Raw genomic sequence first — 68,889 nt, forward strand, 5'->3', positions numbered from 1 at the left:
AACATTGATGCAACAGCAGTCGCTGATGGTTGAACAGCTGTTGATGTCAGTACTGATGTTGATTTAATGTTTACGCTACTCTGTGTTCATGCAGTGTTGATTTAATGTTGAAAGCATATCAAACTCAGTTCAGTGTTTACAAAAATATAACAGACTTTACTGACATTTTTATCCATTTAGTAGACACAAACAGCAACTCACAGTTTGGGCATAGCATTAAACAAGTTTAAAGGGCCAATATAATGGGAAAAAATTAGTTTTCTTTACTTGCTGAAATAAAATATTTTCATGTAATCATCGTTAATGTTACCAAAAAAACATACACAGTTCATGCAATACATATAAACAGACTGCATTTACGAATTAACTTCTAAGGAACCCATTTTTAGGCTCAATCCCAATTTTCATATTTTTACCCCTACCACTTGTTTTCGAGTGTCTCTTCGCCCCTACAGGGTAATCGTTGAAATTTCCCTCACAAAATGTGATCCTCAGATAAAAAAGAGCATCACTTCATTAACAGCTACTGGCGCTGCTCTGTAGGCGACCCTGCCAGTCTGCAGTGACAGCAGAGGAGGGTAAAGTTCAGCTCCTCACTGCTGGGCTTTAGTTACATTTAGGGCTCATATGTCTTCAAAGTGGGGGGGCAATTATTTATTATCACCCACCCCTAATTCTTCAGTGATATGAAGCTGAAGTCAGATATTCACCAGCTTCTTGTTCGAATTTTCCCATTCCACCTTAAATGGTGCAACAGTTGAGGCACCAGAATGTAACTGCTGCTCCATTTAAGGTGGAACGAGAAATTTAGCTACTGAGACATCAGCACTACTAGAGATTTTTCATGCTTGTTATGAAGAAAAGGACCATAATACATTAAAACGATATTAAACTAAGACAAAACAGTGGTTATCGTAATTTTTTAACAAAGAAAATATTTACATTTGTGGGTTTTCTTTGGTCTCTTTTTTCTCTGTTAGGAGTCTCTGAAAAACCTCCATTTGGAGGGTCAAGTAGCCTTAACACTTCGCCCCACCCCTCTATATTCAACAAAAATCGGGACCTCCTATCCCTAGACGTGAACGTGCAAAACAGAGAGGTAGGGCTAAGTGGTAGGGGCGAGGCGTGAAATGGGATTGGGCCTTGGAGTGTATGTGGAGATTCTTTAAACTAGCCCATATTCCACATTTTTCATACATTTTATTGTTTGCCCAGGTTCACTTATGATGTTTGTGTGCCTTTTATGTACCAAAAGCAGTCATAATTAAATTTTTTTCAAGACCATTTTCCATCCCTTAGTGATAAACAGGTTGTTTTTGTTTTGCGCCTTTATGAGTGGTAAACAAGCTCTGTTCTGATTGGCTGTGCCTCAAAAAGCAGTCTAAAAGGGCTGAAACACTTCTTATAACTTCAGCAACAAATGGGTGGAGCTAAACTGCTGCAGGCTAAATAGGACTTATGGGATATATATATATAATAATAAGTGTGACATCACAAAACAGGGATTTCAAAACCTAAAGAGTGAAGAGTGAGTAGGATATTATGAAACTTTATTAATGCCTAATAATAACTACAACAAACACTTTTAATGCAAATAAAGCAGGGAAATGCGTTTTCCATGATACAGGCTCTTTAAAAAGGTTATTCAGAAGCTTCACCTGCACAGTGGCTCACCTGATGACTCTCCAAACTCATGAAAGTTTTTGATAATCAGTTGATGATCTGGATCAGATTCGCTGAGGCAGTGATCAGTTTAAAATAAGCTCTAATTTAAGACCCTGTTCTATGGTATTGCTCCAGAGAACGCAATTTAGTTCTTAAATTTATTAGAGATCCGATCCTATATCGGTATCAGGTCCGATATTGACGTAATTCGCTTATTGGACATCGGACGGACAGGGCCGATCCACTTAACAATCCGTAACGATCCACTTAACGACCTGGCGTGACATAATATAATGTAACATGAAATGTCACTGATCCAGATTCCATTCCACATCTTACCATGAACCTGCGGCAACCTCAGTCTGTAACTGAGTGAGCAAATAACATTAGCTGTTGGTTTGACTAAAATGTTGTTTGTTTGGAGACGCCTTAAACACGACCTTAAACACAACACCAACAATAATAATGATAATATTGAAGTAAAAAGAGCTCTTGTTTCGGAATCTGTATCGGTATCGGCAGTTGTGTATCGGGATCGGATCGGAGCTGAAAAAATGTGGATCGGCTCATCGCTAAAATTTATAAGAGCACACCTGCAAATTTCAGCACTGGGTGTACAAGCTCGGAGCTCCAGCACCGACAACGAGAATTCGTGAGGATTACACACAGAAGTCAAACTGTAGGTGAACTCACGAGGCAAAACAGCTGTACGTCCCTCCTCTGAGGTGAGGGCTTTAAACCAGGGATCTTATTTTAGGTATTTTTAAGCTCTTTTGTGGCTCGATATCTCCAGATGCTCTGGAGGCACAGATTAAAGCGTAATCTGATTCTATCCGTAATTATCAAGCGGCTCAAGGCTCTACAGGTATTAAAGGATCCTGTAAGGCGTCTGTCTGCTGTTTTAATACGTTTCTCCTCTATTTCTGGAGATAAACATGCAGCATTTCTCCAAAAACATCGCCGTCTCTGATGTGACAGGCTGTCAGTGTGGATAGGAAAGAATGCAATATTTGAGCGGAGAGCAGAATTAAAGTGACAATCTGGTGAAAATGTTTCACAAATAACCTCAAATAACCCTTAAAAAAAGGCTTCTTTTAAAAGCAAAGGTTACATATAAACCTCTTCCTCACATTAACTGAGATCCTCCTCGTCTCCTCTTCTGTCTTCAGTTTGAGAAACGAGGAACAGTCACTCTTCACTCCAAACTCTTGCGAAATTTGACGAGTTTTCAGATTTTCAGATATGCTGTGTCATATTGTAAAGTTTTTTCAGAGGTATCGGTCTTAGTTGCAGTTGCTAGGCTATGAAGGACCAACTGGGTGAGCTGGTTTGCTATAGCACCACCCTGAGGCAGAGCAGTGCTGCAGCTGCAGCTGAATCAATTTAAGCATCTATTTCTCCCTAACAGACAACATAACGTCTTAACTTTCAAGGACCCCCCAAAATTTTGATTTTGAGACATTCAGGGGGTTCAAGAGGTTAATTAGGGGGTCCCAGATCCCCCAGGACCCCCTGTATTTCATACCTTGGGACCACAGCTTGAACTAATTTGGCTGAATGGTCTGTATATAGCATAGCTGCAGTGTTGGACCTGCTGAGTTTGACTTGTGGTCGTTCTCTGCTCAGCCTGGAGACGAACTCAAAGCATTACAGCACAGCAGATGGTTAAAAGACAAACTGTGGCACAGCTGAGCACAGAAAACCATGTGGAGAGCCATAAATGCTAATAGCTTGTGCTATTATGTTATTCTGCTGTGTAATTTTCAGTGCTGAAACGCTGAAGGCCGCTTAAAACACACTCGCGGACCCCCTTCTCAGTCTGCTCCCCTGGGCCTTGTGCTCGGGGCCGGCGCTGGAGGAAAATGGCTTGTTAAAAGTAATAATTCATCCATACATTATTCATACGGCCGTCCCCGGGGTCACAATGCGCACCTCACACATACTGTTCACTATCCTCATTACAGAGACCATCTGCAGCCTCACAGCGCCAGCGAGCTGCGAGAGGGGGCTTCCCCTAATCTCGGCCATGCAGAGAGTACATTCCATCGCCTTCTGTGTGAGAGGCATTCCACGAGATCAGCACCAAATGGACATGCTGTTTTTTTTTGTTTGTTTTTTCCATTGAGGTTCACACTGTAAACAAATATATTTTCACTCTGAAAATACTGTAATATTTAATAGTCAGTACCTGTTTTTTAAGGTTAAATGCATGTAAATAGACCATACATATACTGTATTACCATACATATATATATATATATATATATATATATATATATAAGCTTCACCCCTGAGGGCTTTTTGCTTTTTTAACTTTTGTCCATATATATATTTGTGAGGTCAGACACTGATGTTGGACGAGAGGGTCTGGCTCACAATCTCCATTCTAGTTCATTCCAAAGGTGTTGGATGGGGTTGAGGTCAGGGCTCTTGAGGGCCAGTCGAGTTCATCCACACCAAACTCACCCAGTCAGGCCTTTATGGAGCTGCTTTGTGCACTGGGGCTCAGTCATGCTGGAACTGAAAAGGTTCTTCCCCAAACTGTTCCCACAAAGTTGGAAGTGTACAACTGTCCAAAATGTCTTGGTGCTGAGGCATTAAGATTTCCCTTCACTGGAACTAAGGGTTCTAGACCAACCCCTGAAAAACAGCCCCATATTATCATCCCTCCTCTACCAAACTTTACAGCTGGCACAGTGCAGTCAGGCAGGTAACGTTCTCCTGGCATTCGCCAAACCCAGACTCGTCCATCAGACTGACAGGTAGAGAACTGTGATTGGTCACTCCACAGAATATGTTTCCACTGCTCCAGAGTCCAGTGGCGGCGCTTTACAGAACTCCATCTGACGCTTGGCATTGTGCATTTTGATCTTAGACTTGTGTGTAGCTAAACTGTTTATATATCACTTTAAAGTCCTTTATTTAAAGAAAAGCCTGCAGAAAATTCAGTTTTCCCTGATATGAGAAATTATTTAAATATTACTCTTGACAAAAACAACATATTATGATGCCAAACACTGAGATATCCAACCCTTATACTGAAGTTGCGACCGGGAGGAATATTTTTATGCACAACCAACTTCTAAGACTGAACTTCGGAGGTGTGGCTGCAGATTTCTATGCAAATGTAGGGAATGGACATCATTCAGCACTTAATACATGTACCAGTTTATGTCCAGTTGGACTAGCTTGTCATTAAGCTACAGCCTGAAAATGTCAATTTTGAGCCTCACCCACACTTTACAGTTTCCAAACCGTTCACTTTCCAGTCCACATCCAAATATGGAAACCAAGCTACTTAAAATGGCCTGTTTTCAATTCAGTATGGTTGTGATGTGACTGTCAGCCAATCAGAGCACATATATATGTCTCAAAGAGCCATGGAAAAACAATTTGCCTCACTTTTTTAAATAAAAAAAAAACGAAGCTTCAAAAACAGCCTTTTGAATTCACTGTTTTTTGTGATGTCACAAAAAGCCAACACATTTGCATATATCAGCATATTTGGCCAACAGTAGTTTAGCCCATTCATGCTGAAGTTATAAGGAGTGTTTCAGCTTGGATTGCTGTTTGGATGAGCAATTAGCACAGGGCTCGTTTATATATATCTTACATATACATGTATTCATTTACATATAGCTCACATATGTCTTAAAGGCACAGTAGCACAAAAAGCCTGTTTAATTTGCAGGGATAAAGAGAGGTCATGTAGAAGTGAATTATGGGACAGAAATCCACACAGATGTTATAAGTGGTCCTCAGGGGAACAAAATAAATAAATAAATAAATAAAAATAAAAGGAAAATGTAGGCTGGGGACATTTAAAGGGACAGCATGTTTAATTGTAAGGGATAAAAAGAGGTTAGAAAATGAGAAAGTGTATAACATCATAATGTTATGTAATAAAGCAAAATGATTATTTTAAATGCTGAAAGCTACATAAACATTATGAGTGGTCTTTAGGGGGAAAAATGATAAAACAAGATAAAATAAAACAAAAACTGCAGAACATGGCTATTTAGGTGTAATGCAGACTAATCAGGACTGTCTTCCACTGCCCTCTAGTGGGTACATGAGGCGGTGCGGTGCTAATGAAGACAGATGTGTCAGGCGTGAGAGGAGGTCACAGAACATCTCAATGTGAAAGCAGTCGCAAATATACCAACACAGGCAGAACTAAAGGGTAACAGAGTCGGTGTCAAACAACACAGGGATACGTTTACACACAACGCTCTGCAGCAGTTCTGCCCTTAGTCCGGCCGGTCAGTTCTCAAGGACAAATCAATGTTGGACAAAGAGTCATTCCTCAAACTGTAGGTTTATTTGTCAAGCAAGAAGTCCACACACACTGCTCACCATCAGAAAACAACATTTATCCATTATGAGTGCTTTAATTGGCGTATGATTCATTCAGCCTAATGAGAAACTGTAGACCAGACTCAGTTTATATCACAATACCTACATTTAGAGTCGGTTATTCATTCAACCTTATGAGAAACTGTAGAACAGACTCAGTTTATATCACAATACCTACATTTAGAGTCGGTTGTTCATTCAGCCTAATGAGAAACTGTAGAACAGACTCAGTTTATATCACAATACCTACATTTAGAGTCGGTTATTCATTCAGCCTAATGAGAAACTGTAGAACAGACTCAGTTTATATCACAATACCTACATTTAGAGTCAGTTATTCATTCAGCCTAATGAGAAACTGTAGAACAGACTCAGTTTATATCACAATACCTACATTTAGTGTCGGTTATTCATTCAACCTAATGAGAAACCAGCATTGTTAGCTTGGTGGCTAATTTGCTGTCATTTATAACCTGCGTAGATTCAGTAAGCTACAACAGACAGTCTCGCTCAGTAGTGTAGCATTTTGCTAGCTTTCTATAAAGCCTCTCCAACCTTACAGTAGTAGCTATGAAAGAAGTCATTTGTGGGCGGAGCCTGGATGGGTCCATTGTACATCATTAGATAGCAAAAATAGAAAAAATATAACAATCAGTGGCTTAATTACAGTAGATGAGGTTTCAGGAACACTAGGAGCCTATTAATTAGTTAACGAGCTGAGTCAGGCGCACTTGACCAGGAAAAACACAAACGTGTGCAGAGTGTGGGGTCAGCAGGGGCGAGAAAGGAGCACCAGGTTTACTGTACTGCACTGATCATGGCTTATTTTAAGAAGGAGGGAGAGAGGGAGAGAGAGAGAGAGAGAGAGAGAGAGCAGATAGTACTGCATAGAAAGAAGGAGAAGGGAGGAAGATGGGAGAAAGACAGAAGAAAGAACGAGATGAGAAGGAGACAGCAAGAGAGAAAATAGAGAAAAAAGAAAGACGAGAGCGACAGAGAGAAGAAAGAGGACAAAGTAAGACAGATAGTAAAGAGAGAGAAAAGAGAGAGAGACGTAAGAGAACATAAGAGAAGAGAAAGAGAGAGAAAAGGAAAAAGAAGAGAAAGAGAAGAGAGAGAAGTAAAGAGAAAACGAAGAGTAATAGACAGAACAAGAGAGACAGAAGAAAGGAAGAGATGAGAAAGAGCTAGAGAGAGAGATAGAGAAGGGAGAGAACAGAAAGAAGACACAAAAGAGACAAAGAGAGAGAAAAAGGAAAAAGAGAAGAGAAAGAAGAGAGTAGAAGACAAAAAGAAGAGACAAGGGAGGAGAAAAAGGAAAAAGAGGAGTCACATTCCTGTAGCGCTAACAGAAATGTCCACTAGGGGTCAGTAATAGGTTGTTGGTTGTTAGTTTGGCAGTTGGAATGTTTTTAATTGTTACATTTATCTTGTTTGTACATGTTCAGTTTTTACTGCACCTTTCACATCAAAATGATTCTCACAGTACACACACACACACACACACACACACACACACACACACACACACACAGCAACATGGCAGTCATGGCCAAAAAAATATTTAGTAGCATTTATTTACACCGGTCAGGCATAACATTATGACCACCTCCTTGTTTCTACGCTCATTGTCCATTTTATCAGCTCCACTTACTCTATAGGTCCACTTTGTAGTTCTACAGTTACAGACTGTAGTCCATCTGTTTCTCTGCATACTTTGTTAGCCCCCTTTTACCCTGTTCTTCAGTGGTCAGGACCCCCATGGACCCTCACAGAGCAGGTACTATTTGTGTGGTGGATCATTCTCAGCAGTGCAGTAACACTGACGTGGAGGTGTGTTAGTGTGTGTTGTGCTGGTCTGAGTGGATCAGACACAGCAGTGCTGCTGGAGTTTTTAAACACCTCAGTGTCACTGCTGGACTGAGAATAGTCCACCAACCAAAAACATCCAGCCAACAGCGTCCTGTGCGCAGCGTCCTGTGACCACTGATGAAGGACTAGAGGATGACCACCACAAACTGTGCAGCAGCAGATGAGCTATCGTCTCTGACTTTACATCTACAAGGTGGATTGACAAGGTAGGAGTGTCTAATAGAGTGGACAGTGAGTGGACACAGTGTTTAAAAACTCCAGCAGCACTGCTGTGTCTGATCCACTCGGACCAGCGCAACACACACTAACGCACCTACATTTAGAGTCGGTTATTCATTCAGCCTAATGTGAAACTGTAGAACAGACCCAGTTTATATCACAATACCTACATTTAGAGTCGGTTATTCATTTAACTTAATGAGAAACTGTAGAACAGACTCAGTTTATATCACAATACCTACATTTAGAGTCGGTTATTCATTCAGCCTAATGAGAAACTGTAGAACATACTCAGTTTATATCACAATACCTACATTTAGAGTCAGTTATTCATTCAGCCTAATTAGAAACTGTAGAACAGCCTCAGTTTATATCACAATACCTACATTTAGAGTCAGCTATTCATTCAGCCTAATTAGAAACTGTAGAACAGCCTCAGTTTATATCACAATACCTACATTTAGAGTCGGTTATTCATTCAGCCTAATGAGAAACTGTAGAACAGACTCAGTTTATATCACAATACCTACATTTAGAGTCAGTTATTCATTCAGTCTAATGAGAAACTGTAGAACAGACTCAGTTTATATCACAATACCTACATTTAGAGTCAGTTATTCATTCAGCCTAATGAGAAACCAGCATTATTAGCTTGGTGGCTAATTTGCTGTCATTTTTAACCTGCGTAGATTCAGTAAGCTACAACAGACAGTCTCGCTCAGTAGTGTAGCATTTTGCTAGCTTTCTATAAAGCCTCTCCAATCTTACAGTAGTAGCTATGAAAGAAGTCATTTGTGGGCGGAGCCTGGATGGGTCCATTGTACATCATTAGATAGCAAAAATAGAAAAAATATAACAATCAGTGGCTTAATTACAGTAGATGAGGTTTCAGGAACACTAGGAGCCTATTAATTAGTTAACGAGCTGAGTCAGGCGCACTTGACCAGGAAAAACACAAACGTGTGCAGAGTGTGGGGTCAGCAGGGGCGAGAAAGGAGCACCAGGTTTACTGTACTGCACTGATCATGGCTTATTTTAAGAAGGAGGGAGAGAGGGAGAGAGAGAGAGAGAGAGATAGAGAGAGAGCAGATAGTACTGCATAGAAAGAAGGAGAAGGGAGGAAGATGGGAGAAAGACAGAAGAAAGAACGAGATGAGAAGGAGACAGCAAGAGAGAAAATATAGAACAAAGAAAGACGAGAGCGACAGAGAGAAGAAAGAGGACAAAGTAAGACAGATAGTAAAGAGAGAGAAAAGAGAGAGAGACGTAAGAGAACATAAGAGAAGAGAAAGAGAGAGAAAAGGAAAAAGAAGAGAAAGAGAAGAGAGAGAAGTAAAGAGAAAACGAAGAGTAATAGACAGAACAAGAGAGACAGAAGAAAGGAAGAGATGAGAAAGAGCTAGAGAGAGAGAGAGAGAAGGGAGAGAACAGAAAGAAGACACAAAAGAGACAAAGAGAGAGAAAAAGGAAAAAGAGAAGAGAAAGAAGAGAGTAGAAGACAAAAAGAAGAGACAAGGGAGGAGAAAAAGGAAAAAGAGGAGTCACATTCCTGTAGCGCTAACAGAAATGTCCACTAGGGGTCAGTAATAGGTTGTTGGTTGTTAGTTTGGCAGTTGGAATGTTTTTAATTGTTACATTTATCTTGTTTGTACATGTTCAGTTTTTACTGCACCTTTCACATCAAAATGATTCTCACAGTACACACACACATACACACACACACACACACACACACACACACACACAGCAACATGGCAGTCATGGCCAAAAAAATATTTAGTAGCATTTATTTACACCGGTCAGGCATAACGTTATGACCACCTCCTTGTTTCTACGCTCATTGTCCATTTTATCAGCTCCACTTACTGTATAGGTCCACTTTGTAGTTCTACAGTTACAGACTGTAGTCCATCTGTTTCTCTGATACTTTGTTAGCCCCCTTTTACCCTGTTCTTCAGTGGTCAGGACCCCCATGGACCCTCACAGAGCAGGTACTATTTGGGTGGCAGTTGGAAAAACATTCCAACTGCCAAACTAGGTAGGAGTGTCTAATAGAGTGGACAGTGAGTGGACACAGTGTTTAAAAACTCCAGCAGCGCTGCTGTGTCTGATCCACTCGGACCAGCGCAACACACACTAACGCACCACCACCACGTCAGTGTTACTGCAGTGCTGAGAATGATCCACCACACAAATAGTACCTGCTCTGTGAGGGTCCATGGGGGTCCTGACCACTGAAGAACAGGGTAAAAGGGGGCTAACAAAGTATCAGAGAAACAGATGGACTACAGTCTGTAACTGTAGAACTACAAAGTGCACCTATATAGTAAGTGGAGCTGATAAAATGGACAATGAGAGTAGAAACAAGGAGGTGGTCATAAAGTTACGCCTGATCGGTGTTTATTAAATATGTTACATTCTTGGTATGAATTTTTTTCTATCCACAGACTGCTACTGGGCCGACCTGCAGGATGTTCTCCGCCACTGTAAGCCATCATGCAGTGACAGTTTAAATTACTTTACTAGGAACTCTAAACAATTATATAAGCGTGTCTAATAAAGTCTGGGCGGCTCAGGCAGGGAGGTGTTACTGCGCTCAGAGCCAGCAGAGCAGCGAGGCTGAAAAAAAGATGATTCTTGTACTTCCATGAGGAAGATATTTATAGGAAGTGTGTGTTTGTGCTGAGCAACTGGAATAAACTTCCGATCAGAGTGTGTACGAGTGTGTGGTGCGGAGTGTGAAATGCCTCACCGCTGCATTACTGAGCAGGCAGGAGGTGTGATAGAGATACGGCTGTATATCTGATCTACACCTACATTTTCAGGACAATAATGTTCTGACTGGAAACAAGTTCAACCTACAGAAGCAACAAATACTCCTTACTTTGTAAAGTACTTCGTACAAAAGGCTCTCTAATCCTGAGATTAAGATTAGGGCTCATCTTAGAAAATTACAGTTACGTACACCAATCAGCCAGAACTACACTCATTGTCCATCTTATCAGCTCCACTGACCATATAGTTTCACTCTGTAGTTCTACAATTACAGACTATAGTCCATCTGTTTCTCTGCATACTTGTTATCCTGTTCTTCAGTGGTCAGGACCCCCACAGGACCCCCATGGACCCTCACAGAGCAGGTATTATTTGGGTGGTGGATCATTCTCAGCACTGACGTGGTGGTGGTGGTGTGTTAGTGTGTGTTGTGCTGGTCTGAGTGGATCAGACACAGCAGTGCTGCTGGAGTTTTTAAACACCTCAGTGTCGCTGCTGGACTGAGAACCAAAAATATCCAGCCAACAGCGTCCTGTGGGCAGCATCCTGTGACCACTGATGAAGGACTAGAGGATGACCAACACAAACTGTGCAGCAGCAGATGAGCTATCGTCTCTGACTTTACATCTACAAGGTGGACTGACAAGGTAGGAGTGTCTAATAGAGTGGACAGTGAGTGGACACAGTGTTTAAAAACTCCTGTGTCTGATCCACTCATACCAGCGCAACACACACCAACACGCCACCACATCAGTGTCACAATAATTCAGTAGAACTTGTATGCAAAGGTTTGGGCACCCCTGGTCAAAGGACAAGTTCTGCTGATTTTCTAAATGAAAATAAGTGAGCAATGTTATGGCACATTTTATGTTTTATCGATTTTTTTCAATATGTTAAACTCAGCAAATGAACATAAATTCACATTAATATTTGCAGACAAACAGCATATTTAAGTGTGTGGATGATGTGTCACTTAATCTGACCAGGGTTTGTTCTAATGATTCACATACAACTATACATATCCAAAATAGGAACTTTACAGAACAAAGGATATTCATTTCTGAATGGACGTCAATGTAGCAAAGTTAATTTGAAGCATTTCTATCGTCATTGTGAATTTCTATCCGTCATTTTTCAACTTCTGTAAAAAAAAAAGACAACAAAATAAAATAAAGACACAATTTTTAACAAACATCCCACGTGGAATGTACGTATAACCCCATGTCTGTATGAGTGTGTGTGTGAGAGAGAGAGACAGACCTGTTTGACCGGACTAAGAGTGTATGATATTTTCCAAGAAGTGCAGGTAGAGGATAAAATGTTTGTACACTAAACCACACACACACAGACACATAATGAGAGCAGTATGGAAATCAGATGAGACCTTACACTCTCCCTGTAACTGAAACCAGTGACGTCAGATTTTCAGCGGCCACTCCCAGACAGAGAGAGAGAGAGACAGAAACAGAGAGAGAGAGAGAGGAAGAAGAGAGACAGAGAGTATCTGTGTCTGCGTGATGTGTAATTTACTGAGTATCACTCTTTTACTGCTGAAACTAAAACAGCATCTAGTTCAATTAAATTTGTGCATCATTTCCACATTACTAACCTGTATAATACTATAAATATATATATATATATGTACTTATTTAATTTAACTTAATATAAAGGTACTATTAATACTTAATAGTAATATAAATTAATACGGTTTTGCTCCGACAGCAGCGATCTTTTTCTGTCTCTATATATATGTACATATATATATGGAGAGAGATAGAGACAGAGAGAGAGAGAGAGAGAGAGAGAGAGAGAAACCTTGTATCTCCAAAATGGTAACTTTACAGGAGAAGGAAAAAAACTACTTCACTTTTAATGTAAGTCAATGGAACCAGACTTTTTTCAGAGTAATTTTGGGTCATTTCTTTTGGTCCATTTATCATGAAATTTACACACATATGTCAAAAACTGAAAAACAACAAATTATATATGAGGGTTCTGACAACAGTGATGTGTACATACATATATATATATATATATATATATATATATATATATATATATATATATATATATATATATATACTTTTTTTGGAGATACTTGTTTTTCTTTGGATGGCGACCATACGCACACACACACACACACAAACACACACACACACATATATATATGTATATAAATACATATATATGTGTGTGTGTGTGTGTGTGTGTGTGTGTATGGTCGCCATCCAAAGAAAATCAAGTATCTCCAAAAAAAGTAACTTTACAGGAGAAGGCAAAAACCCTCTTACCTTTTAATGTAAGTTAATGGAACCAGATGTTTTTCCAATAATTTTGGGCTGTTTCTTTTGGTCCATTCATCATGAAATGTTCAAACAATGTAAAAGACAGCTCATGTGTTAAAATGATGTACAACACAGCACTGCTGTGTCTACTGTGTCTGATCCACTCAGACCAGCACAGCACACACTAACACACCACCACCACATCATTGTTACTGCAGTGCTGAGAATGATCCACCACCCAAATAGAACCTGCTCTGTGAGGGTCCATGGGGGTCCTGACCAGTCTGTAAGTGTAGAACTACAAAGTGCACCTATATAGTAAGTGGAGCTGATAAAATGGACAACGAGCGTAGAAACAAGGAGGTGGTCATAATGTTATGCCTGATTGGTGTATATATATATATATATATATATATATATATATGTACATACATATGTATATATGGGTAGGTAGATTAATAGGTGCAATCCCTACAAAAAAGAATACTTCACTAGTCTCAAAGAAAATTGTGTCAGCACATAAGCATACAAGGCACAGCAAAAAAAAATTATAATAATAAAAAAATAATAAATCTAATAATATAAGTAGAGTATAGGTCTTAATGTGTAGAGTATAGGTAGAGTATAGGTCTAAATGTGTAGAGTATAGGTAAGGTACAGGTCTAAACCTGTATAAAGTAAGTTCAGTAGGCAGCTCCGGAAGATCCAGACGCAGGTGAGAAGGGGTTTCTGAAGCAGTAGACGCACACGAAGCTGATAGGAATCATGAAAACATGGTTTCCGGTGTTATCACACATACCAATTCCTAAACTCTGTACTCACTTCTCACACTGACACACTCCCAGTCCAGCCCACTCATCACACACTCCGCTCAGATCTGTCTGTGCTCACATGACTGAACCTGTGTTGATGATGATGACTCCTCAGTTTTATATATATATATATATATATATATATATATATATATATATATATATATATATATATATATAATGTTATAATATATAACATTTGAACACTGATGTATATATGCAGAATGAAATACTGTAAGATTGACACCAGACAATATTTCAAGATACTTGATTCAATATTTTAAGTTTAAAAAACATCAAAAAGTTATTAATTAATAAATAATATAGTGTGACTAGAATAGTGTATTTCCTGAAGAAAATGCAGCTTAAGTGACTTAAGAATGGTTATTATGGTGTTGCCAGGTGGTTGCGATGGTATTTGATAGGTTGCTAGAGTGTTGATAGGTTGTTGCTGTCGAATTCTAGGTGGTTGCTGAGGTGTTGCTAGGTGGTTGCTATAATATCCCAGGTGGTTGCTAGGGTGTTGCTATGAGGTTGCTATGGTATCCAAGGTGGTTGCTAAGGTGTTGGTAGGTGGTTGCTATGGTATCCCAGGTGGTTGCTAGGAGGTTGCTAGGTGGTTTCTGTGGAGTCCCCGGTGGTTGCTAGGGTGTTGCTAGGAGGTTGCTATGGTATCCAAGGTGGTTGCTAAGGTGGTTGCTATGGCATCACAGGTGGTTGCTAAGGTGGTTGCTAGTCGGTTGCTATGGTATTAGGACTTTGCTGGGGACAAAAATCGATGGGAGGAACGAGGGATTGAAAAAAACACACATAGAGGAGTGCGGGTCAGTGTGGCTGTGGGTAACAGCTTGGGGATCTGCTCTGAGTCAGTTCTAGATTAAACAAAATAAAACAAAATATTTGGAGTTTGTAAGAGACATTAACACATATATCTGAGCTTGTGTGTATCAGTTTTACAGAGACTCTTTCAGTAAAGAGTTCTGGCATAGAGCTGCTGCCACTGTTAAACATTCCTAACAACTAACCCAAACCTGCTTAGACTACAACTCGTATTCACACTCAGTGGTGTATCTAGAACATCTACAAGAACTAGAGTGATGTTTTTTCCACAATATTAGTCCCATTGTGATTATAGTAAATATGGATGAGCAAAAATGGAGACACAACATTTTGTTTCAACAGTGACCATCACTGATACATGAGTGATGTATGTATGACTCTGAGTTCCAAAGTCTCTTCTAGTGAAGAGCTGATGGAGCTTTACAAGACATTAAAGGGGAATTCCACCGATTTTCAAAATTTACTGCATAGTTCAGTTCGTGAGATGTACACAGAGTGGGAAATGGTTCAGGTTTCTTTACAGTTGTGGTGATAGGAACCAGGGGTCGCCATGACTACAACACAAATATAGACATTTTATTTACTATCCAGAACCACCAGTGAACCTACACGAGTCTTCTGAGTTTATATGGAATGTTGATGGAAAATAGTGGAAAATCTGAAATAATAAGGTTTTTTTGGGGACTATTTTGCCTCACAACACCCTGCATGTATCCCTCCACCATCAGTGGATTAAAAAAGGATGTTGTATTCTTTTACAAAACAATGCACAAACACAAAACAATGTCTCAGTCATCAGACACTGTATTCATAACCATATCATGTAGTAACTTTCTGTGAGGGAGCTTTTAGAGGTGGACGTCTGGTTCCTATCACCACCACTGTGAACAGTTCTGACTCGGTAAGTTTCTCTACAACAGAGCGTTTCACACCAAACCACTTCTTGAAAGTTTAACTAGGCAGAAATGTTGAAAAAAGGATGGAATCCCTTATTAAATAATAGACAAGTTGGTTTTTGGCCGTTGGTGAACCTGACATACTGTCTTCCTGTGAAATTTCAGTCTCGTTTGTCTGGGAGTGTCCAGCGTTCACTGGAACTTCAGCGTAGCTGAGCTCTGAGAATTAAAAAAACGAAACAGGAAGTGGATCTACTGCACATTTCACAGGAGCTTTGAGTGACACTAAATACCTGAAGGCATCTCACGCTCCGCTGAACTACAGGAGCTGAAATGTTTGTCTGGTCAACGAGTCAAAGACACAAAGGGGGCTTTGTGTCCTGTGAGAGGGGGTCTCAGGCGGAGGAGGACCCTCAAAACTGATGGACAGATAAAGAAAGAAGAGAATGAGTCACTTCTGAGCACACGACATAAACAACAGTGTTAATCACCCTAAATATGTGTCTCGTGTGGTGAGAAGCAGTTTAACTGGTTTATTCAGGTCACATAAAATCATTATTATTCATCAGCCTAAATTAGAGAGACTTCAAATCAAACTCTGACAAAAAAATATGCCTAAATTGTTGATCTTACACTTAATTTTGTTTCATTTAGCTGATCTAACATACATTATCTTAAGTTTGATGACGTCTGTAAACTTCATAACGTAATGTCCACTCCCTAAGCTGCAAAAAACAGACCTTTTGTATTCATTGTTTTTGTGATGTCACAAATTACAGGACATTTACACATTTTCACTTGTTCAATCTACAGCAGCTTAGCTCCGCCCATTGGGGCTTGAAGTTATAAGGAGTGTTTCAGCCCAGACTGCTTTTTAAATGAGGCGCAATGCAGGACAGCCAATCAGAACAGAGCTCGTTAACATATATTAGTCTTAAAGGCACAGTAACTAAAATTGCCTATTTAACTGAAAGTTAAAAATGAATAAACAGTGTTTTGGTGCACTGTAGAATATCTATCTTTATGGGTTGCTCCACTGCATAATTTAAACTGAATTTTTAATTGAAATGGAATATTTTAGAAATGGAAAATGACAAAAATGGTCATAGAAAGTTTTGTTCCCACAGCAAATATATATATCACTGCCAGATATACTGTATTATTGTCTTATTTTTATTAATATTCTGGATACAAATAAAGAAAGAAAGTTTGCTCCAACAGGACCGATATATATCTCGCTGTTGTCGGAACAAAACCTTGTATCTCCATTTTTGGCATTTTTTAGTTTTTTGACATAATTTGAAAGTACCTGTTGCTCTTTACATTTGTGTAAATTTCATGATGAATGGACCAAAAAAAAATGACCAAATTTTACTAGGAGAAAACGTCTGGTTCCATTGACTTACACTAGACGTACAGTATTTTTTTTCCTTCTCCTGTAAAGTAACACATATATATATATATATATATATATACATACATACTGCCAAATTCTATTGTATTGCCTTATAGTCTTATTTGTATTAATAAGGCAATAAAACCATAGGATATATATTGTATTATGTTTTTCTTAGTGTATTTATGTATTTATCTTGATTATTGATTGTGTATTGTTTTATATTGTGACACTGTGAAAAATGTCTCATCAGTTCAACCTGAAAAAATTACTTCATTTGGTAACAAGTAAATGAACTACTTTTATTCAAAGGAAATACTTTGAATGAACGATTCTTTCAATCAAAGTCATTTTTTAATTGAATAAAACTAGTTCAATTGCTTGTTACCACAGTAAGTCATTTTTTAGGTGAAACTGACGAGCCACTTTTCACAGTGTATGTTTGCTGTTGTTTCATTCTGATTTCCCAAAAGGCCGTAATAAAGTATCATTATTCAAAAAGTCAGTCTGGGCTGAAACACTCCTTATAACTTCAGTGCGATTGGGTGATGCTTAACTGCCATGGGCTGAATGGGTGGATATAAGCAAATGTGTTTTTGTGACATCTGAAAAACAATGAATTCAAAATGGGTTTGTATTGCAGTTTGTTTGCATGTATGGACTGTGTGGATTGGGGAGTGAGTGGTATGTTTTTCAAAGGGTGAAATTAGATTTTTCTTGATATTTTAAATGTAGTGTATCCTAAAAATTTTGCTCTTGATGCCTAAAATGTATCATTCATTTTATCATACAGTAACAATAATGCATAATGCATTACCGTGAATGTAATGTATCATGCGGTAATGTGAAACATTACACTGTCTGGAGACGTGATGTTTGTTTCAGCTCATCTTGTCAAAGATTAAATGGTAAATGGTCATTTTGAAGAGTTAAATCTGTTTGTTCTGTATCATCAGTTCTTCTCAAAGACACTCACAGAAACATGACTTATGAGGGCTGTTGGCTCTTGTGTTTACAGTGAAAGCAGAAACAAAGGGAACCGAGGAACCAGCGTCTTCAGGTTACTGACCTGCAGCTCTGTGATCTTCAGGATTCCTTCAGAATTCACTGACCTGCTCTGATGATCTGCACTTCTGGTTCTTTGAAGAATCTCACAAAAGATGGGTCTTTAAAAACTAAACTGTGTGGTATTTTAAGGGGATCCAAAGGGGGTTCTTTGGTGGTATCACTCCAAAGAACATCTTCATGTTTAAGAGGTGAAGCGGACCTCCTGCAGCAGATTAAAGTGGGGAAAAGGCATCATTCCTCTTTAAATCTGTCAGTTGTTGCTGTTTGTTTTGAAAATATAAATTAAAACGATTAAAAAGGTGTCGCTGGTTGATACGGTCGTATATAAAGATGAAGAAATTACACCATTATCGTTTATATATACAAATTACATCACAGGTCATATGAACAGGTGATACAGTCATTTTCAAATCACATATGAAGATGATACATAACAAAGCAATGAGTCACTAGTTGATACAGTCATATATAAACCACATATAGGAGAAAACAATCCTATTTATAGTCTAAAAAACAAACAAACAAACGAAAAAATGCTCCATAGTGTGATCTGTTGCTCACCTGAGGTACAGGTGAGTCGAAACATGACTCACTCTTCGAAACGGTGACGTCACGACCTCCCCTCCCCCAGGTTTCCGGAGCAACAGTCGAAACTGGACCTGTGAGTCCGCCCACAAACACCGTTAAGTCAAACGCCTTATTTTCTTTCCTTTTCCCACCCGTATTCAGGCTCGTGCGCTACACTCTAAAAAACGGTTCTTCGAGGGTTCTTTAGTAATGAGAATGGTTTTATTTAGAACCATAAGTTATGTATAGAGACATTTACATGCTTAAATGGTTCTCTGCATGGTGAAATGGTTCTTCAGATTGGTGGAGAATGTGTTGTGTACGGTTCTATACAGCACCACAAAGGGTTCTTCTACTGTTACGATGTCAACCTTACAGCAGAACCCTTTTTGGTGCTATGCAGAACCTTCTGATTCAATCTGAAGAACCATCTCACCAAGCAAAGAACTATTTACGCATGCAAATGGTTCTATCTAAACAAAATAGAACCATTTCTTTGACTGAAGAACCCCTGGAGAACCATCTTTGGTAGGAATGTATGTTTGGTGGCCCAAGCCAATGAAACAATAAACGCACGGAATATCAGAAAATGCACCCAATCTAGCCAATCAGAGCGCGGATGGGAGTGTCTTGCCGGAAAACAGGTGTGAAAAAAATAAACGCCCCTTTTTAAACGCTCGTCTCCAAACAGCCAACCAAGTCCCTCCATATTTAAGTGGCAGCTCGGAGCAACAGGTGCTTCCCTCACCTCGTCGACACCTGCACAAAGGAATTATCCGCTTTTCTCCCGGTTTTTTGAAGACCACTTCGGCTGGACGTTAGCTGGGTGACCTTATTTTGAACATAGCTGTGAAAACGTGGACTAATTTGAAGTTTTTTTAAAAACTTTTTAAGCTTTTCTGAGATTCATCAGCCAAAGCTCTTCAAGCTCAGAAGGTTCTGCTGGTTCTTTTTGAACATCTCCAGCTTGTAAGAAGAATTTTAGAAGAACAGGACTTTCCAGGTGTAAAATGGCTAATAAAGGGCTGCAGCTTTTGGGCTACGTCCTCGCCCTGGTGGGTCTGATTGGGCTCCTGGCCGGCACAATCATGCCCCAGTGGAAGATGTCCGCCTACGTGGGGGACAACATCATCACGGCCGTGGCGATATACCAGGGGCTATGGATGTCCTGCGCCTTCCAGAGTACGGGCCAGATGCAGTGCAAGATCTACGACTCCATGCTGCAGCTGGACAGTGAGTAACATGACCTACTACACTGGAAAAACGAATTTTCCATTCCACCTTAAACGGTGCAGCAGTGACATTCTGGCGCCATTTAAGGTGGAACGGGGAATTAGAAAGAGAAGCCAACTTTAAGTGTACACTGCTTGCTTTGGAATATCATATATTACATCAACAGAGTTATTGGCAAATTATATAAACTTCAAGACCATAATTATGTTGATTTAATATATTGTATATATTGGTTCTTTGAATGTATTTGACTCAGAGGTCCCACATGTAGGAAATATCATCATTTTCTTTAATTTGGGACTAGTTATGTTGACGTATTGTTGTTTATTAGTGCAGTCAATAAGTATAAATAAGGACAAATGCAGACATTAAAGACTACAGACAATAAATAAAAGCAAAACAGATATTAATCCAAGATAAAGTGACTGTAATGTGGAATAACTGTATGAACTGTAGGCCTGTAAGCTTTCCCAATATTTCCATTATCATTGTGCTCTTAACGTTCAGCACATTCAGGTGTGCTTGAGCTGGTCGAACCGGTTGGTTGTTTGGAGATGGACCAGGAAACGAGCGCGCGCTCCTGCTCTGTGGTTTTGCATGGGCAGTCAAATCGCCTCTTCACACGGCAGTGATAATGACGGGCCATTTTGGTGCCCAATGCTGGGCCAAGCCAAGGACGCAACTCATTTCTAGTGCAGAATACACCGTGAAGCTTTTCTCAGAGGAGTTTCAGAAGGTGTTGGCCCAGGCGGCCTAGAAGAATCACCTGATTTTGGTGTTTTACACCTCCAGATGTTGTGGGAGTATCATGTACCACAAAGAAAGCAAGCTGCTAATGTGGGAGAACGAAAAAGACTAGCATCGCTCATTTTAGAGGAATGCCTTACATTCAGGTAGCTAAAAGAGGGAGCAAGAACCCGTTAGACTGAGTTTTATCATCAGCATTTTGAATGTGTAACATGAGCCGTTCCATATAAGGCAGCGGCTTTAGGGTGTGGCGCTCAGGGTGCACCTGTATCCAGCCTTGGAGCTGAAACTGGCATGTTTTGAATGCTGGTTCATAGTTTAAGGTTTTATTTCTATATATTATCACTGTCCAAAGAAAAACAAGTATCTCCAAATTTTCACCCAATGTAAAGGGCAGCTGGGTGTTGAAATGATACAGAAAACTAAAAAAAAACAGAAGTAGTTTTCTTTGGACAGCAGCGATATTTTAAGTAAAGCCACCTCCAAATACCTTTTGTTTGTCTGTTTGTTGACCCAAACAAGTGATTGGTGTTTCTTTCTTTTCTTCTGAGCTGCTCTGAAAGGGCGTGGTGACATTCTAACCGCACTTCTGCCTCGGGGCTCAAACGGGACATTTACTCAAAGAAGTGGAGCGAATGGGCCATTAAGCCTATTATAGTCCTAGAGGTGGTCTAAATAAATAATGGTGGTCTAAATAACCAACTAATGGTCAATACCACCTTTTATTAAGTAAATAAATAAAAAGGTGTATCTCATTATATGTTAGAAAAGGGTGCCATAACTTTTGCACAGGCCACATCTTTTATATTTTTCCCCTCCAGCGTGTTAAATATGGCACAGTGATTGTGTGTTAAAGTGTGTTCACTGTAGAGGGTGTTTTAACTTATTGTCGCCTAGAAAATCAACCAAAACATGTTGTTGTCCACTTTTTCCTGGTTAGCTTAGATTCCTCAGTGTTCATATCCATCACAATCTGGGTTTTTGTTTGTGAAACTCTTAAAAAATAAAGGTTCTTTGGCTTAGATAGATGGTTCTAGGAAAACTTTAATTGGTAAACAAATTTTATTTAAACTTTTTAAAAAGTTTTATCCCAATCTTTTTTACATATACGGTCCATTTAAAGAGCCATTCATTGAAAGTTTCATTTAAAGAACCACAAATGGTTCTTCAGTGGCACTGCTCCAAAATCCTTTTTGAATCCTGTTTATTTTTAAGAATAAAAATACTTAAAACACTGAAAAACTGTGTATAAAGCATGTAGAATCAAATAATCCTAATAATTCCTGGCTTGGATGTGCATTTATAGAAGAAAAGATTTAATTGGTTAAGAACATTCTTCACAATTTCACTAGCAGAAACAGAAATGGTTCTTCTATTGCTTTGCTCTATGAAATAAAGGCTCCTAAATGGTTCTTAGCTTGGGTATATGGTTCTAGAATAAGCTTTAATTGGTTAAGAAAGTTCTTGAAACTTTAACAGTGTTCTTCACAATCTCAGAAATCTTGCAGAAATCAAATGGCTTTGCTCTAAAGAACCCTTTCTGGCACCTTTTCTATTTAAGCGTATACTAACAAAGGGTATAGAGGGAATAAAATATAGACTCATAAATGTTTCTTAGGTTTTTAAAAAACGTTTTTTTCACAGTCTTATCTACAGAAATGGTTCTTTACCCGTGGGCTAAAAGATTCTTTAAGGAACAAAAAGTAGTTTTTCTGTAGCTTTGCTCTAAAGAACTCTTTCTGGCACTTTTTATTATTAAGCATATAATTAAAAATTGTATATAGACACTATAAAATAAAGGCTTCCAAATGGTTCTTTGCTCAGATGTACAATTTTACAAAAAAACTTTAACAGGTAAAGAAAGAGCCCTTTATTTTTAAGTGTCTGTTACTGGAGTTTCAGTGGATTTCAGTTATTTATTTATATAATTATGTTTATATAAATCTTTCATTTTTTGACGTCATTTGAGAAAATCAGCTGCCCTTTACGTTGTGTGAATATTTCATGATGGCTGGACCAACAGAAATGCTCCAAAACTGCGTAAAGTAAAATCTCTTTACATTAACTTACTTTAAAAGTTACGAACGTTTTGCGTTCTCCTGTAAAGTTGCCATTTTGGAGATGCTTGTTGTTCTTTAGACAGTAATGATATGTTAAAATACAAATATTTCACTGAATACTTTAATAATAGGGAGTGACTGTTTCTATTCCAGTACTAATTAAAGAGTTTATTTAGTTTAATTGAGCTCAGATAATAAAATCTGAGCACCGCTCAGCAACACTTCTGTGTAAAGCTGTAGGAAAGTGTGCTGAAAGAGTGGAACCTTTACGGCTGGGTTATTCATTGTTGCAGTAATGATTACACAGCCACGCCGGTTCAGCTCCGGCCTCCTCCTCCTGCTCTGCTGGTGGAAAGTCCTCAGCGTCCCGGTTTCAGGGTGGGGGAGGGGGAGGGGCGAACACATCACATTTGCTTGTTTGTTCCAAAGCTAACCTATGCAAATGTAAACCAGCGTCCACATAATGGTGAGCTTCTCAAACAGGCAAGAACACGGAACCGCAGGAGCGATTATTTATCACCTTCACATCGACAGAACACAGCAGCTTTTAAAATAGAAACTAATAACACTCCAGTCATAATTAACTACTGATTTCTCAACCTACACGCCTATAAATAAAGGGTAATAAGTGGCTCTTGGCTTTGATATACAGTTCTGTAGTCCTAAAGTGAGTAATGCCATGGAAGAACCTAAAGAGCCTTGTTTGAAAAGGGACATGTGAGGGTGAAGAACCTTTTAAGAATACAGTAAACCTTCACACAGTGTTCTTAAAGTATAAAGTAATGGTTCTTTCTAGAACTGTTACTTTATGTAAAGGTTCCTTTACACTTTTAAAAAGGTCACCTGTCTAATTTATAAAAAAATGTGTTATCACTGTGTTATCACTACAAAGAACAACAGGTGCCACAAAAGGCTCTTTTAGCAATGCCACAGAAGAACCATTTTGGTTCCCTAAAGAACCAAAGAAGAACCTTTTTAAAGGTTTAAGAACCTTCACAAAATCTAAAATGACTCTGCAATTTTAGGGGTTCTTCCTAGAAGCTTTAGTTGTGGAGGTCCTTTAAACCTAAAACGTTCTTGACACTCACATATCCTAATCACAAAGATGGTTCCATCGATTGAAAGGAACTAAATATGGTTCTTCGCTCCTTTTCAGACACATTTTTAAGGGGGTCGTCCTCACTGTCCCACAGATCCAGTGTAAGCCCTTCGTTAAGTGACCACGCGCCTCTGTGTAAACTTAACTGTTTATGGCTGCCAGCTCGGTGGCTTTAATGGGATTTATTTGTTTTGCTTGGCTATCAGAGCCTTTGATAAGGTCTTATCTTCTGTACACCACTTTATGACGACTACAAACAAGAATACAAGCCAATTTCGATAAACTGTCATTACGCCAGTGTTGTGAATGAGAACTAGCTTTGTGAATGATCCCTCAGCGCAACTGCTGCAGCTACAATTCAGTGGTTTGGTGTGAATTGGTTCAGATGTTTTTACAGTGGTGGTGATAGGAACCAGGGGTCGCCATGACTACAACACAAATATAGACATTTTATTTACTATCCAAAACCACCAGTGAACCTACACGAGTCTTCTGAGTTTATATGGAATGTTGATGATGGAAAATAGTGGAAAATCTGGAATAATAAGTTTTCTTTGGGGACTATTTTGCCTCACAGCACCCTGCATATTATGTATCCCTCCACCATGAATGGAGTTTAAGGCCAAAATCTTCTCAAAACTATCATAAAACGGTGTCTCAGTCATCAGGCAGTGAATTCATAACCATTTCCTGTAATAACTTCCTGTGAGGGAGCTTTTAGAGGTGGACGTCTGGTTCCTGTCACCACCACTGTGAACAGTTCTGACTGTAAGCTTGTCTAGAACAGAGCGTTTCACACCAAACCACTCTGAATGACTCTGTTTACATCTTAATTCTTAAACAAAAATTGGCTAGTAGGGTTCTTTGGAGTGATCCCATAGAGGAACCACCTTTCAGCGGAGGAGTCTTAAAAGAACCATTTCTGTAAATGAGATGGTTGAGTGTGAAGAAAATGTGGAAAAACATTATCACAAAACATTATCCACATAAAGGTCTTTTCCTACAACCATAGAATTGAACCTAAATTTTTAAGGGTGTTCCTGACGTCTATAGCATAAAAGTCCTTCAACTTTCCTTTCAAATCAAAAGTCGTTTTTTCTCTTTTCATCCATATATACACAGATGGCTTTTCTATGGTATGTTTTGATGGTAAGAGACAATCAAAACATACGATTGTCTGGTTCCTTGTTTGCCGGCCTGGTTGGAATGGCTTCAATACTGAAACTATCCAGTCAGATTGCTGAGAAAAGGCCGAGCCCCTAGACATCTAAACAGAGAGAGAGAGAGAGAGAAAGGGAGGGGGGGGGTGGTTCTGTATAATGAAACCTGACTCTCTCTTCCTCTCTCTCCCCCATGACTGGTTAGACCTGTTCTCTGCTAACACGCACACACGCAAAGACAAAACAGTGACACACACATACACACTCTCGCGCGCATACACTCTCAAAGGAGTTTCCAGCTAGAACCAGTTTGTGTCGCACCTGTGCAGGAGAAAGGGGGGGAGGGGCATTTTGCACCAAAGTGGGCAAGAAAACGGAGTTAGACTTAAAACAGACGAGATGTTAGAGAATTTACATTTATAATTACAGCATTTGGCTGACGTTCTCATTCATAGTGACTTATAGGTGATTGTTAGGAGTCTTGCCCAAGGACTCTCACTGGTAGAGTTGCCACCTCAGCCCTGTAAATTCTGTGGGCGTATAGCTATGAGTCAAAGGTAGATATACTCTCAGAAAAGAGGTACTAAACTGTCAGTGGGGCAGTTCCCCTCTTGTCACTGGGGTGGTTCCTCAAGGCTCCATCTCAGTACCTTTAGTCAGGGAACATAACTGAACCATAATCCACTGAAATGATATGTTCTAAGCTGTACTGACTCCACACACCCCGTCTCGTCTCCAGGCTTTTATTTTACTGTTCTGTTTTACAACATTCGGTTATGAAAAGGTACAAATACGAACTTTTCACCTGGAAAAACTTATTTAAGGTTCACAATCAGACCTTAAAACCACTGTTGGACCTTTGAGGGAACATTTACACTGTTTGTACCTTGATGAACAAAAAATGTACCTGCACAGAACCTTTTTTTCGAACAGTGTAGATGTTATATAGAACATAACCATCTCCGTTATCGTGTTGAATTGCTGCCTAGTGACTAGATGCGTCACCAGCAGTGCATCTTTCCCATTGGAAGTAAAGTGGTTCCTCTACGGCAAACAAACAGGAATCCATACAATGGCAGCTTAACCAAGTCTGAATTTAGTCAGACCAGTTATATAGTAAACTGGGGCTTTCCAGACCTTCTCCTTTTCCAGTACTTCTCTCATTTCAGTCCCACAAACTGTTACTGAAGTGATTGTTTTTCATCAAACTAACAAAAGTACCTCACATAGCCAAAAATAGTGGCAGCAGCCACCTTGAAACCTGAATTTTGCCCATAATTTAGTCCATTTTTATAGATAATAGTGTGACATACAGTGTCAGAAACCATATAATCAAGTCTGGGATTACTGAACAGCTCCAGTATGGAGTATGGGATGATCTGGTGGGGAATTAGCTCCCTTTGTTAGCCACATTAGCACACCAAACCAACTTCACTAAGCTAAGTGTGTTTATTTAATATTTTGCCAAACTATTACTTTATGGACTGAAACGCAGCTATGCTTGTTCTGTAAACTACACTGGAAGGACATTCACTGGCTTCTATGGTTTTGCATGTAATGTGAAAGAGCAGCTAAACTGACTTCATTTACATTATCATAAATGCACATTTAGTCCTTTTAGATGCAGTTCAGAACAAGTTTCGTCCCCCACCTTGAGTCAATATGAAAGGATTACTGATTGTAAATACTAATAGCACAGAGATCCATCAGAGTCAGTGCTGTAGGCTAATGTGAAGTACTGAGTTTACTGTGACTAGCTGTTAGCCAGACTAGCCTTACAAGGACATGGCAGTTAAAATGCTTAGCTAGCTACATAAATACCACCCACTAATGTTACATACATGGTGTAATTTCATTTTAAACATAGTCCTGAATGTTTATTTAGATTTTTCCTTTTTCTCTACTGAACTTTGATTGGCAGGTAGAAATCATGTTTCTAAATGGGTTTTTTTTGCCTCAAGCAACTAGCTTAGCAAGTTATCATGTTTGTGAAACATCTCAAACCAGAATTCCTCTGGTTTCTTTTCCAAATTGTCTGCGTAATTAAATGATTAAGATGTAAACATGAAATGGTTATGAATTCACTGCCTGATATCTGAGACACTGTTTTATGACCATGTTTTTGGCCTCAAATGTACTCTTTAAAGTACATTCATGGTGAAGAGGTATATGGGTGTTGTGAGGCAAAACAGTCCCCAAAGAAAATGTACTTTTTTAGTATTACCACTATCAACATTACATATAAAACCCCAGACAAGTGGTTTTGAAGAGTAAATAATATCGCTAGATAAGTTTTGGTTATGTGCCTCTTTATTAAAGTGCATAATTTGACATTAAATCGCTTTAAATGACTTTGTTTACATGCCTACAACTAAATTACGCAGTTATAAAGTTAACCAGTCAAATTTTATAGGAGCGGTTTGATAAGAAGAGAGGAAGAGTTTTATTTCCAGGGCTGTTCAGGATGTTAATACGATGCCTTTCTTACTCAGTATTTCACAATAGTAGTATCAATGAAATACTTCAATCTCTTCCATATGGTTAATTGGGTATGTGCAAATCCTAGTAGTTTCCAAGTGGATACCTGGAATTATTTGAGCAGAGTTGCATCTCTGATCAGAGCTGCTTCTTTCATTTAGAGTTGCATATGAATGCAAAGAAAGATTTAACACCTGTCCCATCACTTCGTCCAGCTTTTAAAGTGATGGTCACCACCTCACTGGTCTGAAATCAGAGATCATAACATTAACGTACTTCTTCTTTCTCCGTCTCTGTGCAGGTGCTCTCCAGGCCACACGGGCGCTGATGGTTGTGTCCATCATCCTGACCGTGATGGGACTGGGCGTGGCCTCCATGGGAATGAAGTGCACAAACTGCGGAGGTGATGATAAAGTGAAAAGGTCCCGCATCGCCATGACTGGAGGAATCATTCTCCTTGTTGGAGGCAAGTTTCCTTCAATGCTCTCTGCTACAGTTCTAATTTAGTTAGGATATATATAACAGTGGTCCACTAATTACAGTAATTAGTACATTGTGGTATATATTAGTGTACTGACCAGGCTTTTTGTTTGTCTTCCGTAGCTCTCTGTGCCATGGTCGCCTGCGGATGGTTCTCCTCCCAGATCATTCAGGACTTCTACAACCCCTTCACTCCTGTGAATACAAAGTATGTGCGACTGCCAGAACTACAGTTCACAGCACAATCACTTGGCGATAAGCAGTTATTTGAAATTCAATTACAGATTCAGACTGAGGTGTTTATATGCTCACTATTCAACAACCTGATGAAAATCTCCATTTACATGCTCACTACAAGTAATCCACACGTGTGTAGAGAACCGCTTAGCGTAGACGTTACCATAACAACCAGCACCACGTGAGTCCAGTCAGAGTGAGATGAGCAGCAGTGAGCAGCGCTTGTGTTTTTAATTGCTTTAAAATGATGTCAGACTCAGGAAAACTTCCTTCACATGTCCTTATTAAAGAAGGATTACCCACCTCGATCAGTCGGATAGAAGCTGTATTCCAAATGCCCTCAATCAGACTAGACTATTCCGATTGAGGTGTTTACATGGACGTATTCTATTATGATTGAGCTATTAGTCGGATTATTAACGGATTAGGCTACATGTAAAAGTGGCTAGTGTTAGCATAACCATTTCCAAATCTCTGCACATGGAAGTGTAGTTTTTAGTTACCATCCAGTACCTGATTTATCTAATCAATCTTTCATTTAATTATGTATGTGTTTATTGCTGTACAGTGCTGTATAGAAATCAGACCACCCTTAATTCATTTAATTTCCTGTCAAAACGGCCATTAAGTACAAGTTATTCGTTAGTCAGCCTTATTAAAATACAAAAGCAGAAAACAGAAAATTACACAAACTTCTCAGTGTTCAGTGAGTCACCCTTTCCCTTTATTCCAACTTGCATTCTTTTCAGGAGACTCACTTTCAGTTTCTCCAAGAAATCTGTAGACACACCTCCAAAGTTCAGTCATAGAAGTTAGAGGTTTTCTGTAGAAGTTAGGTTGTTGTTGTTGTTGTTGTTGTTGTCGACAGACCCACAAAAACAGACCTAAATCTCTTGAACTGAAAATGTAAAACATCTTGTTAGGTCAGTATATCACTGCTGTCGGAAGAAAACCTTGTATCTCCATTTTTGACATTTTTCAGTTTTTGAGAGTTTCAAAATACCTCGGAAAAAATTCTGGTTCCATTGACTTACGTTAAAAGTAAAGTAGGTTTTTTCATTCTCCTGTAAAGTTACCATTTTGGAGATATGAGGTTTTGATCCAACAGCAGCGATATATGACAGTTAAGATGGATTTTCTAATTTCTTTTGTAAAAACTCCATTTCAGAGATAAAAAGGTTTGGTCTCACTTTATTTGGATAGTCCACTTTAATACCCTATAGATTACCTACAGATGTTCAAATTGTTAACAAACTATCTGTTGAAACTGATTCTAAACAGTGGTGGGGTTAGAGTTAGGATTTGGACCAGGGTGAGGGTTGGGTTTAGTTTTTGGGTTGAGGTTAAGGTTAGGGTTAGGATTAGAGCCAGGAATATTGAATCTACAAAGCATCTTTAGTGGACTATACAAATAAAGTGTTACCAATGGTTTTGTTATGAGCACCACAGTCTGTTCCTCACTGTATAAAATACTTGCATGATTGATGTTTATTTGTCCTGAAAGTGGCGTCAGTATGAAGTATTTCCCCCATTTGTAAGATTAACTGTTTGACCTGCTGAAAAAGCTCCACCTCTTTAATCTTCATCTACATTCCTGATTTGGTCAGCCTGGATGTTTTGAATGGTTTGGATGGTTGACCTTCCCTAAGCTGCAGCTGGGCGAGTGCCAAGGCCTCACTCTTTCCTCCCGTTCCTCTTTCTCTGCAGGTACGAGTTCGGATCGGCCATTTTCATCGCCTGGGCCGGCACCTTCCTGGTGGTAATGGGCGGAGCCATGCTGGCAGCGTCCTGCTCGAAGAGCCAATCCAGCTCCAAATACCCCGCGACCAAGTCCCGGCCGCCCAGCAGCTCCAGGGAGTACGTGTGAACGCCACCTGCTGGCCAGCTTTAAGGAGATCACGAACTGCAGGGTGGTGATGGTGGAACGTTTTTTCTGTACTGCTGATCTGAGACTAGATTTATATATGGTTTTTACACTGACTGTGGTCTCAGATCAGCGGTCGGGGTCAACGTCTACCAAGAAATTGAGCCATGTCCCTGAGTTTTTTTTTAAACTATAATCATTACTTCCATTTTTAAGGTGCCTTTTACCCTATTTTTTTAGTTTTCATTTACCAAAAGCCCTTCATAACTAACATAGCAGGAGAGGCCAAAGTAAGAGCCTCATGGTTTGACACTGATTGACCATTTTCTCTCTGAAGTGTAGTAGAACAGAAGAGCCTGTGACACTCAGGGAAAACCGTTTGTGTGTTCTAGCTCATTTCGTCATAGTTAAAGCCAGAGTAAAGTCTCTCCTTCCCTGCATTTCCCCTCTGAATACCTTGAGAGGCCAAACGCTAAGACTGAAAGCAAAAGAGGGCAACTAAAAATATACTGCAGCTTATAAAAAGATCAAAAATGACATTGTGACAAGTGTAAACATCTAACGTGTCTGCAATATATCTAATATCAGGTATAAGGACACCAATATAAGACTCTTATCATAATTATAACCAATTTCTAGACATTTTATTTATCACACTCGTAGATACCTTGGCCAACTTTTTAGGATTATTGTGCCTGATTTGATGTAAAATAAGTAAAAACATCCAGAAATTGGTTATAATTTCTTATAATAGTCTTATAATAGTCTTGTAAACAGAAATTTAGCTATATTGCCTTCATTCAAGATGCAAAGACCTCATTTTTTGCTGAGTTTTTGAAGCCTGCTGTGCGAGAAGCAGCTCACAGCTTTCAGCTTTTCCTTCTTATAAATGATGAAGTTTGTGAAGTTTGTAGTTTCCCCACCTTCTAGAACAAAGACCTGCTTATTTGCCGTCTAAGGCCGTGCCCTCCTGGGCCTGCTTTAGCCTCTGAATAGTGACTCATCTTTTTTGTAAACTGTGCCCTTTTCTTTACCTGTTCTGCTGTGCAAACCTGGCGGACGACTTTTTTTTTTTTTATGTATTTTTGAACTCTGATAGCGCTTCATCATCGAGCTGTTATAAAACCTCTTCTGTTTCCTTTCTTCACGACAAATATTTGTAGATATTTCTCACAGTTTGTCATTCTATCCCTGCCATGTCTTACACAAAGCCTCTTTTTAAATATGTTACGCAAATTAATTTTATGTAAATAAACATGAAAATGAATGAGTTGTTGAGTCTTTTTTCTTTTACCCCATTCAGTAGGATGCGGACGGTCCAGTATCAGGGAAAACCACATTTTCCTCACTTCTTTTAAAGGCACAGTATCAAAAACAGCTTATAATTATAAGGGATAAAGGCAGGCTGGAAAACGGAAAGCTCCTTGAAGTCTACTGACCTGCAGAGGTTTCACGAGGCTGGGGTTGGCTTGTAGTTCTAATTTTCTGTTCCACCTTAAAGCCACCTTAAGACGCCATCTAAAGCACTTAATTTGGCTTCTTAATCTTATTTTCCATTCCACCATAAGTAGTGCAGTAGCCACATTCTGGCACCTTAAAGTCAACAGAAAGTAACTGCTTTTCATTCCACCTTAAATAGTGTAGTTTTCACATTCTGGCGCCTCTAAGGCACTGATTTTTGGCTTCTTGTCCGAATGTTCTGTTCCACCTTAAATAGTACAAGAGTGACTTTTTGGCATCTTGAAGGCACTGAAGTTGGCTTCTTATTCAAATATTTCAGTTCCACCTTAAATAGTGCACCAGCCACATTCTGGCACCTTGAAGGCACTGAAGTTGGCTTCTTATTCAAATTTTTCAGTTCCACCTTAAATAGTGCACCAGCCACATTCTGGCACCTAAAAGTCAACAGAATGTAACTACTTTTCATTCCACCTTAAATAGTGCAGTAGCCACTTTTTTGGCGCCTTTGAGGCACTGAAGTCAGCATTTTATTCAAATGTTCTGTTCCACCTTAAGTAGAGCACCAGTTACATTCTGGTGCCTCCAAGTCACCAGAATATGACTACTTTTCCATTCCACCCTAAATAGTACAGTAGCCACGTATCGGTGCATTAGAGGCACCGGAGTGCAACTGGTTAAGTTTAAGGTGGAACTGGATTTTCCTCACTTTTTTAAAGACACAACATTATAAAACAGACTATAATTATAAAAATAAAGGCAGGTTGGAAAATGATTGTGTAAAAATGAATTAAAACTAAAACAACCACACAAACATGACATGTGGAGAGCTGGGAATAACAAAATACAAGAGAAAATGTAGGATATCAGCTGTTTAATACGTTGAAGATGGAAAAAGAGCAAATGAAGAGTTCAACAAGTTATTAACACGTAATCAGCAGCACTGCAAGCTGTAAATTAGGACTAAAACAGCAGCACATGCAGCAACAGCCACACATGGCTTCATTTCTTTGGATTTGTCGCCACCGTGTGGTCAATGCGAGTAATAGCACTCAGTCTATTCACTAAAACTGAATGGAGCGTAGGAAAAAAAATCACAAGTAAAGTCAGCTCGTGTGCTTTTGACCTATTTAACCTCGTTTCACTTTTCCTATTTGACATAACGAAGCAGCTTAGTGGTCCATATGCCTGCAAATATCACTGGTTTAAGCTGAAAATGTATTTTTTTCCAAAGTTTAGGTCACATGTTTAGTCAGAAAATTCAAGAAAGCAAACATAAAGCGTCACAGACAAAAACACAGACATGCAAAAGCTTTTACAGTGGCATCAATGGTCTCTTTCACTCATACAAGGGAATAATAATAAGGCATAAAATCTGAATAATGCAAACTTCTGGTGAAAAGTGCAATCGGTCAACGTTTTCTTTTCTGAAAGACAAAATAATAACAATCTGTATAATAATATTCTATATTGTATACATGTAGGAGGACATAATAATAATATAAACAAACAAAACGTACCAATAAGTTCAGTTTTTACCTAAAAACGTAGCTTATGCTTGAAGCCCCATTCATGTCATTCGCTGAGCTCTTACTTTGGTCAGTTGTTATTTTTTTTCGTACATATGTGCGCAAAAAAAAACATCACGCCTTTTGTTTCAAACCAGCTCCTTCCTTATCAAGCCCCACCTGAGCTCACCTCCACCACAGCAGCGCGGGAAACTGCCACTAAACTACAGGTGAGACGCATGCGCATGGAGTGACGCACTACAGGTGATTACGCATGCGCAGAGAGGGGAAATTGGATGCAGGTAGTGTCGCTCCTCAGGCTGGACCGTGGCTCAGGGGGACCGGCAGCTCTCCGTTGTTGTTCAGCACGTCGTCCAGGTCCTCGTCCTCTATCACGACTAGAAGAACAAGAGGAAGCAGAAAGGCTGAAAGTAAACTGTGGTCATCAGTCCTGCTCCTGGACATCTACTGACCTGCAGAGGTTTCACGAGGCTGAGGTTGGCATATTCTAATTTTCCGTTCCACCTTAAGAAGCCAACTTCAGCAGCTTTAAAGCGCTAAAATTGGCTTCTTGTTCGAGTTTTTCGTTCCACCTTAAATAGTGCAGTAGCCACATTCTGGCGCCTTTAAGGCACTGATGTTGGCTTCTTTTTCAAACGTTGCGATCCACCTTAAATAATGCACTCTGCACGTTCTGGCATCTTAAAGCCACCAGAATGCTACTGCATTCCGTTCCACCTTAAACAGTGCAATAGTCACTTTCTGGCGCCTTTTTTCGATCCAAGTTGGCATCTTGTTCGAATTTTCCGCTCCACCTTAAATACTACAGTAGCCACATTCTGGCACCTTAAAATCACGAGTATGTAACTACTGTTCCTTCCACCTTAAGTAGTGCAGTAGTCATGTCCTGGCGCCTCTAAGGCACTGAAATTGGTATATTTTTCGAATTTTCCGTTCCACCTTAAATCGTGCACCAGTTGTATTCTGGCGCCTCCAAGTCACCAGAATGTGACTGCTGTTCGTTCCACCTTAAATAGTACAGTAGTCATATTCTGGCGCTTTTACGGCACAGAACTTCTTATTCGAAGATCCGTTCCACCTTAAATGATGCACTAGCCTTATTCTGGCATCTTAAAGGCACCAGTATGCAACTACTTTTCGTTCTACCTTAAATAGTGTAGTTTTCACATTCTGGCGCTGAAAGGCGCTGGAGTTGGCTTCTTATGCCAATTTTCCGTTCCACCTTAAATAATGTACCAGTTACGTTCTGGCGATTCCAAGTCACCAGGATGTAACTACTTTTCCGTTCCACCTTAAATAGTGTCATTGTCACTTTTTGGTGCTTTTAAGGCACTGAAGTTGGCCTCTGATTCGAATATTCCATTCCACCTTAAATGTCGGCAGTAGCCACATTCCGGTGCATTAAAAGCGCTGGAGTGTAACTCGTGCACTCTTAAGGTGGAACGGAAAATTCAAATAAGAAGCCAACTTCAGCCTCATGAAACACGAAGCTCTGGCTGTTTCAGCTCCAACTCCGATCCACCACACCGATCCGGACGGAGCTGAAATGGACCTTAATGAGTTCTGGGTTGGAGGCAGAACCTGCAGGAACGTCAGTAGATCTCCAGACTGGATCACTGCTTAATGGGAATCTGATGACTTTTTTAAACAGTGTGTGGCTGTGATTGCTCTATCGCTTGTTTGTCGCCCCCTGCTGTTTGCCTTCAGCGTAGGTTAAAGGGAAATTCCGCCCAACTTTTAAAATTTCCTCCTGCTTAAATCATTAAAGGTCCTGTATTCTACATTTTTCGTGTATTTTATTTCATAACGTTTGCATGGCTTTATGTACCAAAAGCACTTGCAATTCCTGTTTTTATGACCATTTTCCAGTCTCTCTTTATCCCTTAGAATTAGACAGGCTATTTTTGTATTCTGTACCTTTTAAGACTGATATGTAAATGAACTCTTCTCTGATTGGATACCCTGTGTTGCGCCTTATTTAACAAAAAATATAGAGAGAAACTGGGCTAAAACACCGTTTATAACTTGCTTGAGTGAACGGGATTAAGTTACTGTAGGCTAAATAGGTGGATGTATGTAAATGAGTTCTTCTGACATCACAAAGGGTGAATTCAAAACGGGCTTTGCAGCTTAGTTTTCGTATACAGACTTATGTATACTTATATGGACTGGGGAGTGAATGACATGAAACTTCAGCAATGTTTTACGTACTACATCAGATTCAGATTTCTAATCTCACTGAAAAGCGAGATAAATTAGGTTTTCCATGTTACGGATGAGCAGTTTGATTCAGGATTGTTCACGGTGGTGGTGATAGGAACCAGACGTCCACCTCTAAAAGCTCCCTCACAGAAAGTTACTACATGAGATGGTTATGAATTCACTGCCTGATGACTGAGACTCTGTTTTATGATAGTTTTGAGAAGATTTTGGCCTTAAAATCCATTCATGGTGGAGGGATACATGATATGCAGGGCACTGTGAGGCAAAATAGTCCCCACAGAAAGCTTATTATTTCAGATTTCCACTATTTTCCATCATCAACATTCCATATAAACTCAGAAGACTCGTGTAGGTTCACTGGTGGTTCTGGATAGTAAATAAAATGTCTATATTTGTGTTGTAGTCATGGCGACCCCTGGTTCCTATCACCACCACTGTAAAGACATCAGAACCATTTCACACCAAACCACTCTGAATCTCTCTGTTTCCATCTCACACACTGAGTTATGCAGATATTTTGAAAATTGCCCTTTAATGGAACAGCAATAGAGGAGCTGCAGCTGTACATGTTCATTATTGTACTTTTTTTTAATATGGAAAATTATTGGTTAGATATAAATGTTTTTTTAAGTTTATCACTGTTAAGTGACATAATTTGACCAAAAGCATTTAAATCTCTTGGATAGATTAAAAAGGATTATCAAAAATGGAAAAGTAGTGCTTTACAGTGCAGATAACTGTAAATCAAAGGTTTTTCCATTTTCTCTGCTTTTACCACAGTGTATTTTCATTTAAAGGGCCTATATCACAAATTTACTGTATTTTTATTTATTTTTTATTAATAGGGACCATGTTACTACAGAACCCTTAAAGAACCATCTTTTTAAGTGCGTAGATTTTTAGAATTTATTTAAAGGGCCCATATCACACATTTCTCAATATATATTTCTTTTATTTAAGTGTATATATATATATATATATATATATATATATATATATATATATATATATATATATATATATATATATATATATATATACACACACACACAATTTTTTTTTTTTTTTATCGGGACCGTATTACTAAAGAATGCTTAAACAACCATCTTTTTAAGCGTGTAGGGCCCATATCACAAATTTACCCATGGTTTTTTTGTAATTTATTTATATCACAAATTTACCCATGTTTTTTTGTTTGTTTTTTTTTATTTATTGTTTATTTTTTTTAAAGGGCCCATATCACAAATTTACCTGATTTTACATTTTGTATTATTTATTTTTTTTAAAGGGCCCATATCACATCTTTTTTTAAATAAAAGACCTTGGTATATTACAGTACTGTGCAAAAGTCTGAAACCACCCTTTATTAATTTACTTCCAGTCGACACAGCTATGAAGCACAAGCTATTCATTTTTCAGCATCGGGGGAAAAAGCAAAAAAACATACATTTAACAGACGATTACACAACTAAATATCATATTTTTCAGTATCTAGTGTGTCCGTTTAGGAAGCCACTGAGAACTCGGCTCATTTACATATCAGTCTTAAAGGCGCAGTAACAGCTTGTTTAATAATGAGGTATAAATGGAGAGGGTGGAAAATGGTCATGTAGGAAAGAATCATGACTGTTTCTGGTGCGTAAAACCCACACAAGCGTCATGAGTGGACCCCATGAAAAATGCAGTATATGGGCCCTTTAAAGTTTCCTATTAGCCACTTTGCTGTTTCTGTTTCTCTTTTTTCTTTATGTTCTCAGTATTGATGTTCATTCAGGTGTTGTATTGCAGAATTTACCTCTCTTCGATCGCCCGATCTGCCCGAGCTTCGGTGCCCTCCGCTGCGGACCGTCTGGCTGGTCGTGCAGCCTCAGGCAGTCCCTGGTGGTCTCTGCGTGCGCGTGCATGGCCCGCATCAGGCGGGGGTCTCTGTCCGTGGGGCCGAACGTACTGCAGGGGGGCAGGAGCTCGGGCATATCGGCTGTCTCGTACATTCCGGTAACGGGAGCGTTCCTCTGGCTCTGCGGTTTTCCGCTCTTCCTCAAAGCCTCCCCCTCCTCCCTCTCCTCCTCCTTTAAGCCCGCGTGCTCCCTCTCCCCCTTTTCTTTACTTCCGCAGCAGTACAGCATGCAGCAGTGCAGCAGCAGGGCTTAGATGGATGGAAACAACAACAAATCCCTTAAAAAAAAAAAAAACCTTGAGGTTCCTTGTGGTGGAACTAAATGAAACAGGACATTATAGAGCTGATTAGGCTATAAACTGGTCTTGTGTCGTCTAAATGCTCGCAGGATTTTCCATACTGTTACCAGTTCTCTTCCTCTAGCTGTCTTCATGCGATGTTGCTGGAGGTCACAGTCCTTTATCTGACAAAAACCATCAATCCAGACTTTAACGTCGTCCCCTCTCCGTGCCTCGTGACTGGTTTCATGCTACAAGCTCCCCGTGGTGGCTGGAAATGCGCGATGCTCGCTGATCTGCCCCCTGATCTCCTCTCTCTAAAGCCCGCTCGGTCTTAAAGGGCCACAGGCTTCATCACGTCTGAGGGATTTCCCTGCCCAGCCCTCTGTTACGACACGCGCCCTGGACGCGGCCCAGCAGAGCCTTTTTCTGCGCCTAAATCCGCACGATAAATCCAGCAGAGCTGTTGTTTCCCCCTCCTGGAACATGATTTGTGTCTCCAGACGATTTGCTGTTGTCGCTCTGCCTCTCCATCCACAGCCTGCAGCCTCAGCTCCCCTTACAGAGCAGCAGAGCCGACGCCAGAGTTCAGCTCAACTGAACCAGGGAGGAGGCTGTTGTTCTGCTGCCATGGCAACACAGAACTCCAGAGCACTTTCATGTGTAGCATATTGCTTTTCTTTCTTTCTTTCTTTCCTTCTGTCTGTTCTTTCTTTCTTTCTCTTTCCTATGGGTTTTCTTATCATCTTCTTTTTGTCTTTTTTTTTCTTTTTGAGCTGATCGTCTTTCTCCCTTTTGCATCTTTGTTTTTCTTTCTTTCTTAGTTCTTCGCCACTGTCTGTCTGTCTGTCTGTCTGTCTGTCTGTCTTTTTGCCTTTTCTCTGTCTTTCTTTGTCGTTTTGTGTTTACTATTCTCACTTTCTTTTTGCATTTCTTTTTCCTTTTCTTTCTTTTTTGTTTTTATTTCTTTCTCTTTCTTTTTTCTCTCTTTTTTTTATATTATTCTTTTGTATTTTGCTCCTTTTTGTTGTCTTTCTGTCTGCCTGCCTGTCTTTCTTTCTTTCTTTTTTTCTTTTCTCTGCCACCTTCTACCTTTTCTCGCATCTTTCTTAGAAATTGTTGTTTTCTGTGTTTCTTTGATGTTTTCTTTTTTCTTTGTCTAATCATTTTATCTTTATCATTCTCTTTGCATTGCTTTCTTTCTTGTGTTCCTTCTTTCTCTCTTGCTTTCTTTTTTTCTTTCTTGCTTTCTTTCTTTCTTGTGTTCCTTCTTTCTCTCTTGCTTTCTTTTTTCTTTCTTGCTTTCTTTCTTTCTTGTGTTCCTTCTTTCTCTCTTGCTTTCTTTTTTTCTTTCTTGCTTTCTTTCTTTCTTGCTTTCTTTCCTCTTGCTTTTCTTTTTTTCTTTCTTGCTTTTTCTTTCTCTTTCTTTCTTGCTTTCTCTGTCTGTCTTTCTTTCTCTTTCTTGCTTGTTTTTTTCTTTCTTTTTCTTTCTTTCTTTCTTTCTTTCTTTCTTTCTTTCTTTTTGCTTTTCTTTTTGTTTTTTTTTCTGTTTTTTTACTTTCTTTTCTTTGCTTTCTTTTTTCTGTCTTTCTTTCTGTCTTTCTGTCTCTCTTTTACTCTTTCACTCTTTTACTTTTTCACTCTTTTACTCTTTCACTCTTTCTTTATTGCTGTAATTTGGATGGTTCCTCTGGTCAGTGAGCTCACAGTAAGAGTCCAGTGTCCGGCGGCTGAAACGCTGTGTGTTCACACTGTTAGATGTTACAGTGAATGTTTTGATTTGGTTTGGTGGTTTTGTTTGTCGTTCGTCTCGTGACGTCAGTTTCGGTGATCTGTGTTGTTTAAACTGAAAGCTCTTGTTGAATGATTCCTCTTTAGCCTCAGTGCTGCGCGGCGCTGCTCTCCACCCTGCTCAGGTGCGCACTGACTCAGACTGATGGGGCTGTGTTCTGGTCAGACAGGTTGAGGTGGATTTTTTTGACCACTCAGTATAAAGCTGAGATTTTGTATGAGCCGTCAGTCTAAATCAGGCGCTGATCTTCTGTCGCTCAGGTAAGTGAGATAGAAGATATTTATTATCTAACAGAGATTCGGTCTGAGTTCAGTCCCTTCAGCTGATTAGTGTGTGTGTTTTGTGTTGCTTGGATTCTCAAAGATAACTTTATGTAAGCTTTTGGTAAAAAGGAGAGATTTCACAGATGAGTTTAAAGGGTTATGAATACACCGTCGTTATTTTGCGGTAACTCAGACACATGCAGGATCACTGGTGGTTTAGACAGTAAGGAACTGCTGCTGTTTAAGGTGGAACCTTATGAGAAGCCAGTTCAGCCTTGCGGAAGTTAAGAAGAGACACTATGTTTAGCACTATGTTTGCCGGCCTGCAGGTCTGGTATTAGAAAGCTACAGTGACAAGGATTTTTATATTGTTTAGTCTTGTTTGTGCTGTTTTGTACAATAAATGTTTTCAGATTTACTTTGATTGTTAAATCAAAATCATAATCTTTATTCGCCAATTTGTTCAAGGAATTTCTCTCGGTGCAGGTACACATATAACACAAGATATGTATATATATAGTGTGGTGTATAGTGTGTGTGTGTGTGTGTGTGTGTGTGTGTGTGTGTGTGTGATATATATAATCGCTGCTCTTGGAACAAAACCTTGTATCTCCAAAATGGTAAATTTACAGGAGAAAGAAAAAACATACTTTACTTTTAATGTAAGTCAATGGAACCAGACTTGTAAAAAACTTATTTTGGGCCGTTTCTTTTAGTCACCACGAAATAAACACACTATGTAAAGACAAACAAGCATTTTCAAATTGTCAAATATTTATATATATATATGAATATAAATATTTATGCATTGTGTGTCTTACCTTTTTGCATAAAGGCCTTAACATGGTGAACGTCATAGAATCTTGAACATAATTTGAATAGTGATCTAAAAATAGTGCAGAATCTTCATTTTATTGCTCATAACTTTTCTTTGTTTTACATCTTTTCAAAATTCTAAACTTTTTTTTATTTTCAGGTTTAAACGAAAAACATCAGATTTTCAATATGCTCTCAGACTTTTATACCCCACTATATATTTGTGTATGAGTGTGTGTGAGAGAGAGAGAGAGAGAGAGAGAGAGAGAGAGAGAGAGAGATACGCACACCATGAAACGTCACACATTTTAATTCCGCTGTAATATCAATATTTAGCCATAGCGCCCACTACTGCTGGTAGTACTACCAGTTTGCGAGCAGATATCAGGCTACGTCATCCAGCTCAGTGCTAAACCTGTAAACCCGGTGTGATCTGTAGCTATATATGATCTGTCAGATTAACATGTAGCAAAATCAACAAAACTGGCATCCTGGACAAGCTCGTCTGTTTTAGTCTGTACCAGAGGGTAGATGGTAGCTGCATTCCAAAGCCGAGGCTGCAGCCGAGGTAGGGCGGCTCCTCGGCAGGACTGTCCTATGAAGACTCCTCCTTAGTAGCCTATTGGTCACACAAATGGAGCAGTCCTAACTAGGCTGCTTGGAACATCACCAGAGCAGCCTAGGCTTTGGAATGCAGCTAATGTGTCCCAGTTCAGGGGCTGCATCCTTTGAAGGATGCGGTCTACAAAGGCGTGTCCTTCAAAGGCTTTGTAGACCCGCGAAGGCTGAGCTGAAATGAGATGCTCTGCTCTGTGGCAAATGTCCGGTTTGTGTCACAGCACCTCTGTTCCCGCCCTCACCTCTGCGTCACAAAACACTGCTCCTGTCAACTTCCTTAAAGATGGAGCCAGAAACTTGGATGTTTAGTTGTAAGAGCTGGAGATGCTTCTCTCGGTCGGCTCTTTGCTCCCTAAAATAAAACAAAACATTAGCAAAAGTTTTGCTTCCGACCACATTGGCTTTTTTAACATTCGTATTGTGGCTATTCGACTCACTTCAAACCCAGTACTTGCATTTAAGTGTCGCCGTCGTTCGCTCCTCTGCTGACGGTGGCATGTTCTCGAATCCTCGTCGGCACTCAGTGAACCTCGGGATATGTTGGCTGGCGAAGGATCCAATTGTTGGATTCTTCGTTCCCATGGAAAAGCAGTACACATTTCTCAGCCGCATATGAAGGAGGCTTCGAAATGGGACCGCCTAGTCGCACCGCTGTGACGCAATCGGCCTTCAAATGCAGCCTCTGAATTGGGACACAGCTCTTGTGTAGTGGAGTTTTCATTTGCGTATTCCACAGCATCCTTTGCTAGACTGACAATCTACATTATGATCTTTCCAGATGGTGTTCAAAGCCTGTATGTGTGTAATTTGGCAGACATTGTTTGTAGCCCATAATTCGGTGAATCACACGGCGGAAGAGAATGAAAGAATAATTTGTACATTATTGGTACTTATTTTAATGATCATGACTCAAAATCAATTACTGGCCCAAGTTTCTTCCATATGGGTCTTCAGAAAGGCCCAAAGCAGTTCCCTCAACAGAATGAAGTGAAGCTCACTGTCCGGTGTTGTAATATACTGGTGTCTTGTTCACTTCTAGCTGCAGCCATGACGACTAAAGTGGTCATCACTCAGCCGGTGGTGCTGGACTCCAGAGATTCTGACGAGTGGGGCTCCGGGATCTGCGACTGCTGCGACGACGTCCCAGAGTGTGAGTGACTCCACGGCAGGTGTGAGGTTGTGTCAGTGATCTGGAGTGTAAGGTGGTATCAGTGTTACTCACTGGCTGCTCAATCTCTCTGTTCAGGTTGTTTTGCGTATTTCTGCTGCCCGTGTTTCGCCTGCGTCAAAACGAAAGAGTATGGACAGTGTTTGTGTCTCCCCCTGTTGGACATATTTGGTATCGTCCCACCGGCCACACTAGCAATGAGGGTCTCTATGCGCCACCGCTACGGCATTAAGGTACGGTGAAGGTTTTAGTCCCCCAACATCACAACGTGTGTATGTAGAATGAGTACACAAAAATCTCTAGCACAACACTTTATAGTGCTGTATAGACATTCATTCAAAAACCACATTGTTTACAGAAAAAAAAACTTATCTCCAAAATGGAAACATCTCAGAAGAAGAAAAAACAAACACATTTTCATGTTTTAATGCAAGACAATGTAATGAGATTTTATTTCAAGCACTTTTGCAATTTTTGACCTTTTTTTATTGGTCCAATTATGTTTTCACAGTGTAAATTACTCAAACAAAAAAGTTTTTTTTTTCTTTATCATTTGAAAATGCCACCTGCTTTATACATTAAATACACTACCAGACAAACTACTAGACATTTTGATCTAAAAGTTCATGTTTAAAAGTCAAATATATATTATCGCTGCTGTTGGAACAAAACCCTGTATCTCCAAAATGGTAACTTTACAGGAGAGGCAAAAAACCTACTTTACTGTCAATGTAAGTCAATGGAACCAGACGTTTTTCCAAGTAATTCTGGGCCGTTTCTTTTGGTCCATTTATCATGAAATTTACACACAATGTAAAGAGCAACAGGAATGTTCAAATTATTTCAGAAACTGAAAACGACAAAAATGGAGATACATTTACGGCATTTGGCAGATGCTCTTATCCAGAGCGAGTTACAGTTTAATCATTTTACACGGGTAGGTGAAGGTAGTGTTAGGAGTCTTGCCCAAGGACTCTTATTAGTATAGTGTAGGGTCCTCGCCCATGCAGGGACTGAACCCCCGTCTATAGTGTAGAAGGCAGAGATGTTACCCATTACACTAAACCAACCACAGATACAAGGTTTTGTTCTGACAGCAGCATTATATTCAAATTGATTCATATGTATGAGTTTGTTTCCAAAACAAAATATTTAATATTAAACATTTTTTTAAATGTAGAGTTGAAGCTACGATTACGTCATCTGGATTACTGCTAGAAGTTGATTCTCCTTAAAGGTTAATTGGTGCAACGTCAGTCCTCATTAATGCACGTAAGCCAATCAGTTGCATTATGAGGAGGGAGGGCAGAGTCTGAACAGCCGTATTTGGCCAATATTTCTGACTGTTGTTGTTCCATATAACCTACTTCACAGTTTTGCTGTCTTCATTTTTATTCTAAAATGTGGATTAAAAGTTGTTTGATTGTTAGGGATGTGCAGTTGTATCTGCCAATTTCAATATTTGCTTTAAAAAATGCAGTCAAATGTTTAGATATTATTTTGACTGATATATCTCAGGTGGATGTTTAAGTGATGTGGGTTATCACATTAAAATATCTGCATTGTATTAATTTTACTGCATTTGAAGCCCTATAGATTTATCCTAATCCAGTTAGTAATGCTATCCAGTTAGCTTTAGTTCCAATTTTTACATTTTACAAATCACTGTCCAAATTTTTATCATTATTTATTTTTTATTTTATTTTATTTATTTATTTATTTATTTTTTACAATTTTTAGTGTTCTGCATAAATTGAGCTCAGCAGATGCTCTTTACATTTTGTACAAAATTTGATAAGTGGACTAATAGAAATGCTCAAATATTGCTCAAAATCTAGATTTTAAGTTTGGTGCATCTGTGTTTTTTCTTTCTCGTGTAAGTTCAGCCTCTCTCAGATGGTTTTGATGATGTACAGTCCTGCATTTCTGATGTTTATGAATGCAACTGTGTTTTGTTCTCAGGGCTCCATCTGTAACGACTGTTTGATCGCCACGTTCTGCGTCAGCTGTGTCTGGTGTCAGATGTCTCGAGAGATGAAGAGGCGGTCTATTCCCATCGCCCTCGTCAACGCCAGGCCGACGATCTAGCAGCATACTGCGCATAACTTACCGATGAGTGTACAGCAGTCTATTATCTAATGAGAAATATATGAATCGTTGAGCTTCTTTGATAGTGAAAGTATTTTTGTCTTGAAATGTCTTCATCTTCAATGTGTTCGATTAACATGTTGCACATTGTATTTTAAGTGAACTTATACAATTACTAATATTAATAATCCTGGAGTTCTGTGAACTTTGTCTATTGCACCTCTTTTATTTGTAAAACTGAAATTAAGCTAAAAATAAAATTGGGGGTTTATTATGTAAACTGTCTGGACGAGGTTTATTTCTCTGGTTTGGATGTGATTTTTGTCCCCCCAGTTAACTTGCATGCCTTTTAAATAAATGAGCTGTAGCATAAATTTTGCTGTTTACATTGTTTGGTAACCCATATTATACTTATCTATAAAATCTGTTCTTTTTGTAAACAACCTGATAATGGTGCTTTGCTTTTGATACTATTTTAGACTAACATGAAGGACTATTGTCATTCAAATAAGGTCAAGTCAAATTGCTCACTAAAGTTTTTTTTGGTGCTTAAGTAGAATGTAAATAACTGGAAATTTCTGAGGAAATTCTAAGTCTTCAGATTAAAGTTTTGACAACACCACCCACCCCACCCCCCTCCAATTTACACTCACCGAAGTAAACCTGAAATAAAAATAACCTCCTTTGTTTTGCGCCCATCGTCATATTAAACATGATTAATCATATCCTTTATGGTGTTTTTCTGTAATCTTCCTTCAAAACGTAAGGACTTCTTGATGACATCACTGTGCACCAGTGTGTGGAGCAAAAATAATAACAATAACCGTAATATGTTTCACCTCCTCTTCCCACCACCCACACCTACAGTATCACAGACAGAAACCACTCAGTCAGCTCAGAGCCACCGCCCCCCCATTACGGAGTTTCATTCTCAAACACTTCTCATTTTTCCGAGGACATGTTATGTAATGTCATTTAAACTTGTACTGTAAACTGTATTTCCCTTTCGCTTTTTCTGTTTCTGTCTGACACCTATGTGGCATGGAAAAACACAATATCTAAAACTGAAAAACTATATTTATACTATACTATATTTATACATCTTGCATCTTGTTTTTGTATGTGGTGTCCAAACAACTACGGAAACTAAATACATTTGTCTGGCTGCCAAAGGTAAGTGCATTCCTCCTTTAAAAAAAATCCACTTCCTGCTAAAACCTCATACCCATCATATATTTATGATGAGCATGAACATCAGTGTGTTTGTCTTCCTCTACTGGACAAGAGTGGTAAAGGTTAGACCCTCAGTTTCCAAAGAAAAAAAAAAAAAAAAGTTTTTTTGAATGTATTTTGTCTGTTTTTTATCCAAAGCCTTTAAAATCACTGCTCTGCAGCTGAACCTTCATGGCCCGTGGAAGAGCATCAGTCACACCTCTGAGAGTACTCGTAGTGAATATTGACTAAAGATACTCTATAAGCCTGCTGAGCACCAGCATGTATTAGGATTTGCATAGATCACCACTGAATTCAGTGCCAACTGCTAAAATGAGGAGAAGTGATCTTTGGGTACTGTTATTCAGATTTTTTCCAATTTCCTCCCCAGTTTAGTCGTATCCAACTCCACCCACTAGTTAGGACTTCCCTTAATCACATGTTACCACCAGTGCTAGGAGGGCGAAGGCTTGCCCAGGCTCCCTCCGAGTCCTGTGAAGGCAGCTGCTGCACCTTTTTGAACTACTGTTAAGGCAACGTCATTGGACAGCTAAACACGCTTGGAGGAGAACACTAACCACCAGTTCTGTTATGTCAGCTAACAGACAGCTGTGCTGGCTAGCACCGTGCTGAGTGATGGGAGAGGGAGGGCCATCCTACCCACCCAGAGAGAGCGAAGCCAATTGCATTCTCTTGGACTCCCGGCCATGGATGGCTGTAGCATCACCGGGGATCGAACTTCTGATGACAGGGTTATAGGATGGTTGCACAGCTCCTGAGCCCTGGCTAGACTTTCTGAGTGTATTCTCAATAGACTTTCATAAACGTATTCCTGATTTCAGCAGAAATCAAATCTATTGTGTAACGGTGCAATATTAGAATATTACACTACACATTTTGATATTATCCTGATTCTATTTATCAGCTGGGTATGAAGCCATTCATGAGGGTGAAATCACAATGCAAATTACCCCCTGCTAACTTGGTAAGATCATCATGCTGGCTAGTTAGCCTCCAGATTGCTAGCTATCTGTCCTATAGTTGCTCACCCTAAACTATCTTAGCTTAGCATGGTGAGATCGGCAGCTGTAGATAAACCCCAGCAGTTTTCTTCTGTATTTGAATACTTCCAATAGCCCAGCATAAAGAGCTACATGCTGCAAGTGTGTGCGAGAAGACCAATAAAGAGCAGGGGTGTCACTAGGCCAGTTAAACCCCCCTAAATATTATTCAATCCCTTCAAAGGAATGTAGGATATTAATTCAAATCATCAGCGTAATTGTATTTATTTCATTTATTCTTCCATTGTGTGTCCAAATTTACACACAAAGTTCGGACCCAAACACAGCTTCCTGACCCCCACTCCCCAATACTGAACTCTGACATATCCAGGGACTGTTAGGCACCCATCACTTTACCTGCTCCATAAGCTCATTCCAATTTGCACTACTGTTTATATTTACACTATTTATACCCACATACCTTAATCTGTATGTGCCTTATGTCACTTTAGGGTTAATTTCAGGACCTTCCTATATTTATATTATTTATTATTTATTTTTCTTTTTATAATTCTATTTTTCTACAATTAGTGTTTGTTTTGTTTACGTTAAGTGTGTAGTGTTTACACCATGGGGTCTGAGAGTAACGCAGTTTCAATACTCTGTATGTCCTGTACATATTGTAGTATTGACAATAAAGCTGACTTGACTTCAAATTTACTGTATACCGTGTTAGCAGGGTGTGATTTAGGGGAGGTGCTGCTGCTGTTCTCATCCAGGTGGTGCTACCAGAGCTTTTCTAACGTAATAACAGGAGACAATCTTGCTGTTTAGCAGTGGGAAAAAGTGTGTCATTGGCTCAGCCAATCATATTAGACCATTTAAGTTGGTAGCCAATCGTATCAGACCTGGGGGAGGGTCTCTGGTGCTACTCACTCTATGAAATAATGTCAGTTAGCAACCGCTAAAGTTGTGACAGACGTTTAGCTAAAGGCGTACTAAACTAAAGCTCTTTTATTCAAAATGTATAATATACAGGCTGAACTAGTTCGTAGTCACAGAGTGCAGATATCTACCTTCACTCAGTGCAAATTGTGGTCAATATAGCTAGTTGTCAGATTTTTAGCTGGTTGCTTGTTAGCTAGCTCTGTTAAAGTTCGCATGAGGTAAAGAAAAGGCGATTGGCAATATAGCATAAAAGTTTTTTAAGAAATTTTAAGAAAGTTTACAGATTACTTGTTTTTGTATTAAGTATTTTTATTCAGTCACACTAGTATTTATAGCTAATACTGAGTTGTGTTGATCGTGACAGTTTTATATCGCTGAATTTCTCAGTCTGTAGATGGTAATTAGAAGGTGGCAGCTCTGAATAGGTTGGGATTTTTGCCAGTTTAAACAACAAAAAAGATCTCATGGATCCTTGAGATCTTGTAGATCTAAGTTTAATGAAGACAGACTAGGATGGTACTAAACAGACAAGCACAGGACGAGAAAGAAGGTGAAGAAGCAGGTCTGTTAGAGTTGTAGATGAAATTGAGTGCATGTTGTTTAAGCCATCAGGTAAAATAAATGATAATTTTAATAATAGTCACTGAATGTGAAATTTCAAACTCAGTCCAATGCTTCATTAAAGCAAAGTTCACAGTAGGGGGTGCTGGTGCGCTCGTCAACATTGTCTGATGGAGTCTGTCGTTAGCCCATGGATGTAATGTAAGTTAGCATGGCTGAAAATTCCCCCAAAAAAGTAAACTAGACTCGTAGATGTGTGTTGTGTGTGTGGAGAACACATTACATGGGGTAAAAATAAACATTAGCGCTGGTTATGAAGAAGAGTTCCATTAGGTAACAATAGCATTTAGCTAGGTAGCTTGTTTTGCTTGTGTTATTGATTGTACTCTGGACGTTATAAGAGGAATTTTGAGGCAAGTTATGGTTGTTAGCTGAGAATTTCACTGCAATCAAGCACCAAAAGTTTAACAAGGTAACCACAGACATGTATTTCCATTATGAGATCACATCTGTTCCCGCTAAACTATGTAGGAGCTAGCAGAAGATAGAACTAGCTTCCTAGAAGCTAAAAGCAGAGAACTTGTAGAGAGGAAAATTTCCACTCTGTAATGTCTTCTGGGTTTCTCAAACGCTAGAGGGCGCTCCCACGTAAGTCCAAAATGAATGGGTTAATATGGAGCATTTGAGCAAAATCATAGTTTATAAATACTTTATAAACTTTTTAATGTACAAGAATTCATTCATATCCTGAACAGCATAAAACATTTTAACGCTCTGGTTATATTTTTGAGTGCTTTTGAACTTGAGTTATAGAAGTTTAGAACAGTGGCTAATGCACGAACAGCCAATGAGCTGCTCCACTCGCCAACCAATCAGCACTCAGTAGCAGTAAATTTAGCAGCCTGCTGCCCAAAACCCGTTTGCTGTAGAAAAAGGAAACACACAGGTGAGTTTTCTTTGCTTTTTTAGTGAAATCCATCCTTCTACTGTCTAAAATTGAAGGAAAGTTCTGGGTGAGTGATTAGAAACTATTTTAACTTTTCATTTTTAGCCATTTAGCTCCTTTTACCACCATTCACTAAAGACTCGCTCACGCTGTTTTGCAGTATGTATTTGATATAATGTGGGAAATAGGAAGTGGCCAGACTCCTCACAAACTGGTTCTGCTAAAAGTAAAATGGCTGGTTTGCTATAGCTACAGAAATTAAAATGAACGTCAGATTCTCTGCCTAAAACAGCGATGTTGGAGCAGGAAACACTAAAATGTTCAGGTCAGGGGAAACTCACAAGGAAGACTGACTAATTAATCTTTATTAAAATGCATACTTTGTATTTTCATACCTGTCTCCAGAAAATGGAAGTTATACATCCTGGCTTTCTTCAACATGATTTTCAATAAGAATCAAAACTTTATGAACTAAGACTGACTTGAGATTGTAAGTGATATGAGCAGTCTTGGACAGCGTAGCCTGTTTGTTGACATACGGGTTGTGATGTGCGTTCTTTGCATTGCTGGTTTGAAAATTCCACCCAGAAAAAGTCTTATTGTTTCTGCTCGGCGACACAGGTGAGACCTCAGAAATCAAATTAAATCTTTTGTTTGGACTATGAATGTAATGACTTATTTATGTTTTTACAGAAAGTAGGGCTAGGAACTTAAGTTAGCGTCTTCTGTTACCTTTAGTGGCATGAAAGCAGTACCATCATCTCAAAACTGAATCATTTCAACAGATTTTGACGAAAGGCAGTCAAGCAGTAGAGCTGTGGAAGTTTCAGTTGTTCTCAAATGCTGGACTGTCGAATTAAATTTATGAGAAATAAGTGCAAGTAAACCACATTGAATTGAAATTTTTTCAATTCAATCAAATTTAATAGAGATTTTTTAGAACATTTTAATGTTTTCCTTTTCTCATTTTAGTTCCACAAGCTAAAAGTAGCTCTTCACTGACTGCTAAGTATAAACTGGAGGAGCAGGTTGAAAAATGCTGCATGCCTGCTGCCTTTTACTTTTGCTTAAGATAACAACAGTGAAAACTGTTGCTGTCTTTCTCTTCCTGGTATTTTTAATAAATCTTGTCAAAGTTAAACTGCCTGCACTGAAAAACAGTAATGCATTGAATTTCCTGGACTCAAACGTGTCCATCATTTCCACATGAATAAAATATATTAGATCAACATTGACCAGTCTCTTGGTTTACTTTGTTTTAGCAATAATTGTGTTGCTGTAATACATGGGTGCTCAGTCCTGGTCCTAGAGATCTACCACACTGAAGAGTTCAGATCCAACACAGCTGGCTCTATTAACATGGTTGAGATGTAATGGGCTGCAAGTATTTGTGATACATATTTTAGCGTTTGCACAAGTCATGGTGTTTTTTTCCAGCTGTTGTCGACCACATTCACACCATACACACACCCACACACACACACACACACGGGGCAGTTTCTAGTTCCTCCAATCAGAGTCCAGAGCAAAATGAACCAAGTGCAACAAACGCTGGAGGACACATATCCCAAAACAATTTTTGAACATGGTAAAACATTTAGAATACCAATATTAGGTAACTGTATTTGGTCCAATTTATATTTTGTAACGGCAGAATTCAGAACAGAGTTATCTTTTACATTTTTGCTTAAAAAGACAAACAAACAAACAAACACACAACAACAACAAATAAAAACCAACATATGATTAGAAGAAGTGTTACTGAGCTCCACTAAAGCCTGAGTAGACTGATAAATCAATGTGATCAGTTATTAATCTCAGTGTTACTGAGCTCTGCTAAAGCCTGAGTAGACTGATAAACCAGTGTGTTGAACCAGTTATTAATCTCTGATTATTAATCTCTTAAAATGATGCTTTCATTATGTTCTCTCCTGCAGTTTCTGTATTTGCTCTACACAGTTGATCATGGCGGCAACGACTATAGTGGTTCAGCAGGCGCCAAAGGTCGTGCCTCGGATCACTTCATGGAGTACTGGATTGTGCCACTGCTGCCAGGACATGAGCTCCTGTGAGTGCACATCATTATACGTTCCTCACCAGCACTTTCCACCAATTCCTACTCTAATAATTCTGAATAATTTACTGCCACTGCCGTTCTCACTGTAGGTTTGTTTTGAGGAGTTCTGTTGAAGTTTTTCCTTCACTTGAAGGTCGAAAGAACATTTAGAGATGATGGTGATCGCCTGAGAGGCATGCTAATCATAATTTGGCAAAACAGTCAATTGGACTAAGAATGCACCTCAAATTAAAGGGCTGTCTGGATGTCAGTGGATATTATAGCATCTATATGTCTTGTCTTTAGGTTGCTATGCATTCTGGTGCTGCCCTTGCTTTGCTTGCTCCACGACAGCCAAGTTTGGTGAGAACACCTGTCTTCCTCTGGTGGATATTTGTGGCCCAGGAATAATGGCGGCTTTTGGGTTGGCCATTTGTGTGCCACCGGTCACTCTTTCCATGCGGGTGGCAATACGCCACAAATACCAAATCTCGGTAAGCTTCGAGGTTTTTACACTATGAACAGATAGCAGATGATGACCAAACAATTTATGAGGCTTGTCTAAACCACAATATATACTTAATCCACCAATCAGTACATACCTTAATGGTATGAAATGCGGGAAATATTTTTTTCATTTTTGTAGTGAATTTAAAGTAAAAAACAGTGCAGTTTATAACTGCTGAAAGTTTTTTTTATTCTTTTGGTGCTTTTTTTTATTAAAAAAATTCTTTAAAGAACCTTATAAAACTTGTCCATCATAGAGAAGAACCATTTGACAAAGAACTGTTTATGCATTCAAATGGTTCTTTGAGTGTCACTCAGACTGCATAAAATTCTGCGTACTGTAAAATGAATAACTAAAACAAGATATAATAGAGGAAAAAATGTAAAAATATTTAATATGCACAGTACTGTGCAAGTCAGAGACCAACCTGTGTTCATTTAATTTCCAGTCTAAACAGCCATTGAGTACAAGTTATTCATTTTTCAAGTGATATTTCTGAGTTTATTAGATTAGATTAGATATAAGATAATCCACTTGCAGAAGTGTAGTGAAAAAACTGGAATTTCCAAACCTGGACAAGAAATTATAGAGAAAATGAGATTCCTAACAACCACCTGGAAGAGCTGGTCGACACCAAAACTGCCCCCATCAGATAAACAGCACTTAAAGCTTTCATCTCTGAGAGAGAGGAGAAAATGAAGCTGCTTCAGATCTGAAAACATCCACAGGTGTTTCTGTCCATCCTTCCACTGTGAGAAGACGACTCAGCGCTATGGGTCTGAAAGGATGTGTAGCTGTCAAGAAGAACCTCACTGAGAAAAGGAGACGGACACATCAAACAAAGAAGCTGAACGATGGACTGACCACCCCAGAGTCCAGACCTCAACACCACTGAATGTGTTTGAGTACTTCAGAAAATGATCAACCAGCTTCTAAGACTGAACTTTGGAGGTGTGTCTGCAGATTCTTTGAGGAACTGAAAGCGAGTCTCCTGAAAAGAGTGGAGGCTGGAGTGAAGGGTGTGATCTGAGCTGCACAGTACTGTAAACACTGAAATACATAACTATGAATATTATTTCATTTTCATATGTTTGATATTTCAGGGCGACATTTGTGAGGACATTGCTATCTCCTGTTTCTGCATTTGGTGCTCTTGGTGTCAGATGAACAGAGAGATAGAGCACCGCCAAAGGTTCGCCATGGCCGTCAACGCCCAACAAACGGCCCCCATCGTCACCACGGCCCCCGTTGTCACCACAGTCCAGCCGACTGCAGTGGTGGTCAGTGCAGTGTAGGTGGCGGAGGTCGTCTTGTCTCGCAGGCTTGCGTTGTCTCTAATTATCCATTATGCTTCGTGTATGATGCACTGTTATGAGGGTGAAACAGTAATTTGAGGTTTTATTTAAGGGCTATTTGGAAAAAGGGGAGCAGAAAAATAACAAAAGACTCTTGTATTCCTGTAATAATCCAGTGTTTGTAAAGATAATAAACACATTTATTTTAAGACTTGCTCTGGTTTTTAAATAAACATCAGAAATGAGTTATGAGACATGACCTTTTCGTAATCACAGGTGGTTCGCAGCATATTAAAGTTTATCCAATGTCAACAGAGTGAAGTAAAATGTATTTTTTTTTATTATTTTTTTCTGTTATTACAAATAATAATATGATTATGGGCTCACTGGTCAATGTTTGATAATGAATATGGAAATTCTCAGCAATATAAATATGACCAAATTTCCCAAATTATCAAGGGCCACTTTTTCACTATGGAGCCAAATGGTTCTCATGGCTGTACTGGGCCTTTCCATGCTGGTCCGGACTCGTGAGACCGGTTACGGTTTCTTTTTTCCATCTGTTGTACCACTAAATCAGAACCAGGAAATACTGAAGAAAACTGCACAAACGAGTGGCTAACTGCTAACAGGCTAATAACCATGCACACACCACCCACCACATGTTGGATTCTGTCTGTCACTCCAACTCCGGTCTCTTTCGGCTGCACTCATCTTCTTTATCCTCTAAACGGTATTATTTGAGCATCTGTTACTGAAACAGACTGTACTGCGGGGGGTTTCACCTGTAGCTGGATAACTAGCTACATTAGCATTAGCATCGCCGGGCAGGTTACAGCTCAAAGTACCACAGAGCAAGTCTATTTTGTATCTGTCTATCACTTCAACACTTGTCATTCGAATTTGTGCTCTCAGATTTGAGTCTTAATCTTCTAAACGAGTGTTTTTACTGAGTCCGTACTGCAGTGGGTGGCACCATACTCTCACGTTAGCTTAGCCTAGCAGGCTACAGCTTAAGCACTGCAGAGCAGGTTTGATTTCGGCTTTCTGTCACTCCATCATCAATCAGTCCCCTTTACTCTCGCTGTTGTAATTACTTGTCATCTATACTTGAGATAGCAGAGCACCAGTCCAATCGAACCTACACTGGGGTGTTTTGGTCGCTTCAGCTATGCTAATTTAACTAAGAGAGATGAGCCGGCTGGCATTAGCTTAGCTAAGAGGCTCCAGCTCCAGACATCAGAGAACAGGTTTAATTTCAGCTTTCTGTCCAACATCAGCCGCTCAACTTCGCTTCCTCAGAGGTGAGTCATAGTCATCTAAATTTGTGTCAGTAAAGCTTTTGTTAGTCAAAATCAAAGCTGTTCTGTGGTGAGCAGAGCTGACAGCAAACTACTCTCTCCCGGTTATCAGCACCGTTTAGTATTTAGAAATTGGTGTTAGACTGAAGCTTTGATGTTTATTGAATTGTGCACTGAAAAGAGGCCAATGAGGAATCAACTCTAGGAAGGCCACTCAGGGGCTTATTCAATCTCTTGAGGCTTGTCCACTGCAGCCAGGGCTGGACTGGGAACCAAACGTTGTTGAGATATGGCTTCTGCTGTGCATAGGACAGTCTCAAAGTGCATTTGTGGATCTGGCGATGAACAACAGTCAAAAATATTCATAAAAACATTTCCGAGCTCATGCGGCTATCCATCCATCACCTAAGCAGGCAGGTTTTAATGCAGATTCCTCTGAATATTTTGATGATATTATGCACGTATAGGGTAAAATAACTTAAATCCTTTCAAATGTTTATTGAGGAACGTGCTGGACTGTCAAATCTTCTTTCAAGTCACTTTTTTTACTACTTTTGTCAAGTCAGGCTTTGTGAGAACTAATAGTGAAAAATATGGAAAATGTATGCAGTTCTGAGGTCAATGAGAACATTTTTACTGTGTTCTGTCTTTCATTTTACTTACACAACTTTATAGAGTAACTTTATCTGTGCTTTACTGACTGTCAGGTATGAGCAGGATGAGCTGCTGTCCTCCTCATAGTTAGTGACGACAACAGTGACAACTATGCATAGAAAGTTTCCATGCTGGTCTTCTGACTGTTCACCTGCTACAGTGAAAAACAGTAATATTGAAGAAAATACACCAACCAGCCACATTAACTACACCTGTTTCTACACCTGTTTCACTGTCCATCTTATCAGCTCCACTGACCATATAGTTTCACTCTGTAGTTCTACAGTTACAGACTGTAGTGCATCTGTTTCTCTGCATACTTTGTTACCCTGTTCTTCAGTGGTCAGGACCCCCACAGAACAGGTGCTATTTGGGTGGTGGGTCATTCTCAGCTCTGCAGTGACACTGACGTGGTGGTGGGGTGTTAATGTGTGCTGCGCTGGTACGAGTTCTGCTGGAGTTTTTAAACTCCTCAGTGTCGCTGCTGGACTGAGAACCTAAAACACCCAGCCAACAGCGTCCTGTGGGCAGCATCCTGTGACCACTGATGAAGGACTAGAGGATGACCAACACAAACTGTGCAGCAGCAGATGAGCTATCGTCTCTGACTTTCACATCTACAAGGTGGACTGACAAGGTAGGAGTGTCTAATAGAGTGGACAGTGAGTGGACACTGTGTTTAAAGAGTCCAGCAGTACTGCTGTGTCTGATATACTCAGTGGTCCTGTAGGGGTCCTGACCACTGAAGAACAGGGTATATAAAAATGCTAAAATATTGATTTGTCAGGGTGGCATTGTCAGTGTTTTATATATATATATATATATATATATATATATATGAATCGAGTCATGTGCGATGAATTTGAAGGAGATCTTTCAGTAGTTTATTATTATTATTATTATTATTATTATTATTATTAAGTGGTTTAAGGTGGTTTGATCTAAAGAACAAGACTTGCTTGGGTCTTCAGATTCAAATGTAGCTTCATGAGGTAAAAGCATCCTTAATAATCACTATAATTTGATTATAATTATAATAATAACTCAATACACATTCATTCAGAAAGGCCACTAACAAAGAAACTGCTTTATGTCTTTTCAACAACAATTTTCACAGTCATTCTGAAGAAAGCACACCAAAAGCAGTGAACTTGTCTGTTTTTGTTCTACAAAGATAAAAACAGCTTGAGTAATCTTATCTCAGTACTGTACAGATCAGTGGATGGAGTTACTACATTTTTATCTGTAACCTGCATGTTAATGACACAAATGGCAGAAGCTAAGGTCAGAAAACTGCAACCCAAGGAGTTGTAGAAGCGTAATCTCTGCCGGATCAAGCAGTGTCCAGTTTCTGGCACCTTCCAATGGATCTTTGTACGTTAAGCATCACTTCCCAGTCACAAAGATGACCAGTTGCTAGGGGTCCTTCAAGCTAATGGGATCATGCAGTGCTCAGTCACGACTGAACTTCAATGCAGAACATGCAGCAGATGGTCATGACACGGTTAGAAGAGCTTGCAGCATAACCTCCACTTTTGTGGGTCACTGTTTTTACATGTATTACGTAGAATATCGCTGCTGTCGGAACAAAGCCTCATATCTCCAAAATGGTCACTTCACAGGAGAAGGAAAAAAACATACTTTATTTTTAATGTAAGTCAATGGAACCAGATGTTTTTCCAAGTCACTTTTGGGCCGTTTCTTTTGGTCCATTCACTGCACACAATGTAAAGGGCAACAGGCACTTTCAAATAATGTCAAAAACTAAAAAAAACAACAAAAATGGAGATACACTGCAGCCAGGGCCGGATTGGGAGCCAAACATAGTTGAGATATGGCTTCTCCTGTGCATAGGACAGTCTCAACGTGCATTTGTGGATCTAGCGATGAACAACAGTCAATAATATTCATAAAAATATTTCCGAGCTCATGCGGCTATCCATCCATCACTGAAGCAGGCTGGTTTTAATGCAGATTCCTCTGATTATTTTGATGATATTATGCAAGTATAGGGTAAAATAACTTTAATCATTTCAAATGCTTATTGAGGAACGTTATTCTTAAACAGTTGGACTATTTTCTGATGTAATTTTTTGGTAAAGTGGTGAGCCTCAACCCATCCTCACTCATAAAGGACTCGACCTTTCCTGGATGCTCCTTTAAACCCAATGGTATCACCTCTTTTAAAAGTTTCCTAAATATTTAACAGCCCTACAATTGCTCCAGTCCCACCTTTTTGGGGGTTGCCAATATAAAGCATCAAAAATCTTGTCTTTGCACTACTTTTGTTTAAAAACTGGTCAAAGTGGATTTAAAAATCACTGCTTTTTTTGCATTTTACATACTGGTTTACATAAGGTTTTGTTCCGACAGCAGCGATATGCACCTGCAATGTCATTTCTGAGAATTAAAGTAAGCGTGGATAATAAATAATCATAATGTTTCTGCAGAATGCTAGTGTGGTCTGTGGTCAGTCCACAAAAATGCGATAATTCAAGGTTTCCTGGTGTCAGTCATTCCATCAAGCCATTTTTATTTTACTGAAGTGCCAACTGAAGCAGGACTTCAAGTATTTCACAACACAAAGAGGCCGGTCCCCCCTGGCTTAGCAAAGGGATTACATTGTACAAGCAGAGCTAATCTAGTTGTCCCCTCCCCGTGCCATAGGATGGCAAAGTAGTCCAAGTATGCATGTTAATGCTTACTCAACTCTCTCTTTGCAGAAAATTAGCACTGCACAGTGAGCCTGCACTCTTATTAGCTGCATACTGTCTGGTAAGTGATTGAAAGGCAAAAGAAGCAGATTTGATTAGCGAATGTAATTGTCTGAACCAGTCTATGTGGAGCAGTGCTTCTGTTACTAACTATGACAGCAGTTTCATTAGTACTTTGACGAAAAGCAGAGTCAAGGCAGAAGTACTATTGTGGTGTACATTGAATGGAAGCCAAAAGGCGCTTGAAAGCTAGCTGTTAGCATGACCTGCTTGCATCTATTTACTGAAGTGACTTTGACTGAACCATTCCTTTGATACTTTGAGACTTTTATTCTGTAAGTTCTGGTCCAAACTTGGGATGTTGTTTTGTTGTTTAAAGGAATAGAAGCAGAGGGATGTTGGGGTGTGTGAAGCCTCTACTCGCCCCTCTCCTCATACCCTTCTTCTCCACTCTGTTCAGTGGTTGCCATGGTGGCAAGATCCTGGTGTTTCCCATGGAAGGCAGCCATTGGGTGAACATGGAGGTACTGCTGACAAAGCATATGGCACTTGCATTTTCCCTGCTCTAACATAACTCGGTCGACTCATGAGGTGCTTAAAATGACCTGGTAATTTGAATCAAGTGTGTTTTAGCAGAGAAGTGTGTGGATAGCTTGGGAACCACTCAGTGACAGTAGCCAGCACAATCAGAACAAAAACCAGAGATGATTCCAAGGGATTTCTTCATTTACTTGCCAAGGTTAGCTCACTTGCTTTATGCCATCTTCAGCCTGTTCTTCATTTATCTTGTCCAGGTGCTGGTGAAGGAGCTTCACTCCCGTGGGCACCAGCTGAGCGTGATCCGGCAATCTAAGAGTTGGTTTGTGCAGGAGCGCTCACCCTACTATACCTCTATCCCTGTGAAGCTGGTCAAGAAGGAAGCTGGTGTAGATCTGTTTAGCACTGCCATGCACAATGTACTGGAGGGCCGCAGGAAGGGCCCATTCGCGGGAGCTCTGGCCCAGGTGTCAGAGCTGAGCCGAATAATGAAGATGGCCCACAGGTTAACTTGTGGGATGCTGAGCACCTTGCTGGAGGACAAAGATCTGATGGCTCAACTGAGGGATGACCACTATGACCTGATGCTGACTGACCCTGGGATGCCTGCAGGGACTATTGTAGCACACTACCTCAATTTGCCTTTGGTCTACAATGTGCGATGGACCACTTTCGGTGAGGGCCACTTCTCCATCGCTCCCTCGCCCATCTCCTATGTGCCCGTGCCTGGTACTGGGTTGACGGACCACATGGGGTTGCTGGAGAGAGCCCACAACTTCCTGTACTACAGCCTGAACCTACTTCAGGAACGCTGGTTGATTCTGCCAATTTACAATGACCTTCTACGCCATCATTTCCCTCCAGGTGCCAACATCCCGGCTATGCAGTATGCTGCTGACCTTTGGCTGATGCGAGTGGACTTTGTGTTTGAGTTCCCGCGTCCCTCCATGCCCAACTTGGTATACATTGGAGGCTTTCAGTGCCACTCAGCCAGAGAGTTGCCAGCTGAGCTAGAGGCATTCATGCAAAGCTCTGGTGAAGCTGGGGTGGTCATAATGTCTCTGGGTACTTTGATCACTGCTTTGCCCCAGGAAGTGACTGAAGCCATTGCTCTTGCATTTGCACAGCTCCCTCAGAAGGTGGTGTGGAGGTTTGTGGGGAAGAAGCCATCCACATTGGGCAACAACACTCTGCTCATGCAATGGATGCCACAGAGTGACCTTCTGGGTCACCCTAAGACTCGTGCCTTTGTGGCCCATGGTGGCACCAATGGCCTCTATGAGGCCATCTACCATGGGGTGCCGGTGCTAGGACTTCCACTGCTCTTTGACCAGATGGATAACGTGGTGCGACTAGAGGCTCGTGGTGCCGCTCGCATGCTAGATGCTGCCACACTTACGGCAGAAGGTTTCCTGGAGGCACTGCGGGAAATCTTAGAGAATCCATCTTACCGCCTCAACATGCAGAAGCTTTCCCGCCTGCACAGGGACCAGCCAATGCGTCCTTTGGACAAAGCCGCATTCTGGGTCGAGTATGTCATCCGACACAAGGGGGTGCCCCACCTTCGCACAGAAGCTTATACCATGCCCTTCTATTCATACTACAGCTTGGATGTGGCAGCACTCTTGCTATCTCTGCCTCTGCTGGCCATGGGAGGTTTCCTCATGCTTCTTTGGACACTGATATGCAGGAAAGACTGGAAGACAATGAAATACTCCAAGAAGAAGATACTGAAAGAGAACGTTGTGAAGGAAAACTGCAACATTTTAAGGACTTCATGATCGCTAAGCTGAGAGCAGGCAAAAAGCAAGCTTGACTGATTAACTGGATTACTGAGAGATAAAAGATGTTTATCAGAAAAGGACAGAAATGCCCTTATTAAGATGTTCTAATGATAATTACGGCACCACATTAACCACATATTCGCTTTCATAATTCACTTTGCTCTCATTCTCTCTCCCTTCCTTCCTATCTTTCTCTCATTCTTCTCTCTGTGTGGACGCAGAGCTGTGCCCCTCTCAGCTCCAAGGATTCCCTGCCAAGACCAACTGAGTGCTTATGATTAGGCACAGACCACTTCCTGGAATCATTAAAGTTTCCACTAATCCCCTCTTTGCATAACGCTAGGAACGAGAGTAATTGTAGAAAAAAAAGAAGTGAGGATCATCTGTTCAGTAAACAGACTGACTCGCCCGGGGTGATGTAATCACGCAGTCGGCCGGATAAGATCTGTGATCACTGAATAATTTGGTGATTATCTCATTTATCCCTATCTCGTATAATCCAGAATATGTTTCTTTCTCTTTTTGTCTATTTTCAGACACGTATACACAAACACGCAAGGCAATACGACTGGATTGCAATCAAATAAAAACCTATTTTTGATGACAAAGAATTTGTCTGTGGTCAGCACTATTTTCTAAAATCAGCGGATGTGATGGCATTTCACCAGTAGGTGGAGCAACAGATGCATTTTCAATAGATAGTTCCCATGATGAATCTTTCAGGTGGAGCGACTAAAAACAGGCCTATTATGCTCAAAGACAAAGATGAATCTACCACTTACAAAACAAATACATTTCAGGTAAGAAGCTTATTTTTGCTTCAGAAGAAATCCCAGCCCGAAGAAGCTCCTCCTCCTCATCAGATACGAGAGGAGAGATGGACAGATTGACGGACAGAACAATAAGAAGAAGAGAGCGGGAGAAAGGAGAGAGCTAAAGCTGATTGAGAGGGCATTAGGCATGGCTGTAGACGCTAATGTACGCTTCTAATGACTCATTATCTCATTATCAATCTTTCTCTCACTCATCTTTTCTTTTTCCCACTCTCTCTATCCCCTCCCGATCGACTAGCAATGATGGGAATAGCAATTAGGACGCTGGGCTGCCAAATGGCTATTTTAATTAGCTTTCCTTAAGAGAGACAAGGAGGTGGGAGGGCACAGACAGAAAGAGAAGGGGGAGGGGCAAGTGAGAGAGAGATGGAGAGAGAGAGGGAGAGAGACTGATGTTCTTAATAAGTGTATTAGATTAGGAGGTCATTAGACCTATGCTCGGATTGATGATTAGGAATTCCTGCAGGTCATAGAAACTTATTAACGCGGCCCACTCAGTGTTAATAGAACTATCCTATTTGTGTTAAACACAAAGAAATTAAAACTAAAAAGCAATTACAGCGTGATGGCATCGTCCGCCGCCCTCCCGTGGTCAGCCATCATCTCAGTGAAGAGCCAGTAAAAAGCTTTAAGGATGAAAAGGAGTCCCGTCACCTCTGGACCTTTTCATTCTTTTTCAATTTTGCTCAATGAGTGTTTCCTACAGTTCTGAAAATTGCCTAGCAATCTAGATTCTACTTAATGTTCTGAATTTTACCTAATGTTTGGAATTTTTCCTTACATTTTAAATTTTACAGAATGTTCTGTATTTTGCATGAATTTTGCCTAGTGTTTTGAATTTTTTTAATGTTCTGAACTTTGACGTCTTAAATTTTGCCTAATGTTCAGAATATTGTCTGATATTTAGAATTTTACCTTATGTTCTGAATTGTGCCTACCATTCAGAATTGTTGTCTAATTTTCTGACCTGTGCCGATTGTTTTGAATTGTGCCTAATGTTCTGAATTTTGCCTCATTTTCTAAACTTTGCCTAATATTTCAGATTTTTTTAAAAGTTTAGAATTTTTTCGAAGTTTTTGAAAGTTCTGAATTTTGACACTTCTTAAATTTTGACTAACAACTGTTCTGAATTTTGCCCATTTTCAGAATTTTGCCTAATGTTCTAAATTTTGCCTAATGTTCTGAATTTTGCCCAATGTTCTAAATTTTGCCTAATGTTCTGAATTTTGCCTAATAATCAGAATTTTGTCTAATGTTCTAAATTGTGCCAATTGTTCTGAATTTTACCCAGTATTCTAATGTACTATTCTAATTCTAATTTTCTAATGTACTGAATTTTTTCCCAACATTTTGTAGTTTTTCCAATGTCCTGAATTTGGCCATGACAATAATCAAATGCTTATCATACATCGTACTGGTAGGGATGACAGTCGGTGACCAATCAGTTACATAAACAGTTCAGTTAACAACCAGTAATTTGAAAATACAGGACCAGAAACTGGATTCAAGCTCTTTAATGTGTGGGCAGTGGATGGTCCGACACGCAGCACTGAATGTGATCAGAGATCTGGTGGTGCATTATAACACAACACCCTGTATGCTTAAATAATCACGTTTCAATGTTCCTGTTTCTCATACTGTCCTCTCTCTCTCCCTCTCTCTCTCTCTTTCTCTCTCTCTTTGTCATGAAGTGTCCCGGGGTTATGATTGTTATGATTTATATGAGTCTGCTCTGAGATTTCTCTCTCTCTCTCTTTCTCTGTCTTTCTTCTCTGTCTTCATCTCACTTCATCTCTCTCGTTCCTCCTCTCTCCTCTCTGTCTTATTCTCTAATCATTTATACTTGCATCCCCTTAGGCCGATTCTGAGAGTAATAATGAAAGAGATTTAACCCTTTAATGCTCCAGCACTCTGACCCCAAACACTCTTTCACTCTCTCTTTGCACACAGACTCTCACACAGCTGTAATTCTCTCTTTGTAGGAGAATTCGACTGATGTGTTTTTTTCTTTTACTGGAGCTAAAATGTCTGCATATAAACTTTAACCTGAGTAACTAATTATTGTCAGTGGCTCTGGGGCCCATGGGGCAGGGAGTAAAACCTTTTCTTGACCCTTCATATGGATACCGACACAGTTTTACACCCACGACTCACAGAAAGATTCAATTTCTTAACCTACCTCACCCCATAACTTCCATCAACACTATACATACAGTCCTGACATCTGCTCATCTCCCTCTTATTCATAATGCAGGCAACCATTCATAATGCATACCAACCATATTCAAACGGACCCATATATTCGTTATTTTAATACAATCTTAAAAATTCTAAACTACTGAGTTCAAATATTGTATCAAAACATATTTTTAATAAAAACTATGTGTATGTTACCCTATTATTTGGCCAGTTGCATGTCAGACTGCTAAACATGACATATAACTATAGCCATCCAAATATTTAGTCTAATGTAAACATTCAGGTGGCTGGAGCAGTATACTTTGAGAGCATTAACTTGTTTGATGTGTGACGATAGTGAGTAAACAAGCAAATTACATTGTCATTATTTAATCAACAAAAGTAATATTTGGCAATATGAGGGGCCCATTTTTTAACTGTGGCCCATAAAATCCTAGTTACATCAATGGCACTTAAAATCCTACCTTAATAGTGGTTGTAACTGTGTTCCATGGTACTGTAGTTAAAAATATCTGTACATGTCAGAATTTACTTGTTTTCCGATTATGATGGGGTCATTTGAACATGGTAAAAAGGAACAAACAGCTGGTGTTTTAAAATGGTGCTAAAAAAAAATAAAAAATGGAAATGAGGTTTTGTTACTGCTATGTAAACTGTAACACATTGAGCTTACTTTAAAAAAAAAGTAATTCATTAATTAAATACAATTATTAAATTGGATGAAAGTAAAATTTCAAGAAAATGTTAAGTAATGAGCAAATTTACATACATTAATAATTAAAAAAATTTCAGTCATATTACAAATTTTTCTTTTAAACACATACATTGTTTGAGTAAAATAACAATTTGGTCTTAAATAAGTAGCATGCAACTTTGTAATAACATGCACTATTGCCCTTTACAGTGTGTATTCTCTTAGTAAAAACGGTTTTATGTGATTCCACAATATATTCTAAGACTTGTAACAATAGCATAACCCTTTCTTGGTGCTATTTCTTGGGGCAGTCATGGGCTGGAGGTTAGAGAACCAGCCTTGTGACCGGAAGGTCGCCTTGGCCGACAGTACGTGACTGAAGTGCCCTTGAGCAAGGCACCTAACCCCCAACTGCTCCCCGAGCGCCCTGGATAGGGGTGCTCACTGCCCCCTAGTGTGTGTGTTCACTGGTGTGCATGTATGTGGGTGTTTCACTGCATGGATAGGTTAAATGCGGAGGTCTAATTCCTCTGTGTGCAAACACAGTTGGCTAATAGGGTCACTTAACTTATACAGAACCATTTCTTTAAAGAGCTATACAATAGGCATTACATTGACAATTTAACCATTTAAATGCTGTTATGGTTCTATGTATAACCATTGCCATTACTAAAGAACCCTTGAAGAACCACTTTTTTAAAGAGTGTGGCTAAAAATGGTGACACTTTATTTTGAGTGGTCCTTTTTAGATAAAACAAACACTCAGTGGACTCTCAGTAACATGTCAAAAACAAATGAGGGATAGGATTAGGTTTTGGGTTGAGGTTAAAATTAGGGTTAGGATTAGGTTTTAACTTTTAACTAAACTTTAAACTGAATAAGCAAAAGCTTCAAGTTTTCAAATGATTAAAATGCATTATTAATAGTTTAAAAAGCATTCTTCCTCAAGGGGACCTATGCAATATGGGGACCTATGAAATGGAGGCCTATGAAATTTAGGTGCCTATGAAATTTGGGATCTTATGAAATGGGGGGTTTTGAGATGTGTGGACCTATAAAATGGTGGATCTATTTAATGTGAGGACCTACAAACTGGAGGCCTATGAAATGTTGGGCCCTATGAAATGTGGGACCTAAGAAATGGAGGCCTAGAAATGGAGGCCTATGAAATGCTGCATCCTATGAAATAGGAGCCTATGATATCCAAAAATGTCAGAACAATTCCTGCTTTTCCATTATTATGGAAAACTATTATGGGAACATTTGGTCTGAACAAAGTGAAAACAACAAAACACACAAACGCACACGCCTTTATTTGGGTTTCAGCTATGTTACGTATTACTGCAGCTAAAAATCTGCATTAAACTTAAACCTTTTCAAAAAGTTTTCAAGTAATGTTGTTTAAAGAAACCTATTTTTCCTCCTGAAGAGTGAGGACGTGTTCCCACTGTGTCAGAATTTTCTTGTTTTTCTGCTATTATGGGGACATTTGGTCTGAACAAAGAGCAAACACCACACAGCCTTCATTACTGAGTAGCAGTTGCCTGTGTTGGAATTTGGGTTTGTTGTCAGAAGCAGCAGTGAGTAAAGTACCTGAAACACTGGCAATAATTCTAATAAGCCCTGAGAGGCTCAGGGCCCTGTTTGGCCTCGTTGGGTTTCTGATTGAATAAACTTCTCCAAGCTCCTCTGCCGCGGTTTGAGTGCGATAGCTGGTCTCTTTCTCCTTTTTTGGCCATTTTTCCGAATCTACGTCCATCCCTCTATCCGCTCTAACTCCAGCACAGGCGGAATTGCGGCTAATTACGCTCTGTTAATTACAAATTTAGACTAATGTGCCTAATTAGACGAACATGGCTCGTGTTTGGATGCGGGACATCTTTCCTCTGATTTGGAAAATGATCTCTTTAACAAACAATATGACTTAATTGCATACATTTGCATAAACAAATGAGCTAATTAATTACAATCAAGCACTTGCTGATGAGTCGGAGGACAATGAGGCTGTGGAAGTTTTCCCTGGAGAGGGAGCGAGAGAGAATGTGTGTGTGTGTGTGTGTGTGTGTGTGTGTGTGTGTGTGTAAATATTAGCATGTTTATGAGCTCATAAAGTTTCATTTAAACACACACACAGAATGTATCTGTGTCAGGGATGCTACAGTACTGTGCAAAAATCAGAGACCATTTATTTATTTAACTTCCAGTCTAAACAGCCATTAAGCACAAGTTATTCATTTTTCAAGACATGTTTCTGAGATTAGATATAAGATAATCCACTTACATAAAAAGGAGAAAGTCAATGGAAAAAAAAAAATAGAGCTTCCAAAACGAGTTCAAAAAATTATTAAAGCGACAGAGAAAATGGGGCTCCTAACAACCACCTGGAAGACCTGGTAGACACCAAAACTGCCCCCATCAGATAAACAGCACTTAAAGCTTTCATCTCTGAGAGAGAGGAGAAGATCAAGCTGCTCCAGATCTGAAAACATCCACAGGTGTTTCTGTCCATCCTTCCACTGTGAGAAGACGACTCAGCGCTGTGGGTCTGAAAGGATGTGTAGCTGTCAAGAAGAACCTCACTGAGAAAAGGAGACGGACACATCAAACAAAGAGGCTGAACAATGGACTGACCACCCCAGAGTCCAGACCTCAACACCACTGAATGTGTTTGATTACTGCAGAAAATGATCAACCAGCTTCTAAGACTGAACTTTGGAGGTGTGCAAAAATATCCCAGAAAGAATGGAAGCAGTAATAAAGATAAAGGACAGACACACTAAATAATGTAGGTAAATTCGAAGTCAGCAATCGTGAGTTGTGTTTAAAATCTCATTTTTTGTGCAAGTTCCTAATGTGGGCTACTACTTAGCTAGATAGCAAGCTAATTAGTAAAACTGACAGTGGGAGAAAAAAAACAAGGTTCAGTACTGTAAAAAAAAACATTAAGAACATCACAGTTGTCAGCCGTTTGTCCTGAATATCTACTGTTTTCCTGCTATTTGCAGTGCATCATGTTCAAATAATGAACGTTTCATTAGAGAAAATCTTTCAGTCTTCCAGAAAAACCAGCGCAGACTAGCATAGCTGGTCAACCAGCATGACTATGTAATCAGCTAAACCAGCACTAAACCAGCATAAACCAGCACTAGACAGGCTTAGACTAGCATAGACCAGCACTAGACCAGCATAGACCAGCACTAGACCAGCTTAGACCAGCATGGAATCCATGCTAGTCAAAGCTGTTTTTTTGTTTTTAGCAGAGAACAAAGCTCTACATGCAGTAAAGGAAAAAATGGCTGGCATGTAGTTTGGATAGTGCACCAGCTAATCCATGTGAAGTTCTCTGCTAGTCTAGCTGAAGCTTTAGCAAGTTACAGATCACATTTCTACGGAGCCCTGCTGGTGACATCCCGTATAAATAACAACGTTCGTTCATGGGAATGAGATCATGCCTTATTAAGCTGTGATCAAGGATTAATTATCTCAATCCCATGCCTTACTAAGCCGTGGCCACGACTTACTTGTATTTATATGGGATGTCGCCAGCAGGGCTCTGTACAATTCTTTAAAACTTCCTAAAACTCCGTATGGATCAGCCGGTTCATATATGCTGCGTAAACAACAGACTAACCAACCATTTTCAAATAGCTTTTCCTTTAAACACCATATTTACTGCATGTAGCGCTTCAGTTCTTTCTGCCCTTCAGACTGAAAGCTTTTCTAAATATAAAAGTCTCGTTATTTGAAGCCACATCGAACCTGACAGGTTTTTTAGGGGTTACTTTTGTACCACGCAATGTCTGTAGCTAATAATGAGACTAACCTAAAATTCTTGAGACTTAACAAGACTTGAAACTGTTGGGTAGCATGTAGTTTGGCTAGCAAGTGTACTAGCAAATCTAGCTAAATGTTTTGTTCTCTTCCTTTAAACTTCATAATTTCTTCCTGTAGAGCTTCAGTTCTGTTCTTCAGACTGAAGGTTTTTCTATAATAAAAGTCTTGTTCGGCTGCTCTGAAGGCATGTCAGACCTTACAGGCTTTAATAGGAGTTTACTTTTGTACAAATGCAATGTCTGCAGTTTATAATAAGACTAAACTAAAATTCTCTACTAAAGACTTAAGACTCAACTCTGACTCACATAAATCAACTTGTGAACATCTCTGCTAGCTTAGGTGCTCTGTAAACAATATAATAATCAACAGTTTCAAGTTATTTTGCCTTTTTCTTTAAACACCACATTCACTGTGTGCATCGCTTCAGTTCTTTCCTTCAGATTGAAGCTTTTTCTGTGATAAAAGTCTCGTTATTTGAAGCTGCAGTGAATGGCAGGTTTTTAGTAGGTTTACTTTTGTACACAACTTTCTCTGTTAGCTAGCTTAGATGCTATTTAATCCACAGACTAACTGACCATTTCAACTTGTTTTGCCTCTTTCCCTTAAACACCACATTTACTACCTGTAGTGCTTCAGTTTTTATATAATAAAAGTCTCATTATTTGAATCTGGCAGGTTTTTAGTAGGTTTACTTTTGTACAGTGCAGCTAATAATGACAAAAGACATCTCCGTTAGCTAGATTAGGTGCCATATAATCCACAGCCTAACTGACTGTTTCAACTTGTTTTGCCTCTTTCCTTCAAACACCACATTTACTACCTGTAGTGCTTCAGTTTTTTATATAATAAAAGTCTCTTTATTTGAAACCGTGTTGAACCTGACTGGTTTTTAGGGGTTTACTTTTGTTCAATGTAATATCTGCAGCTAATAAGGAGACTAAACTGCAACTCTCTACTAAAGACATGAGACTTGAGTCAGACTCACACAAATCGACTTGTAAACAACTCTGCTAGCTAGCTTAGGTGCTATGTAAACAATAGAATAATAAACTTTCCAGTTGTTTTGCCTTTTTCTTTACACAACACATTCACTGTGTGTATCACTTCAGTTCTTTTCTTCAGAATGAAACTTTTTCAATAATAAAAGTCTCATTATTTGAATCTGGCAGGTTTTTAGTAGGTTTACTTTTGTACAGTGCAGCTAATAACGACAAAAGACATCTCCGTTAGCTAGATTAGGTGCCATATAATCCACAGCCTAACCGACCATTTCAACTTGTTTTGCCTCTTTCCTTCAAACACCACATTTACTACCTGTAGTGCTTCAGTTTTTTTTATATAATAAAAGTCTCTTTATTTGAAACTGTGTTGAACTTGACGGTTTTTAGAGGTTTACTTTTGTACAACATAAGTTCTGCAGCTAATAATGAGTCTAAACTACAACTCTCTACTAAAGACATGAGACTCGAGTCAGACTCACACAAATCGACTTGTGAACATCTCTGCTATGTGCATCTCTGTGTGTGCCTGTAGGTGTGTGTGTGTGTGTATGTGTTTAAATTAAACTTTATGA

General features: G+C 39.5%; 4 protein-coding genes across 6 annotated transcripts; all 4 read left to right on the top strand.

Moving 5' to 3' along the window:
• Positions 1-19,454: 19,454 nt before the first annotated feature.
• Positions 19,455-31,376, top strand: cldn7b (claudin 7b). The gene is made up of 4 exons (XM_036595366.1): positions 19,455-19,984; positions 27,830-27,994; positions 28,132-28,216; positions 29,953-31,376. Exons 1-4 carry the CDS (start codon positions 19,762-19,764, stop codon positions 30,110-30,112), a joined length of 633 nt encoding a protein of 210 aa, XP_036451259.1. The 5' UTR covers positions 19,455-19,761; the 3' UTR covers positions 30,113-31,376.
• Positions 31,377-39,435: 8,059 nt separating this feature from the next.
• ponzr2 (plac8 onzin related protein 2) lies at positions 39,436-44,392 on the top strand. Its single transcript, XM_036595138.1, has 4 exons — positions 39,436-39,546; positions 42,023-42,133; positions 42,230-42,384; positions 44,114-44,392. The coding sequence occupies exons 2-4, from the start codon at positions 42,031-42,033 to the stop codon at positions 44,237-44,239; spliced, it is 384 nt and encodes a 127-aa protein (XP_036451031.1). The 5' UTR covers positions 39,436-39,546; positions 42,023-42,030; the 3' UTR covers positions 44,240-44,392.
• Positions 44,393-48,854: 4,462 nt separating this feature from the next.
• Positions 48,855-52,975, top strand: ponzr10 (plac8 onzin related protein 10). 3 transcript variants are annotated; one of them, XM_036594904.1, is made up of 4 exons: positions 48,855-48,907; positions 50,845-50,975; positions 51,270-51,457; positions 52,575-52,975. In XM_036594904.1, exons 2-4 carry the CDS (start codon positions 50,873-50,875, stop codon positions 52,764-52,766), a joined length of 483 nt encoding a protein of 160 aa, XP_036450797.1. In that variant the 5' UTR covers positions 48,855-48,907; positions 50,845-50,872; the 3' UTR covers positions 52,767-52,975. The 3 variants fall into 3 exon arrangements, with proteins under 3 accessions (XP_036450797.1, XP_036450798.1, XP_036450796.1); XM_036594905.1 differs by lacking the exon at positions 48,855-48,907 and adding an exon at positions 48,936-48,974; XM_036594903.1 differs by lacking the exon at positions 48,855-48,907 and adding an exon at positions 49,116-49,528.
• A 4,882-nt stretch (positions 52,976-57,857) lies between these two features.
• On the top strand, positions 57,858-59,753 carry ugt5g2 (UDP glucuronosyltransferase 5 family, polypeptide G2). The gene is made up of 2 exons (XM_036595507.1): positions 57,858-57,959; positions 58,230-59,753. Exons 1-2 carry the CDS (start codon positions 57,930-57,932, stop codon positions 59,751-59,753), a joined length of 1,554 nt encoding a protein of 517 aa, XP_036451400.1. The 5' UTR covers positions 57,858-57,929.
• The last annotated feature ends 9,136 nt before the right edge of the window (positions 59,754-68,889 follow it).

This window comes from Colossoma macropomum, unplaced genomic scaffold (genome assembly GCF_904425465.1).
Source record: "Colossoma macropomum unplaced genomic scaffold, Colossoma_macropomum, whole genome shotgun sequence".
NCBI lineage: Eukaryota > Metazoa > Chordata > Actinopteri > Characiformes > Serrasalmidae > Colossoma > Colossoma macropomum.

Coding starts and splice junctions, on each gene's coding strand:
- ugt5g2 (XM_036595507.1), top strand. CDS start 57,930: ATGGAAGGCAGCCATTGGGTGAACATGGAG. Junction 57,960..58,229: donor GCCATTGGGTGAACATGGAG/GTACTGCTGACA, acceptor TATCTTGTCCAG/GTGCTGGTGAAGGAGCTTCA.
- ponzr2 (XM_036595138.1), top strand. CDS start 42,031: ATGACGACTAAAGTGGTCATCACTCAGCCGGTGGTGCTGGACTCCAGA. Junction 42,134..42,229: donor CTGCGACGACGTCCCAGAGT/GTGAGTGACTCC, acceptor CTCTCTGTTCAG/GTTGTTTTGCGTATTTCTGC. Junction 42,385..44,113: donor GCCACCGCTACGGCATTAAG/GTACGGTGAAGG, acceptor TTTTGTTCTCAG/GGCTCCATCTGTAACGACTG.
- ponzr10 (XM_036594903.1), top strand. CDS start 49,407: ATGAGCAGTCTTGGACAGCGTAGCCTGTTTGTTGACATACGGGTTGTG. Junction 50,976..51,269: donor CTGCCAGGACATGAGCTCCT/GTGAGTGCACAT, acceptor TCTTGTCTTTAG/GTTGCTATGCATTCTGGTGC. Junction 51,458..52,574: donor GCCACAAATACCAAATCTCG/GTAAGCTTCGAG, acceptor TTGATATTTCAG/GGCGACATTTGTGAGGACAT.
- cldn7b (XM_036595366.1), top strand. CDS start 19,762: ATGGCTAATAAAGGGCTGCAGCTTTTGGGCTACGTCCTCGCCCTGGTG. Junction 27,995..28,131: donor AATCATTCTCCTTGTTGGAG/GCAAGTTTCCTT, acceptor TGTCTTCCGTAG/CTCTCTGTGCCATGGTCGCC. Junction 28,217..29,952: donor TTCACTCCTGTGAATACAAA/GTATGTGCGACT, acceptor CTTTCTCTGCAG/GTACGAGTTCGGATCGGCCA.